General features: G+C 54.5%; 3 protein-coding genes across 6 annotated transcripts; all 3 read left to right on the forward strand.

Moving 5' to 3' along the window:
* The first annotated feature begins 867 nt into the window (after positions 1-867).
* Positions 868-24,603, forward strand: GRAMD1A (GRAM domain containing 1A). 3 transcript variants are annotated; one of them, XM_061139006.1, is made up of 19 exons: positions 868-1,154; positions 9,821-10,031; positions 10,118-10,138; positions 10,614-10,698; positions 10,841-10,944; positions 11,025-11,120; positions 11,874-11,954; positions 15,327-15,439; positions 15,615-15,765; positions 16,291-16,489; positions 17,632-17,775; positions 19,298-19,416; positions 19,508-19,650; positions 20,207-20,310; positions 20,396-20,569; positions 20,660-20,747; positions 22,088-22,195; positions 22,280-22,400; positions 24,154-24,603. In XM_061139006.1, the coding sequence occupies exons 1-19, from the start codon at positions 883-885 to the stop codon at positions 24,244-24,246; spliced, it is 2,427 nt and encodes an 808-aa protein (XP_060994989.1). In that variant the 5' UTR covers positions 868-882; the 3' UTR covers positions 24,247-24,603. The 3 variants fall into 3 exon arrangements, with proteins under 3 accessions (XP_060994989.1, XP_060994991.1, XP_060994990.1); XM_061139007.1 differs by lacking the exon at positions 868-1,154 and adding an exon at positions 5,206-5,358; XM_061139008.1 differs by lacking the exons at positions 22,088-22,195; positions 22,280-22,400.
* A 3,599-nt stretch (positions 24,604-28,202) lies between these two features.
* Positions 28,203-38,136, forward strand: SCN1B (sodium voltage-gated channel beta subunit 1). Its single transcript, XM_061139009.1, has 6 exons — positions 28,203-28,392; positions 30,253-30,419; positions 31,124-31,364; positions 36,573-36,714; positions 37,316-37,387; positions 37,483-38,136. Exons 1-5 carry the CDS (start codon positions 28,353-28,355, stop codon positions 37,380-37,382), a joined length of 657 nt encoding a protein of 218 aa, XP_060994992.1. The 5' UTR covers positions 28,203-28,352; the 3' UTR covers positions 37,383-37,387; positions 37,483-38,136.
* Positions 38,137-39,451: 1,315 nt separating this feature from the next.
* On the forward strand, positions 39,452-59,210 carry HPN (hepsin). Of its 2 annotated transcripts, none has more exons than XM_061139010.1 (13): positions 39,452-39,608; positions 40,175-40,244; positions 46,772-46,873; positions 46,962-47,003; positions 52,941-53,070; positions 53,139-53,261; positions 53,402-53,442; positions 53,825-53,990; positions 54,092-54,282; positions 57,923-58,018; positions 58,196-58,338; positions 58,521-58,685; positions 58,880-59,210. In XM_061139010.1, exons 2-13 carry the CDS (start codon positions 40,229-40,231, stop codon positions 58,916-58,918), a joined length of 1,254 nt encoding a protein of 417 aa, XP_060994993.1. In that variant the 5' UTR covers positions 39,452-39,608; positions 40,175-40,228; the 3' UTR covers positions 58,919-59,210. The 2 variants fall into 2 exon arrangements, with proteins under 2 accessions (XP_060994993.1, XP_060994994.1); XM_061139011.1 differs by having other exon boundaries at positions 58,952-59,210.
* The last annotated feature ends 9,420 nt before the right edge of the window (positions 59,211-68,630 follow it).

The following is a 68,630-nucleotide window of genomic DNA, read 5'->3' on the forward strand; positions in this document are numbered from 1 at the left end:
GCACAGCCTGTGAGGACGGAAGGAGGAGGAAGCCATAAGGTAGGGGCATTGGGGTGTCTGGGAAGGACTCTGGGGTCCCAGCCTGGCCTGTAAGGGTCAGGTTCTTCCCAAACCAGGGGAAACCCTCTCTGGGTCCCACGGGTCAACCTTCCCTGTCTCTCCCCCAGCAGCGGGGTGCCAAGAAGCCCTTACCGTGACCTGCAGTGAGGACAGACAGACACTAATCTCATCTCCCCAGACCCATGCGGCCTCCAGTATCACAATCCTAAAGGCAGGAACTGGCTTCGTTCCCTCCCTTTGTTTGTCTTGGGAGGGGCAATTGTTGAGCAAAGAGGGAAGGGAAATCCTGGCCTTAATCAGCCGTTACTCAGGCCCCTGGACCCCTAGGGCCCCCCTCAGACCTGGCTGCTTCCTGGCCCTGTGTATCGGGAAGGGAGCTGGGGTGGCGGGTGTATAGAGAATGAGCTTGACCGTAGCTCATTCACGCTAGAAAAAATAAACCCCAGTCCCGGGGCACAAAGAGAAACCCCAGAACAGGGGCACACTTACCGTGTGCCAGACCCTGGGCTAGCCCTCCACCTGTCAGAGCTCCCCGACACTGCCGGGCCACCCTCGCAGGTCGCCATCAGGCTCTCCAGCTTCCAGAAGAGGAACCAGGGTCACAAAGGAGGGTGTTGGCCGAGAAGGGAATCCCACCCAGATCTCTCTGACTCCCAAGCTATGCTCTGAAGCTCAGCTGACCCCTCCTCCCACTGGGCAGCGGGAGGTGGTGAGGGGCAGGGTTTGTCTGGGAACTCTCCCCTCCACCCCTTCACCTCTTCTTTCTCCCCCAGAGGCCATACCAGGGTCCAAGACCCCCGGCTGGGTGGCAGAGCCATCCCCATGGCTGAGTTCCTGCCCTTGCTGCCTTGTGCACCCCTGCTGACCCAGGATGTCTGTGCCCAGGACTCACAGGTGCCCCCAGCCAAGGGGCCGAGCCAGGAGGCACAGGGTGGCAGGGTCCAGGGCCTGGCCCCTAAGCGCTGGAAGCTCCTGGAGGTGCCCACCATTCAGATAACACCAGCCAGCGATGAGGAGTCACCCTCTTGCACTCCACCCCCCCAGTGCCTGCAGCTGCCGAGGACCCCAGACCCGGAGAGTTCGCCTCAGGACAGGTCAGACCTAGGTGGTGGGATGGAAAGCGGGTTCTCTCTCTCAGGACTCAAGCTCAAGGGTGGGTTTCCTGTGGCTGGCACTGTCCTGGTGGGGGGTTGAAGGTCAGTTAGAATGTGGCTTTAGCCCCACAGGGGCCTGACTGGAAGTTGTGAAATACATGCAGATAAAAACTGGAATATGTGTTGGGTTAATCAGCTGTGCTCAGCTGAGCACTGCTTACTAAAACCAGAGGCAAATACTCACCAACTGGTGTTTTTCAAACTTTGGGTCATGACCCATTTAAGGGCCATGAAACCAATGTAGTACACTGCAGTGAACACTTTTTTTTTTCCCAAATAGAATCAGGAGAGAACTGAACATAACACAGTGTAAAAAAAAAAACAAAAAATAAAAAGACTAAGAAAAAAATGCAATGTAGCAGGCAGTGAACAAGTGTGGTTTCCTACCGATTTTGTGACATTACATATATAGCAGACCCTCCATCCCCATGGGAGTATTCTAAGACCCCTGTGGATAAACTCTGCAGATGCTCATATCTCTTACATAAAATGGTGTAGTGTTTGCACATTACCTCCTCACACTCTCCTGTATACTTTGGAATACCTCTAGGTTACTCACAGGTTTCTGTGCTGTGCCGTGCTCAGTCGCTTCAGCCGTGTCCAGCTCTTTGCGACCATGTGGCCTGTAGCCCGCCAGGCTCCTCTGCCCACAGAATTTTCCAGGCAAGGATTCTGGAGTAGGCTGCCATTTCCTACTCCAGGGGAATCTCCCCCAAAAGGGGACTGAACCCGCATCTCTTGCATCTCCTGCTTTGTTGGCAGATTCTTTATTGTCTGAGCCACCAGGGAAGCTCCAAATACAATGCAAACAGTTGCCAGCCAGCAAACTCAAGTTTGCTTTCTGAAATTTTTTTTTAAATTGAAGCCCAGTTGATTTATAATGTTGTGTTAGTTTCAGGTGTACAACAAAGCGATTCAATTATACATACATATATATATATCTATTCTTTTTCAGATTATTTTCTACTACAGGTTATTTATCGTAAGGTGTTGAATATACTTTCTTGTGCTATACAGTATATCCTTGCTGTTTATTTTTTTTCTTTTTGGCTAAGCCACAGGGCTTTCGAGATCTCAGTTCCTCAACTAAGGACTGAACCCAGTACTGGCAGTGAAAGCGCTGAGTCCTAACTGGACTGCTAGGGAAATCCTAGACTCCTAATTTATCGCCTTCCTGTTCTGGAAAATTTTTATACAAAAATTATTATGCTATACACCTGAAATTAATATAATATTATCTATCCAGTTTTTAAAACCGGAAGTGTCGTTAATTTACAATGTTGTCTTAGTTTCAAGTGTATTCCTCCCAGAATTTAAAAAAAATTCTGTTTTGATCTTTGATTGGTTGAATCCATAGACGTGGAACCTGCAGATATAGAGGGCTGATTCTATTTCTAATTGTGTACTTGGAGACCAATATAAATGGTATTTCCTGTTGCAGCTCATGGGCAAAAAAAAAATGTTTAAACAAAACTTCTACAAAGGAACACTACCTCTGGCACAAGGAGACAGGAACAAGGAGGTTGAAGGCTATAGGAGGAAAGAACTATGCTGGCCTTTAACAGAAATGTCCATTGTGTTTTTTTCCAACAATGAACATTTGGATAAGAGTTAAAGTTTATGAAGTAGGGCTCTGTGTGTTAATGTGGAGAAATCTCAGAAATAAAGATGATGGAGAAAAACAGGTTGCAAAATGATAGTAGGAGCCTAATTATGTATATTTTTAAAAGATTTTGAACAACAGGATATATTGTTAGTGGATGCATCTTGATGCAGAAAAAGGATAGAAAAATGTACAAAAATGGTAAAATGTCCACACCTATTATATATGCTTCGTGGGGACCAAGATAACTCTTGTATTTTTCCTGTTTGAAATAAACATTCCCTAATTTAAAATTTTTAAGTATTTCAAAAGAAGAAACAGGCCAAGAGAAATACAAAAAAAAGAGAACAGTGAGACAGAGGGAGGTGGTGGGAGGAGGACCTCACTGGGATCTGACCCTGAGATCTGACCTTGAAAGGCAGTTGTCCAAGAAGTGATCTTTCCTACAGAGGGAAAGGGAATGCAAAGGCCTGGGGGCAGGAACAGGAACTGGGGAGTCAGAGCAACAGCAGGGAGGCTGAGTAAGCTAAAGGCAGTGCATAAAAGGGAGCCAGAGAAGTTAAGAGTGGAGTCTTTGGTAACTTTGCTTTTAGCTGGACTGAGGTGCAGTCAGAAGGCTCTGTGCTGGAGGGCTTCGACCTGACACGGGTTCACAGGGTACTTCAGGCTGTGTGTGGGGAGCAGGCTGTAGGGGTTGGGAGGGAGCAGGGAGACCAGGGAGGAGGCTGTATGATGGTCCAGGAGGGAGAGGATGGAGGCTGGGCCAGGGTTGGGGCAGTGAGGGAGAGGAGTTTAAACTGGATAGATTTTGTAGGAGGAGCCTACAGGGTTTGCTGAGAGACTAGAGGGAAAGAGAGGGGTCAAGACAGGCTGAAATTTGGGGCATTCCACCCACCAAAATGGGCATCCCAGGCAGAGCTATTGGTAAAGTCTCTACCTGCCAATGCAGGAGATGCAAGAGTCATGGGTTCAATCCCTGGGTCTGGAAGATCACCTGGAGAAGGGAATGGCTACCCATTCCAGTATTCTTGCCTGGAGAATCCCATGGACAGAGGAGCCTGTCTGGCTACAGTCCATAGGGTTACAAAGAATTGGACAGGACTGAGTGACTGAGTACACACCCACCAAAATGGAGAAGTCAGTGGATGTTTTAGGAGGGAAGGGGTGTAAGTGTGGAAGAGCAGTGGGAATGGAGTTTTTTTCAAGAGGTAGGAACAGCCTGTTCTGGAGAGGGGTGGGGAGCAAGTCTGAGCTAGGGGGCCTGTGGCCAGGAGCTGTGAGGTTCTGCGCACATATCTGTGTTCTCGGGGGAGGAGTCCAGGACACCGAGAGACCTGGGCAGCTGCTGCAGAGATAAAGGTGGGTTAGGGCATCAATGGAGGATTGCGTCCACCAACAGTGGCCTTGGCGAGTCACTTCGCATCTTTGAGGCCGGGGCTTCCCTTTCTACAAAAGGGGAGCACTCCCACCTCCCCGGCTCCCAACCCCGTCCTGTGGGAAAACCCTGACCACAGAGTTGGTGGGGTTCCCAGGACTGGGGTGACTTGCTCGACGTCATGGCTGACTGCGGCTGGCACCGAAAGGGGTCCCCGGAGACGCCGCTCAGAGATGTGGAGAGGGAGGCGGCCTAGGGCCCCACCTCTTTCCGCCAGCTGCGGTTTCCCGCGTCCCCACTGCCCCAACACCTCCGTTTCCCCGAATCTCCCTCCCATCCCCAGCCCCGCCCCCTCTCTCAGGTTCCGCCCCGGGTGGAGAGTAGGGGTAGGTAGCGCGCCCGGCCCGAGGCCTCACTGGAGCGGAGGACCCCTCTCTGGGTACCAGGCGAGCGCGTCCGGCCTGTGCCCAGGCTACCACGGCGGAGTTGTGTTTCTGATCGAGTCTGTCTCTCTGTTTTCCCGTCCCTTCCCGGTCCATTTTTCTGTCTCTCTCCTTAGATCCTCCGTCTCTCTCTTTCTCTTCGCCCCTCTTCTTGCTCTCTCCGGACCCTGACGACCCCGCCGCCCCCTCTCGACCTCTGTCTCGCTCCTCCTGCTCCTGCGCCCCGTCACTCCATCTCTAATTCTCCCTCCAGCATCGGATTCCTCCCTGGGGTCCCGCTGGGTCCCCGCCGTCCCTCCCTCGCCTCTGACCAGCGCCCCCGGGGTCTCCCTCTAGTTCTCACCTCCTGCTTTCCCGCCTCCCCTCCGGTCCCTTTCTCCCTCCGGGGATCTGAGTCTGCCTGGAGGCCCAGCCGTCCCTCCCGGCCACCCTTCCCCGCCAGGGCCGAGCCCTCCCCTCTCGCCCCCTCCCGCGGGCGGGGGGCGGGGCCGTGACGCGCGGGGCGGAGGCAGGAAAGCGGAGCTGACGCCTCGGCGGCGTCCCGCGGCCCCGGCCTTTTGTGCGGGCTGAGGGCGGCGGGGTTGGGCGGGGGTGGGGGGCACGGCAGCCAAAGAAGGAGAGGCGGCTGACCGGCGGGGACGCCTAACGCCGCCCAGCCCTGCACAGCCCGGCCCGGCCCTGCCCTGCGGCTGGGCGCGCCCGCCGCGCCGCATCCATGTTCGAGTGAGGACCGCGGCGGGGGCAGGGGTGCGGGCGCGGGGAGGTCCGGGGGGGGGGGGTGTCGCTGGGGCGGGGGCTCCACGGGCTCGGCCCGGCGTGGCGCGATCGCAGCCGAGGTCCAGGAGCTTGTGCACCGGGGTCGGCCGGAGGGGAGAGGAGGGAGGCCTCGGGGGCCAGGGGTGCACTCGGGGTTGGGGCGCTGACGGCGGGGTAGCCCCTCGGGTCTGCTTGGCACTGCCCGGACGCGATGCGCCAGCCTGGCCGAGCTTTGGCTGAGGGTCCGGGGCTCATCGCGCTAGGAGCGCGGCCTGCTGGGAGCGCCCCGGGCCTCCTTTGCCGCTGCTTGGGAGGTGAGGAGTGGGCGCGAGGCTGACCCGGGTCTTCGGGGCTGCGGTCAAGGCCGGGCGGAGACGAGACCCCGCCGACCGGGCTCCCAGGCCCGTGAGTCCGGGACTGGCCCGGGAGCAGCCTCTCCAGGTCTGGGCCCCCTCCCTCGGTTCTGGTCTGTCTCAAGTCTCGAGGTTGCTCGGATGGGGGCTTATACGTGGCCGGCCGACCGCGTGCCTCAGATCCTCTGGGGTCCTGAGCACGGAATTGACCTAATCCCTGTCCGGGCCCAGAGTATTCTAGATTATGCATTGTAGATGTCTTGGACGTGTGTGTGCGTGTCTGGGTTCCTGGTGTGCAGGCAGCTGTGATCCTCGTTGGCTCTGTGTGTGTGTGGTTTCATGTGGTGGTGTAAGCTCCGAGTGTTAGTCTGACTGGGATCGTCGTGTGTGTCTGGGGCTTTGTGTGCGCGGCTGTGACCTTCCGTGGTTGTGTGTGCACTGTACCTCATTCCATCAGACATCTGCGTGTCTAGTTGTGACTTTGGAGTGTGTGTACATGTGTCTAAGCCTCCTAGTGTGCAGCAACAGCTGTGGTCCTCCTTGGCCGTGTGCCTGTGTGTGTGAATTTATTATCTCGGATTCCATCTGTGGCTCCAAGTGTCACTGTAAGTTGCCTGTGTGTTCAGTTGTGACTTTGTAGTGTGTGTGCGCCTGTGTCAGGGGCTCTTTGTTTGCTGCTGTGACCTTTCACATCTGTGTGTGCTTGTAATTTACCTCTGTACCTATTAGCATAGTGGGCAAATGTAAGTCACCTGTGTGTCCATGTGTGACATTACTGTCTGGCCCCAGCCTTGGTGAGTATGACTGAAACCCTCTGGGGTTGTACCTTAAATCTACGTCTGATTCGTCTTTGTGTGAAAGTTTCTGTGTGTGTCCCTTATGACATTGTTGTACGCCCCTGGCTTCCATGTGAGCAGCTGGGACTCTCTGGGGCTTTGTGTGTGTGAAGGGTGTGTGAAGAATACGAGAGAGAGAGACCCCTTGTGGCTCTTAGTGAGCCTGGGACCCTCCCTCTCGAGACCTTGGGTGTACCCTTGACAGTCTGGAGCAAAGTTCTCCTGTGTATAGAACATGTCCCACGCATGATTTCAAATTCAATCCCTGGCCACTGTGTTGTCGAGGTGTGTCCACAGCCTTCCGGGGCTGTGTTGTTCCTGAGTCCTTCACGGCTGTGTGTGTGTAGGGCTGTCAGTCACTCGGCAACAGCATTTGCCACGTCCGTCTCGTGCCACGTAAGAGCAGGTCTTTGCTCTGTCTTCCGCTCCTGATGGGGAGTGCCATGAGAACTGAGCTGAGCCTGGACTTAATTTACCTGGGTGGTGCACGTGCTAGCTGGGGGCCTCTGGGACTGTTCTTTCACTGTATGGCCCTCTCTGTCACTGTGGAAATGTTACTTTCAAGTCTCCTCCAAAACCTCCCTGGAGCTGTATGTGTGAACGTACCTGGGACTTTTCTGTTTCTGTCACGCTCTGCAGCTGCATGTCTTTGTCATGCATGCAGGTGTGTGTGTGACTTCTGGGGCATTGTGTGTGACTGTAGTATACCTGTGACATTACTGCTGGGTGTGTGGGGGTGAGGGGTGGGGGAGACATCTTGCAACTGTCGGGAACTGCGGTTTGCCTGGGGCCCTGGCTATGTGTGACCCATGTGGAGGTTCTCTTTTGTGCACACCCATGCAGAGAATGCCTCTGCCCAGAGGGAGCTGTTGGCCCAGAGGGCTGTTTAGGCCCAGGAGGCCAGAGGTGAGGTGTCTGCAGTGACAGACCCCATTCTCTTCCAAGTGCCTCCAGCCGTGTCACCATGGCAGGGCCCCTCCCTCCACTGCTGCAGCCTGCCTGATGGGGCAGCCGCAGGGTGTCAGCACTTCCTCTTTGTCCTGCTGAGAGCAAGATCTGGGGGCGCAGGACGTGCCCTGGCTGCATGTGCTGGACCTGTCTGCAGGCACCCTCCCCAGACCTGCGGCTGCAGGAGCGTGGGGCGGGAGGGGGGTGGGTCTTGTACTCAGTCACTTCAGTCATGTCTGACTCCTTGCAACCCCATGGACCAGGCTCCTTTGCCCATGGGATTCTCCAGGCAAAAATACTGGAGTGGATAGCCATTTTCTTCTCCAGGGGATCATTTCAGGCTGGAGAGGCAGGAAGATGAGGCAAGGGGGGAATGTGATCAGCCCTCCTTCAGACCCTTTCCCCAGCCCACAAGGGCCTTCAGGGTGAAGCCCAGACTTCTGCCCAGGGCCCACAGGGCCTGTGGGTGGGCCTGGGGCATCCCATCCTCCTTCCCCAGCACCCCCTGGCCACCTCACTCCTCCTCAGCCTTGCCAAGCTCAGTCCTGTTCCGGAACTCACTGTTCCTGCCCCTAAAACAGCCTTCCCCGGCCTTTTGCCAGATCCTTGTCCTTGGGGCTCAGCTCATGTGTGCCCTGAACACCGCCCTGCCCCCACCAACTTAGTCCTCCTGTACCTCCGGGGTCCTCCAACTTGAACTTGCATTAGAGTCTCCTGGGCCCCACCCCCACTTCCTGATTCAGGAGGTCTGCAGTGGGTCCCGGACTCTGCATTTCTCACCACTCTGGGCACTTCCTGTGAGCAGCGCTGCTTGGTAGCACTGACCAGTGTCTGAGGTCATCATCCTCATTTACCTGTTCTCTTATTGATCATCCCTGTTCCCCAGTCAGAATGCCAGGTCCCTGCGGGCAGGTGGTGCATCTGTCTTGCCCCTTCTGTGTCCCCAGTGCCTGGTGCAGGGCAGGGGCTCGGTGTACACTCAGAGAGTGGCTGGAGTTGGGGTCAGTTGGGTTAGGCTGAGGTGTTTGTGCGGTACCTGTTGGAGTCAGCGTGGCACTTTGGCAGCAAATGGGCTGCGTTGACAGCAAGGCTATGTGCTCCATTTCAGTCTGACAGTTCTTAATAAAGGTGCCTTCCAGGGTGCCTTCCAGGTGGTGGGCTTTATGTATTTATGTCCTCCTCCAGACAACCCTGTGAGGTGGATGTTGCTATTAGTCCCATTATATTCAAGAAGACACCGAGGCCCAGAAAGGTTCAGACACTTGCCTAAGGTCACACAGCGAAGTGGCCCAACTGAGATCTGCAGTGGTCTCAGGCTGCCAAGGGTTGGGCAAGTCATACACTTGGAATCCAAGTTTGGGGGTGGGGTAGGTGGGGGTAGGTGGACTGAATCACTCATTCAGTCCACAAGGGCAGAAGCTTGCAGAGCACCTGCTATATGCCAGGCCTCCTTCTAGGCAGGGGGGTGCACCTGCGGATGAAACCCCCTCCCCCTGTGAAGGGCACCTGCTGGTTCGGGAGGATTTGAAACCAGAAAATACAGAAGTGCAGGAGAAGTGATGAGGAGGATGGTGGAGAGGGAAGGGGCTGGGGAGGAGGAATGTGCTTTACATGGAGAGGCAAGGGGAGGCGTCTTAGAGAAGAGAGCCCTGAGCAGGAGATGGGGTGAGGACCTTGCCTTCCCCTGGAGTGAAGTGCAACGGTGGGGAGAGCTCAGACAGGAGGGCCATGAGCTGACTGGGGAGGAGGCTGCTGAGATGTCCAGGAGGGAGAGAACCTGGAGGCTGGGCCTGGGTCCTGGTGCAGGAAGAAGGAGGCAACATAAAAATAATGGAAATAGGTCTTAGAGCTGGAGCAGGGGAAACCTGCTAACATTAAAAATCAAGAGTAAGTAGAAAAGAAGAAGCAGCTTAGGTTTTTAGCTCAGGCAACTGAGTGGAAAGTATGTGTTCAACAAATATTTATTATATGAATGAATGAATAAGTTAGTTTGAAAAATAACAGGTGTGACTGAGAGCTCACTTTATGCCAGGCTCTGTTAGAAGCCCTTTACATGTATGTACTTGTTTAACCCTCCAAACAAGAAGACAACGTGTGTTTCTTACCCCTGGGTTATAGATGAACTCACCGAGGACAGGGAGCTGTGGGGCCTGCTCTAGATCATTCTGCAAGGAGGTGGAGCAGGGTGGGTGGGTGAGAGTCAGTGGGCTGAAGGGGGGCCCCCCAAAACAGGCCCATCGCCATCCCCCCAGCCTACCTCCCCCCATAAGAACCCTCTTCCTCTCCCCCCAGCACAACCCCCCACTCTGGCAGGAGCACACCAAGCAGCTCTCCATCCCTCCGTAAGCGCCTACAGCTCTTGCCCCCAAGCCGACCCCCGCCTGAGCCGGAACCGGGCACCATGGTGGAGAAGGGGTCGGATAGCTCCTCAGAGAAGGGTGGGGTGCCCGGGACACCCAGCACCCAGAGCCTGGGCAGCCGGAACTTCATCCGCAACAGCAAGGTTGGTGCCAGCTCAGGTGGGGTGGGGGTGGGGTGGGAGGACGGGGATTCAGGGGCTCCTTCTGACTCCTTTCCTTTCTCTTGCAGAAGATGCAGAGCTGGTACAGTGTAAGTATCTGGGCAGGGGGCCTTGCCAGAGGGATGAGAGGGACGGGGACAGGTACTGGGGCCCCTGGCTGCCGCTGTCAGAGAGTGGGTGCTGGGGTCAGGAGACCTGGGGGGGGGTGGTCTCATCCCGTGCTGCTGCTTACATGCTCTGTGACCTTGAGCGAGTTGCTTAACCTCTCTGGGCTGCTGTCTCCTTGAGAAACAGTACCCACCTTACTAGACTGAAGGGAACACTCCCGGGAGTCAGTGATGCTGCTGGGTGCCCGACACAGCGCCTGGCTCTATAGCAATCAGTAAATGGCTCTCATTATGGTTACTCTTGTGTTATGGGCAGTGGGAGCCAGAAGTGAGCTAGATACTGAAGCCTCAGAGAGGCTGTCCCGGGCTGAGACTGAGGTGTGCTGGGAGCTTTGAGGGGCAGAATTTTAGGGGTGTGAAAATCTGCCCCAGTTCTTACCTCCCAAACGTCCCCCAGATGCTGAGCCCCACGTACAAACAGCGGAATGAGGACTTCCGGAAACTGTTCAGCAAACTCCCTGAAGCAGAACGCCTCATTGTGGGTGAGTCGTCCCCCCACCACCCCCAGCCAGACCCTGAGCCCCCAGCTCTGCCCTCCTGACCCTCCCCGCGTGCGCCGGCCCAGCCAGGCCAGGCCAGCCTGTGACTCGGGTGTCTGCCCATCTCTCCTCTCGGCCGCCTCAGATTACTCCTGTGCCTTGCAGCGCGAGATCCTCCTCCAGGGCCGCCTCTATCTCTCCGAGAACTGGATCTGCTTCTACAGCAATATCTTCCGCTGGGAGACAACCGTGAGCCGACTCACCTGGGAGAAAGAGGGCCCCGGGGCGGGCAGTGGCCTGGCCCCTTCTGACCCACCTTTCATCCTCAGATCTCCATCCAGTTGAAGGAAGTGACGTGTCTAAAGAAGGAAAAGACGGCCAAGCTGATCCCCAATGCCATCCAGATCTGCACGGAGAACGAGAAGGTGAGCGAGAGGAGCAGCGAACAGGGGCCCCTGGGTCCCTGATCTTCATTGACTCCTTTCTCCTCCCCACCACCCAGAGCTCTGTTCACTCTGCACCCAACTTCTCCCACGGAATACCTGTTCTCTTTACTCTCCAGCCCCAGCCTGGGCTCCCATCGTCTCTAGCCTGGACCCCTGCACCTGCTGCTGACTCAGGCCCTGCAGTCTCCCCTCACACAGATGCTCAGGGATAGTCCTAATAGAAAAATTCTATCAGCTCAGAGGCCTTTTCTGCCAGGAAACCTTCCCTGATACTCCATCTATCATGATTGTTGCCTCATGGTCCAAGATGGCTGCCTCACACCAGTGGCCCAGACAGGAGAAAGAAATAGGGAGGGAAGGCTTCACAGCAGACTTCTCTTTGTGTTTTCTTGGCCAAAGGGGGATCTGTTAGCCACTCCTAAGTGGGCATAGGAGACTGGGTATGTGCCCTGGGCTTCCCCCAAGCAGCCCAGCCACTCTGGGCTGACCCTGTCTCCCGCCCTGGACTGTTAGTCCCGGGGCAGAGCTAGGGGCCATCTCTTCATCACTGGGACTCCAGAGTTGTCCACTGATGGGCTGGGCACAGAACTGACATTCTGTGGGGTGAGCGAAGGGATGACAGTAGATACATCGGGCTGGGGAACCGGGAACATGGCGTGTGCACAGGTGGAGCTTCCTCCTCGCTCTGGCCTGGTGTCTCCCCAACTGCTCACACCCCTCTCTCTCCTGCAGCATTTCTTCACCTCCTTTGGGGCCCGAGATCGCTGCTTCCTCCTCATCTTCCGCCTCTGGCAGAACGCACTGCTTGAAAAGGTGGGCCTGGGCGAGTCCTGGACAAGGAGGCTAGAGGCCGGGCGGGGGTCGGGGGGCACCATGGAGCCAGGGATGCTAGGACTTGGGGGACCCCTCCAGCTCTTCTCCATGGGCAGCAGCTCCCAGCGCACCTGCAGCTTCTCCATAGGCCGCCCCCCACTGCCCAGCGGGCCTCCACGGGCTGCAGTGCCATAGCCGCCCACAAGAAATGCGTACCCACGGCCCCTTGGTAACCACCTGTGAATCGGAAATGCTCTGAAGGGACTTCCCGGGCAGTCCAGTGATTAAGACTCTGAGTTTCTAATGCAGGGAACGTGGGTTCAGTCCCTGGTCAGGAAACTAAGATCCAATATGCTGCATGGCCAAAAAAAAAAAAGAAAAAAAAGCTCTGAAAATGGGGAGATTTGGGATACATTTGGCAACAAAACCTGACTTGCGCTAACATGGAGATTTACAATCCCTGTCAGCTCCGTCTAACAGAACTTGGTGCTATGTTGTCTGGTATGACAGTCACTGACAGCATGTGCCTGTTGAACTCTTGACTAGTGTGACTGGGGAACTGTATTTGTAATTTAATTTCAGTTTGAATTAATTTAAACTTAAAACATGCTGTGTGCTTCTTATATAACACAGGTCTGTATTTACCTCAATTAATGGGCCACAAAATATTTATATGTATGACTGGGGTCAATCTTAAATATAACTGTGATTCAACATAAAATTATAGTATCCAGTATAGAATATACCAGTGATCCTCAAACCAGAGTTTCAGGAACCCTTTGCACTCTTAATTATAGACTCCAAGGAGCTTTTGTTTAAGTACAGTATATCTGTCAATATATACTGGATTAGAAATTGAAACTGGGAGCTTTTTAAGCATAAGATACACCATTACACTTGGATTAGCCACCAGAACAATGATAATATCACAAAGTCTCTGGGAAAACCCAACTGTACACTCATGAAAGAATAAAAGTGGAAAAAGGCAAGTAATATCTTATACTACTAACACTTATCATACTTAATGGAAATAATTTTTCCCTCATGGATTCCCTAAAAGAGTCTAGGGGACACCCAGAAGTCAGACCACACTTTGAGAACCTCTGGTATACTCTGCACTTACTGGATACTAATATAATACAGATATTTTGGGTATTACAGTATAGGCACTGTATAAATTTTCTTAAATCCCCAAATTTCTTAATTTTGAATCAAGTTTTATCCCAAAGATTTTGAGTAAGGGATTTCAGACCTTTACTTATCACATTCTAATAGTCTGTTATGGGCCAACTCTGAGTGGGCTGTCCTGGAATGTCCATTATGGTTGAATGAGTTTATGTAGCATGCATTTTGGCAGCAAGCAGCAGAAAACCCAACCAGACAATGGTTTAAGCAAACAGATGCTGAAGTACTTCAGATGGTAATAATAATAGCTAGCACTTAACAGAGCTACTGGGTGCCAGGAACTGTTGTGAGCTTTCCATGAATTAACTTACTTAATCATCACAGCCACCCTTTGAGGCAATATGGTTATCTTTATTTCACCAAGGAGGCACAGAGGGAAAGCCTTGTCCATGGTCACATATGCTTTTCTGTGGCTGAGTGGGGTTCTGACCCATTGTAGTCAGGTTCTGGAGTCCACTTAATCACACTGATGCCCATGTAACAAGAGGTCTGGAGGTAGGCAATCCCAGGGGGTGGGGGGCAGTGGGGTTGAGGGCTCCCTGTGTCATTCAGGACCCAAACTCTTTTTTTTTTTTTTCCAAACTCTTATCCATTATTTCACACCATCATCTTTCTGCTGTTAATGTTTTGTTCACATGCTTATTGCCTCATGGTTGCAATGTGGCTGCTACAGCTCCAAATGTCATGCCCTCACTTAAGTGTCCCAAACGTGAAGGAAGAAAGGGATGGATGGAAAGTGAGCATTCCTTTATCAGGAAGGGAAAGTTTCTTTCAGCAGACTTTTCCTTACATTTCTTTGGCTAAAACTTGGTCACATGATCACCTTTGGTTGCAGAGTTATATGGATTATATGGCAAATGAAAAAAATGAGTTGGTATAAGCCAGTTTTAATTTGCTGGGGCTGGGGAAGATTTTCACCCCAGACTTATCAAGGTCCTGCTGGCAAAAAGGGAGGGTGGATAGATGTTGGGGTCTGCTACTGCTGGCATGCAGCACCTCAGAAGGCCCAAACACACTCCTCTAGCAGGGCTCACTCATATCCTGTCCTCTGAGGCAGCTGCAGCTGTGGCCATCCTCAGGGGCAAGAGTTCTGGAGCAGGAGCCTGAGGGAGGGACAGGGCAGCATCAGAGTCTTCAGGGAGGCTGAGGGCAGCCAGACTGCTGGGGATGGAGTTCAGCCCCATCACTGAGTGCAAGTCACTGAACCCCATCTGTCAGATGGGGACCATTCCTTCCTTGTAGCACCTGAGCTGGCCCCAGAATAAGTGCTCCATCACGTCAGCTCTTGGGAAGTAGTGCATCCAAGTGGTTAGCTCCAGGGCTGCCCCATCACCTCAGTACCACCACTTCCTAAATGAATGATGTTGCCTACCTCTGTGGGGCTTCCCAGGTGGCACCAGTGGCAAAGAACCTGCTCGCCAGTGCAGGAGATGCAAGAGACATGGGCTCAGTCCCTGGGTCTGGAAGATCCCCTGGAGTTGGAAATGGCAGTTCACTCCAGTTATCTTGCCAGGAGAATCCCGTGGACAGAGGAGCCTGGGGGGCTACAATCCATGGGGTGGCAAAGAGTCAGACACGACTGAGCACACACACACACGCACCTTTGTGCCTCATTGTCATTATCTTGAAAGGATCATAATATTAGCACCTACTTGACAGAATTGTTTTGAAGACTTGTTGAGTTGGCACATGTGAAGGGTTAGAAGAATGCCTGGCATGTGGTAACAATTCAGTGAATGTCAGTTGCTGCTGCTGCTACTATTATTAATATTACTATCTCATCAGTCTCATCATGCCACTCTGGCCGTGGGTAGCTCCTGAGGACGCCTGGGAGAAGTATTGATAGTTGGGGGGCAGGACCACATGGTGGGTGGGAGCATTGGCTCCGGAGTCTGGCTGGGTTTGAACCTCAGAGTTGACCTCAAGCACGACTTCTCCACTCTGGGCCTCATATCCTCCTCTATAAAACTGGGAAGTTTAACCTGTAGCAGTGAAAGTATTGTGAGGACCTAAGGGAGAATTCCCCAGTACACTGGCTCCTACCCAGTGGGTTGAGAGAGGTCTGTGATGGGAAGTCATGCTCCCCCTTGTGGACACGGGGGGAACTGCTGAGGCTGAGGCTGGTGTGGGCCAGAGGAAGGGCTCTAACTGCGAGGTAGAGGCCAACCCAACGTCCTGTCTATCCAGACGCTGAGTCCCCGCGAGCTCTGGCATCTGGTGCATCAGTGCTACGGCTCAGAGCTGGGTCTCACCAGCGAGGACGAGGACTATGTCTGCCCCTTGCAACTAAATGGCCTAGGGTGAGTCGATGGTTGGTGGCTGGTTCCCGGGGGTTGGGAGGAGACACAAGGGACTGTGTCTGTAGCTCCTGGAATCCTGGGTGGACTGAGGTGGGTGTACAAAAGTTTGGGAGACCAGGAGGGTGCATGGGATCTCAAAGATCACAGTGGTCTCACTCCCTCTCTTTCTCCGCAGGAGCCCCAAGGATGTGGGCGATGTAATCGCCCTGAGCGACATCACCCCCTCGGGGGCAGCTGACCACAGCCAGGAGCCGAGCCCCGCAGGTTCACGCCGTGGCCGCATCACCCCCAACCTGTCCCGGGCCAGCAGTGATGCAGACCATGGGGTGAGCAGGCGGGTAGAGGAGAGAGGAGGGTGCTGGGTGGGGCTGGGGAGAGGAACGGACTAACACATTGAGGGCACCAGCAGGGAGCGGACAGAGAAGAGGTGGCTGGAGGGGGAGGTGAGCGATGGATGGAGGAATGGGATGGAGCTGGGAAGATGGGTGTGGAAAATAAGCACATGTAGGGGAAGAGAGAGACAGAGGTGGGGCAGGTAGATAGATGAAAAGGGGGAGAGACAGAAGAGCCAAGAGAGGAATGGATGGATGGATGGATGGATGAGGTGGGGTGCAGTCAGATGAGGCATGGACAGGACAGGCATAAGAAAGCTTATGGCCCAGGCATCCAAGATACGCCTGACTGAGAGGCTGAGAGAAGTCCTCCTCCGGGTGGCCCCAGTGCCCCTCACCACTCAGCTATGAGCCCTCGGTACACACGACCTCCCCAGCTTTGGTTTTCCTACAGTCTCGAAGCCTTCTGGTGGATGTGGGCACCCAAGGGACAAGCTTGGATTAAACTTTTCTCTGCAGGCAGAGGAGGACAAGGAGGAGCAGACAGACAGTCAGCCAGACGCCTCCTCCAGCCAGACAGTGACCCCGGTGGCTGAACCCCCGAGCGCAGAGCCCACCCCACCTGACGGGCCCACCTCCCTGGGTCCCTTGGATCTGCTGCCCAGTGAGGAACTGTTGACAGACACAAGTAACTCCTCCTCGTCCACGGGGGAGGAAGGTGAGGCAAGTGGCCCGACTCGTTTGCTTTGGCTACACAAGACAGACTTTACTCAGACGGGCTGACCAAGGGAGCTGCTGGCTCACAGGACTGAAATAATCCACAGCATGGGCAGATAAGGCATTCAGGTGTTCTTGTTAGAAATCTGTCCATATTTCACTCTGCTTTGAAGGCAGCTTAGCAAGGTGGATAGGAGCACAGAATCTCAAGCCAGATGGCTGGGGCTCAAATCCTGACCATGCCACTTCTGAGCTGTGTGACGTGGGCAAATTATTCAACCTCTGAGCCTCCTTTTCCTTATCTGAAAAATGGATTGGCAGTAATAATGCCTACTTCATAGGGCTGTCGTGAAGAAAATTAAATGGCTTAATACATGTAGAATGCTTGGGCCAGTCCATAAGTGTTGGCTTATTCCCATCAGTGGCAGCAGCATTTCCATTTTCTCCATGCCGACTGCATTCTCAGGTTGCTTCTACTCTTGTGGGGGCAGAGAGAGCTCCAGCCCTGCCCCAGACAAGCCTGATGGAAAGAAAGCCTGCTTTTCCCAGTGATTGCACCAAGCTCTAGGGTTGGCTCTGAATGGAGAGCTGGCCACTGTGGCTAGTGGCCTGGCCTGGGTCACACACATATACGCACACATACACACACCCTGAACCAATCACTGTGGCTGGCCTGGGACACACAGGCATGCGCACACACACACACACCCCCACCCCTGAGTCCCATAACTGTGGCTGATGACTTGGCCATCAGCCACACACACTTGTGCATGCCCACACGCACACACACACACCCCCTGAACCAATCACCATGGCCAAAGGCTCGAGGTTATGAGCTTGAGGGTGGGCTTATGACAGGTCTACCCCCATCGTCACTGGGACTGCAAGTATGTGGGCCTAGGTGTGTGCTCCACCTTGAACCCACAATGATGGCTCTGATTGTCTGGCTCGGGGCGCACGCCCACCCTAAAGCCATCCCGTGGTGGAGGGGGCTGAGTCAGTGCATGTCAGTGTCCACTCTGGTCCAGGAGGACGGGGTTGCCCGACCGCCCCACAAGGCCTGGGAGCGGGGAGGAGCGGTCCCCCCAGAGGGAACCCGAGGAACGCAGGCAGCCCCATGCACTGTCCTTCTCTGTCGCCCAGCTGACCTGGCGGCCCTGCTGCCTGACCTCTCTGGCCGTCTCCTCATCAACTCCGTCTTCCACGTGGGTGCCGAGCGACTCCAGCAGATGCTCTTCTCAGACTCGCCCTTCCTGCAGGACTTCCTGCAGCAGTGCAAGTTCACAGGTCAGCGGCTGAGCTGGCTGCGTTACAGGGAAGGGCACGGGGAGGAGCAGGCCAGGAGACCGGCAGGAACCGCCGTGCACATTGGCTGCGGTGGGTCAGGGCGTGAGAAGCAGCGATTGTGAGACCGGAGGGGCTCCACCTCCTACCAGCTGAGTGGCCTTGGGCCAGGGGCAGACCTCCTCTGTGCCCCAGTTTCTTCTGTGTGGGGCAGGTGTGATGTTATACCTGCCTTGTCGGGTTCTCGTGAGAACTAAATGAGTCAGTACTGGGCAAGTGCCTAGAATGGGAGCAGATAAGAAGCCATTTAATAAATATGAATTAAAGACTGCTCTGTTAGGCCAGTGCAGAGCCCAGGACAGATGAACTCTAGTCCAACGGGAACAGCAGTGAAGAGATACTGACACAGATAAACATGTGTATCAGAGGGGTGGCTGTGATCTAGAGGGTATCAGGAAAAGATGCTGGAAGGATATGAATTGAAACTAAGGCCTGAAGGAGGAGCTTTCCTAGGGAAGTGGGAGGGGGTGGGAGAGAGGAGGCCAGCAAGGTACCTGCAAAGGTCCTGAAGCTGGAGGCAGGCACTGGGAGAAGGCCCCTGGGGTTGGGCCCCCAAGGCCAGGTGTGGAGCGGGGAAGCCACAGCACCAGGGGAGGCGGAAGGGCTGACCAGGAGACCAGCAGGGAGCTCAGGAGGCTACGAAAGTGGTTCGATTTGGGGAGGGGCCTGTGTCTTTTTTCTTGATTGATGAAAACAAACCATGCAGCATCCTCTGCAGAGTGGGTAAGACTGCCTTACGTTGGGAGCACTCGAATCCCCCCAAACTATGCTTATTTTCTGGAGAGAGTGGCACATCAGATGGAGAAGCTCAGACTCTGTCCAGCAGTACTGGGGAGCCATAGAGTGTTGTAGGGAGGGACAGGGTCAGCCTTGGCTGTTAGAAGCTTCCCCTGGACCAGAGCTGGAGATGGAGTCCAGAACCTCAGGGGAAGGCTGGAGAGGTGCCCTGGAATGGCAAGGATGGGATGAACCAGGACAGTGCTGAGGCAGTCAGTGAATAGATAGTGACCGGGATGAGGCCCAAAGCTCTGCAGGGAGCCTAAAGGACAGTGGGGCCCAACGAAGATGGGCATCTTTCAGGGGTTGGGGAGGCCAGTGGGTATGCAGGGTCCTGAGGACATCTGGGGGAGGTGTTCAAGAGATTGCAGGACCCTAGGTCTCAGGCTCAGGGGAGAAGCCAGTACTGGTAGCATTGAGACTAGGGCTGCAGAGTGGATGCAGTGGCCCAGGAGGGCTGAGAAGTATGGGCAGGAGAGAGGTCCTGGCTCCAAGGATCAGCAGCATCTAAAGTTTTAGGCATCTAGAAGAAAGACGGGGGACAGACACCAGGGTGGGGGCAGGGAGGAGGTGTGGGTTTAGGAGCCAGTCTCCAGAGAACTGGAACCTTCCCCAGAGGACTGGGTCTCCTACTGCCTGAGGGCAGAGGACTGGAGACGGGTCTTCACTCTGCCCCTCCACCCCCCAGACGTGACCTTGAGCCCCTGGAGCGGGGACAGCAAGTGCCACCAGCGCCGAGTGCTGACCTACACCATTCCCATCAGCAACCCGCTGGGGCCCAAGAGCGCCTCTGTGGTGGAGACACAGGTAAGCCGGGCAGGGGGGCTGGCGGGTGGGGGGCCAAGGGTTGGGGTAGGGCGGATGGCGCTGACTCCTGGCTCCCCCCTTGGCCCCGCAGACGCTGTTCCGGCGCGGCCCCCAGGCGGGAGGGTGTGTGGTGGACTCCGAGGTGCTGACGCAGGGCATCCCTTACCAAGACTACTTCTACACTGCCCACCGCTACTGCATCCTGGGCCTCGCCCGGAACAAGGCCCGCCTCCGGTGAGCTGCGCCCTGGCTCCGCCACCTGACACCCAGGTGGTCCCAGGGCCCCCCCACTCCATTCTCCCATCTCGAGTCAGCCGCAGAATGCTGGTTGCCACCCCGGCAGATGAGCAGAAGTCAGGAACACCCCAAGGTGGTTGACCTGAACCGCCAGAAGGGCGGAGTCGCCACTGACCAGGAGGGGAAGGCGGGGAGGGTTTGGGGGGAAGACTGGGAGCTCAGCTTGGGACATGGTGTGTCTCTCAGACCCCCGCGTGGGGGTGGACACAGCCGCAGGGTTCAAGGGTGAGGTGCGGGCTAGGATGGCAGTCTGGGTGGGCAGTGCTGGGGCAGCAGTGACGGTGGGGGACCTGCGGGTGTGGACAGAGGAGGGGCTGCGGGCTGAGTGGGGTGTTGTGTGGGGATCACAGGGAACCCTTGCGGGGGGGTGTCTATTTTGTGTGTGGGTGACACGGGGCCCTCTCTGAATTAGATGAGGGCACGTACCCTCTGGAGAATGGGACAGCAAGGCTGTAGTCAGCCCCTGACCCCCTCCCCCGGCCCTGCTCCCCAGAGTGTCCTCCGAGATCCGCTACCGGAAGCAGCCCTGGAGCCTCGTGAAGTCCCTCATTGAGAAGAACTCGTGGAGCGGCATCGAGGATTACTTCCACCACCTAGGTAGGGGGCAGGGGCCCGGGCAGGCCACAGCCAGGGTCAGGGCCAGGCCAGGGCGGCCATGCAGAGCCCTCTCCTGTGTCCGCAGAGCGAGAGCTCGCCAAGGCTGAGAAGCTGTCCCTGGAGGAAGGCGGGAAGGACGCACGGGGCTTGCTGTCCGGCCTGCGCCGGCGGAAGCGGCCTCTGAGCTGGAGGGCTCACGGTGATGGGACCCCACACCCGGACCCTGACCCCTGTGCCCGGACTGGCATGCACACCTCGGGTGGGTTCCCGTCAGGCCTGGCAGGGGGCCGGGGAGGAGCTGGGGGCCTGTAGAGATGGGTCCATCTGACTCGGAGTTGCTCCCCCACAGGCTCCCTCAGCTCCCGCTTCTCAGAACCGTCTGTGGACCAGGGCCCCGGGGCGGGCACCCCCAGCGCCCTGGTTCTCATCAGCATTGTGTGAGTAAGGGGGCCGGGCTTGGGGGGGTCAGACAGGCCTGGATCTGCACCCTGGCTGTGCAACCCTGGGCCAGTGCTTGGCCTCTCTGGGCTTCTGCTTACGTGGGAGCGTGGGCTTACCCCACAGCAAGTGTTAAAGGAGGCGATGTTTGGGATGCGCCCAGGAGGGCTCCTCAGCTTGTATCACTCAGTTTCTCGTGGAGAGGTCGAACCACAGGGAAAGGGAAACCCTGGGGCTCTGGGGGCAGTGCTCAAAGGGAGCATTGCCTCGCCCAGGGAGCTGGAGGAGTGGGCTCCCAGGGGAGGTGGAATTAGGTGGGCCAGGAGAGGTTTACCCATGGAGGTTTCAGGTTTTCTGTGCTCAGCCATGAGCTGTGTGACACGAGAGACACAGTAGTGATCAGCAGTCCTGGGGTGAGACAGGTCTGGCACCAGACCAGAGGGATGGGGTTGTGATGGAGGGAATGGGCAAGGGCGACAGGGAAGCCATGGGAGGCCGCAGAAGGCTTCCTCTAGGCCGGACAGTGGGTCATTGGGGAAGGCATCCCGGGAAAGCAGAGGACTCTGAGCTGAGACCACCCCACCCCCACCCCCCAGAGTGGGTTTAGGCTGGAGGACCCACCTGTACAGAGGCCTGGGCTGGGGGACCCACCTGCATGGAGGCATGGACTGGGGGTATGCTGGCCTGGGGGGACCCACCTGCACACAGGCCTTGCCTGGGGGTATCCTGGCCTGCGTGGTGGGGTATCCCACATGTACAGAGGCCTGGGCTGGGGGCAGGGCACTCTGAGAAGATAGAAATGAGATCCATGCTCCTGCCAGACCATGGGCAGTGAGAGATCAGCCTCGTGCTCAGCCTGTGGGCCTCGGTTGGCCAGTAACAATGGTCCATGAGGGGCGTGTGATGTGCTCAGCCTGGGGCTGCTGGGGTTGGGGGTCAAGGGGTGGCCAGGACAGGCTGGGCAGCTTTCATCTCTTTGTCTCCCCCTCGCTCTGCCTTCTCAGGATCTGTGTGAGGTAGGGTCCTGCGTCCCACCCTCCCTTCCCCTGTGTCTTGCCCCCCAGCTGCAACCCCTTCTCCTTACTCCGTGCCCCCGGTTCCCCCCAGTGAGGTGACTGGAACGGCAGTTAAGGGCTCAGGCATCAGGCCAGCCTGGGTTTGAACCCTGGCTTTGGCTTGTGTGACCCCAGGCATGTCACTCACCCTGTCTGAGTCTTGGTTTCCTCCTCTGGAAAGAGGGCTAGTCATGGTGCCCCTTCAAGGCATGGTCAAGTGGGTGCCCACCCACTTGTGGGAGCATTGGGATCCTGACCCCTGACCTCTGACCTCGTCTCCCCAGCCTCATCGTCCTCATTGCCCTCAACGTCCTCCTCTTTTACCGCCTCTGGTCCCTGGAGAGGACAGCTCACACTTTTGAGTCCTGGCACAGTCTGGCCCTGGCCAAGGGGTGAGTGGGTAGCCCCAGGGGGTTGGGAGCTTGGGCAGGTGTTGGGGAGGCCAAGACCCCACCTGGGCCCTGTCTCCCCCACAGTAAGTTCCCCCAGACAGCCACGGAGTGGGCGGAGATCCTGGCCCTGCAGAAGCAGTTCCACAGCGTCGAAGTACACAAGTGGAGGCAGATCCTGCGGGCTTCCGTGGAGCTCCTGGACGAGGTGCGGCCTGGGCTGTGGGGTCCTGCAGTCACGTCCCGAGATGCGGCATAATGCATCCGGGCCTCGCTTTCCTCCTGTGTTAAATGAGGAAGCCATTCATAGTCCTCACCCTCCAGGGTTGCTAGAGAAGTCAGCGAGATGGAAGATAGCATTTATTGCTTCTCATCCTGGGGAAGAAGTCCAGGATGTCTTGACTTCAGGCATGGCTGGATCCAGCCACCCAACAGTAATAAGAATCGGTCTCTTACCTTCTGTTGACTCTGCCCACCCCCAGGGCTGGCTTTGTTTCAGGAGCATCCCAGGTTGACTGAGATGGTACCTGTAGCTCCGAGGTAGCAGCCAAAGGAAGGAGCTCATTCTTACTGGCTACTGGGTCACGTGCCCATTCCCCCAACCAGTCACAGAAGCCAGGGGTAGATGAGGCTTGGTCCTTGAACCCCTTCCTGCCTGTGAGGTGACTAAGGGATCATGTGAGGGATCTCATCTCCAGGAGGGGTTGCCCCAGACACCCACTGTATAGCACTGGAAGACTCCAAGCTTCCACTGCAGGGGCTGTGGGTTTGATCCCTGGTCAGGGAACTAAGGCCCCATATGCTGTGGCCAGGAGCGTGGCCAGAAAATAGTATTAACTAGAAAGGAGTTAGCCTGTGAGTAGTGCCCAGCTCACGTAAACACCTCGCCTGTGTTTGCTGTTATTAGTGGGATCCTGCAAAGCAGGTGCTCAGTAAATGCAGTGGTGGGTCAGTACAGGTGCCAGGCGCTGGGGAGCATCTGGCCTTGACTGGGTGCCCAAGGGCATCATAGCCCACGTTGCTGGGTGATGCTAAAAGTCCTTTCTGGTCACTCTGAACCATAATGCCGAGGTCTACCTTTAGGGGCCTCATTGCACCCTGAAATCATGCTAGGAGGAAGGGGAAGGGCTGTGTAGGACAGGGACGAGGGATCATTGAGGCTGGGGTGCCATTGCTCAGAGACAGCAGGTCAGGGCTTTCCCATCCTGAGTTCAGTTCTGATTATGTTTCTCTGCCAAGGGCATGGAATCGACTACACAAATTAACTCTCACAGCAGACACTGATTGAGCCAGACGGTTCTAAAAGCTAAAATGACCAACTGATTTGTTTCTCGTGGCCAGCCTTCGAGGGGGATGCTCTTGTTACCACTCCACCCCTCCCACCCCCTGCCATGTAACAGACAGGAACATTGAGGCAGAGACATTCCCAAGGTCGCATGGCAGGGAGTAAGACTAGCTAACTGCACCCAACACCCTGTATGCCAAGTCCTAGGCGTACACCCGGGAGATCCCTGAAGTAATTCTCTGATGCAGGAATATTACCGACTAGTGTCTCAGCTGAGGGACCCGGGGCAGTTAAGGGGCTTGCCCAAGGTTACCCCATAAAATGACTTGAACCCAGGCCGTCTGGGCCCCTTCTACTTGCTGCCTTTGTTGTTTGTTGTTCCGTCGCTCAGTCTTGTCCGACTCTTTGCGACCCCATGGACTGCAGCACGCCAGGCTTCCCTGTCCTTCATTATCTCCCGCAGTTTGCTCAAACTCATGTCCATTGAGTCGGTGATACCATCCAACCATCTCGTCCTCTGCCTGTGAGAAGTCAGACTGGGTGCAGAAAGGCTCCTCTCTCAGGACAGGCTGACCTTGGCCTCTCTGGACCTTGCCCAGGTCCTCAGCTGCAGGATGGTGGGGGTGCGTCACCCCTACCAGCACTCACCCCCAACCCTGCCCACCTCTCCCTGCAGATGAAGTTCTCACTGGAGAAGCTACATCAAGGCATCACCGTCTCAGACCCTCCCTTCGACTCCCAGCCACAGCCTGACGACAGCTTCTCCTGAGGACACACGGCCATCCTCCTAAATGGACAGACAGACACAGAGGCTCGGTGGCCACTGCTGGCACAGTGTGAGCACCGGGAGCCTCCCGCCCACCCCTCCCGGTGGCCTGGCCAGGGGCCACACAGACACGGGGACCACAGAACCGAGATGCACTTTAGACCAGCGTGTGCGAGTCCAGCTGCCGTCACCTGCCCTGCCAGGGAGCTGGCCCGGCCTTTGGCAGGCCCCCCACTAACTTATTGTGCCCGTCTGGGGTTGTGGGGGTGCCTCCTGGGGTGCACGATTCCCTCAGCTCTGGGTTTAATGTATTATATTTATTTGGGGCTGACAGAGCCCCAATAAAAGGTTGGAAATGACTGTGATTGTCCTTGTAGGGGCCCTGGGAACGGTGAGAGCCTCCTGTTACACTTTAGGTCCCGCTGTGGTAGGAGGGGCATACGATCCATTTTCTGGGGCCACAGACACCGACGTGACCTGGAATTCCCAGGCAGCTTTGCACCATCAGGATCCAGTGTGGGGGCTCCAAGGACAGACTGGTGGCCTGGCTCTATCCTACCTCTGATACTTAGCAGGCATGTCACCTGAAGCAGTTCAACCTCTCTGAGCTTCAGTTTCCTCTGCAATGAGCATAAGAATAGCACCAGTCAGGGACTTGCCTGGTGGTCCAGTGGCTAAGACTCCGTGCTTCCACTGCAGAGGGTGCAGGTTTGAGCCCAGGTCAGGGAACGAAGATTCTGCATGCCTCACAGAGTGGCCAAGAAAAACAAAGAATAGCACCAGTCTTTCAGGATTGTTAGAAGTGAGTTTTCTTGAACTTTAGCTGCATCAGAATCTCCTGGAGGACTCTTAAAAAGCAGAATGCTGGACCCCACCCTCAGTTTGAGATTCAGCCCACCTGCCATGAGTCGGCTGAGGTCTTGCACTGCCAACAAGTTCCCAGGTGAGGCTCATGATGATTGTCCAGGGACCTCACTTTGAGAACCACTCTATAAGGATTCAAGGAATTAATAAAGGTGGCTACTTGAAACAGGGCCTGCACAGAATAAATATTCAATAAAGGTTACTATTATGGAAGAAGAAAAATCAGGGGAGAAAAAAAGTAAGTCATATAGTGAGGACCAAGTATGTACCAGGCTCTGTGCCAAGGTCTGAAGTATTAGTCGCTCAGTTGTGCCTGACTCTGCAACCCCAGGGTGTAGCCCACCAGGCTCCTCTGTCCATTGGATTTCCCAGGCAAGAATACTGGAGTAGGTTGCCATTTCCTTTTCCAGGGGATCTTCCTGACCCAGGAATCAAACCCCTGTCTCATGCATTGCCGTCTGAGTCACCAGCAAACCCAAACGTTCATTTAATTCTCAGTTACACCATGAGATGGAGACAAATAGTTACATGCCTGGCACCACTCAGCAGAGAGGCAAGGCCTAGCGCCTGGTGTCTCCACCTTCAGATAAAAGGCCCCCTTCAGGGGGCCACACCAGAAGTTGAGGCCGCTGGACCTTATCTTACCAATTCAGAAATGAGCCTAGAGGCAAAACTCTGGTCCAGGTAGAATCCAGATCTGTCTCACTCAAATCCTGTTCTGGTTACAGAGTGAATGAGGAAGGGTAAAAAGAGACCTCTGATAGGTCACAGGCTGTAAGAATCTTAATTGATGGTTTGGGGCAGAGGACTGAAGGAGGGGCTGGATGGGGCAGGATGGACCACAAGTGGTAAACGACGGAGCCAGCCTCTCCTGTCCTCTAGCTAGCGATTGAGGCAAATTAACCATCCTGTGCCTCAGTTTCCCACACCTGTAAAATGGGCATAATGGTAACACCCATCTTGTAGGAAGAATTAAATGAGTTAATAGTAAGGTGCTTAGAATGGCACCAAGCCCATAGTAGGTGCTCAGCGAACATCACTTTGCAGGTGCCCCTGTGTGGTGCCTAAGACCTGTCCTCACTGTGCCTCTGCCACCCCTGACAGGAGGGACCAGAACAGCAAGAGAGTTATTTTTTGCAGGGGAATTTCACAGCCCAGGAAGTGCTGGCACAAAGGCCCAGACCACAAAGGTGTCTGGTGTCCCTCGCGTGGTGTCCCTGGCTTCCTCTCCCTCTGCCCCGGGCCAGCCCCACCCTTGATTCCTCTTGCCTGGCAAAGTTGGGCTGGGGAGATTCTGGAACTTCACCCTATCTAGTGGGGGTCAGGACCTGAAGAGCAACCGTCAGCCAAAAGCCCCCATGGTGGTCCCGAAAGAGCCCCTACCCTCATCCTTTTCATTTAGCAGACAAGTCACCTGCCATTCGGGCAGGATTCCAGACCCATCTGAGGCCGGCTGCGTGACCCTAGGCAAGGGAATGGCCCTCTCCCAGCCTCAGTTTCCCAGTTTGTAAAATGCAGATTAATAACAGAACTTGCTACATACATGCTTGTGGAGGTAAGAGTGGACCCAGCATAGAGCGGGGCTCTAGCACTGGTAGTTATTTATTCACTTGACAAATATTTATTGAGCACCTGCAAGGTGACAAAGGGCTTCCCTGGTGGCTCAGATGGTAAAGAATCTTCCTGCAGTGCAAGAGACTCGGGTTCGATCCCTGGGTTGGGAAGATCCCCTGGAGAAGGGAATGGCAAACCACTCCAGTATTCTTGCCTGGGAAATCCCAGGGACAGAGGGGCCTGGCGGGCTACAGTCCATGGAGTCACAAAGAGTCGGACACGACTGAGCGGCTAACACAACACTCCAAGGTGCCAGGCACAGCTGAAGATGCTGGAGACGCAGTGGTGCCGGGGACAGTGTTCTCACCTTGGGGGAGCTTGTTTTCCAGGGTTGGAAGGACAAGAGGTGAATGGAGGAACCATATAAAGAAGAGTATAATGTCAGGTAGTGACAACTGCCGTGAGAAAAAAAAAAAAAAATGGTAAAAGAGGTCAAGTAAGGGACGGTGGAGGCAGTTTGTTGAGTGGACAGAGGGCCTGATGAAGGTGATGTCAGAGCCAAGGGCTGCAGGAGGAGAGGAAGCCAGCCCTGGGGTCACCTAGGGGAAGAGGGGTCCAAGCAGAGGTGAGGAAGGACCAAGGCTCTGAGGTGGGAATGAGTTTGGTGTGTTGGAAATGGCACGGGCCTGGACGGCAGCGAGCGGGGTGGGGGCGGGGAGGGCAGGGGGAGGAGTGGAAGATGACGTCAGAGACAGAGAGGGTAGCGGGGTCACGAAGGGTCCTCTTCTGGAAACGTGGAACCTCTAGTACCCAGAGCAGAGCAGCCTCTATGGTTTGGATCCAGGGTGTCCCTCCCGCTTGGAAGGGGTCCGGAGTATTATGGGTAGCCCTAGCCTGACACCCTCCAAGCCCACTTGGGTTCCAACACAGTGACCCCCAGGCCCGAGTGCCCGGGGTCCGAGCGGGAGGTCACCAGGAGGTTTCTGGCAGGTTCCCCTGGAGATTACAGGGGGGTGACCTCCATAATTTAAAGTCCGGAGCCCTGCGCTCAAACCGCCCTCCAAGCCCTCTTGTGACTCTGAGGGGGTGGGGGTGGGGGGGTCACCTTTCCCAGACTCCGCACCTGGGGGTCCCCGGAGTCTGGAGGGGTCCGACGCCCAGACCACGCGCCCCACGCCCGAAGCCGCTGTCCCTGCGCCACCACCGGGAGAGGCCGGTGCGGCGGGCGCCTCCCGGGCCGCTGCGGCAAAGGCTGGGCAGCCGCGCCCTCCCCCCGCGGTGATTCATCCCGCCCCCTCCCTCTCCCTCCTCCCTGCCGTGGCCGCCGCCGCCGCCGTCGCTGCAGTGCGCAGGAGACCGCGGCCCGCGCCCTAGCGCGCCCGAGCCGGAGCCGGGCCGGGGTCCGCGCACCTGGCGGATGTGGCCGGCTGCGCGCGCCAACGCAGCAGCCGGAGCAGCGGCCGCCGCCCGCGCGGCGGGGATGCCCGGACGCCGGGCCCCGGGGCTGGGCCCCCGGCGGTAACCGGAGCGGGGGGGCCGCGCCCCCCCTCCCCCCTCGCCGGTCCCAGAGCCGCAGCTGCTGCGCCCGCGCGCTCCCGGGGACATTCTAACCGCCGCCGGGTCCCGCCGCCTCTCGCCCCGCTATTAATACCGGCGGCCCGGGAGGGGGGCGCAGCGTGCGCAGCGCAGCCATGGGGACGCTGCTGGCCTTCGTGGTCGGCGCCGCACTGGGTGAGTGCGCGGGGGGCGCGCGCGGCGGGGGCACCGCCGGCACACTGGCCGGGCGGCGGGATTCGCGCTCGGGACTCCGGGCAGCGGGCGAGGGCCGTCCCCAGCCCAACCCCCGGCCCGGCTAAGTCCGCTTCAGAAGTTGTGCGCGCGGGGAGCGGGGCTTGGGAGGGCGCAGAGGTGCGGGTGGGCGCGAGCGGGCGAGGGCCAGGCTGGCACGGCTCGGCGGCTGCGGGCGCCCAGCCGGGGGCGAGGAAACGCGGAGTCAGCTGCTCCCGGAGAGCCCCGCAGGCTGCAATGTGACACCTACAGCCGCGGGAGGTGGGAGGGGGGAGGCGGCGCCCGGAGGTTGGGACCAAAAGAGAGAGAGAGAGAGAGAGAGAATAGACAGGAGAGATAGAAACGGAAGGGAAGGAGGAGCGAGACACACAGAAGTTCTCCTGAGTGCTCCGCTGGGAGACTGGGGAGCTGGAAAGTGAGGGGGGGAGACAGAGAGGGGTGCAAAGTATGCCAGAGAGTTAGGGATCTGAGCGGTGGAGAGAGAAAAACTCGAGCGAGGCAGGAAGAGATAGAGACACAGGTAGACACAGGGAGAGATGGAATTTTAAAAGGACAGGGACAAGTGCAGGGAGAGATGGAGAAGCCAGGAGAGGATGTCTGAGCCTGAGACAAGGACACGAAGTGGGGCCTTCGGAGAGACCCCTGAGAGATAAAGAGGGGGCGACAAAGACTGAGGCGCTCAGGGAGATGGAAAGAGCAGAGGAGGAGGGCAGAAAACCCCGATTAATAGGGGGAAGAATGGGGGGCAAAGCAGAAGCCTCCGAGCTGGAAAGACAGCACTAGCTAGTGAGCAGGAAGGAGGAGGCAGGTAAGAATGAGGATGAGGGACTCAAAGGGACTGGAATCTGCTGGAGATGCGAAGGCCCTGTGGCGGGAAAGAGCTCAGAGAGTTTTGAGAAGCTGATGGGGGTGGGATTGGCTTCAGGAAGTGAGGAGCCTGGGAGCAGGGGTGACTGAGGCAGGAGAAGATAGGAGGGGGTGGACGGCGGGAACTTGTGGGACTGGGAAGCAGGGCTGGAGTGTTTTTCTGCGCTGGATCCCGTGCCCACCTCCTTCTCTGAGGCTTTGGCTTCTCCCAACCCATTTGGGGCTGGTTGGTTTTAGAGAGCAATCAATTCTGGTAGAACTGACACTGCCACCTTGAATTTCTAACGCCACTGGAGTTAGAAACACCACTGGTCCCACCACCTAGACATTGCAGTACCTTGGACAAGTGGCCTCCTGAGAAAGGGGTACTTGGGTAGCACAGACTCTAAGTTACTGACCACAGTAACAGCCTTGTTGATTGGGGGCATTCAGTGTACCATGGGCTTCCCTAGTGGCTCAGACAGTGAAGAATCCACCTGCAATGCAGGAGACCCGGGTTCGATCCCTGGGTCAGGAAGAGCCCCTGGAGGAGGGCATGGCTACCCACTCCAGTATTTTGCCTGGAGAATTCCTTGGACAGAGGAGCCTGGTGGGCTACAGTCCATGGGGTTGCAAAGAGTCGGAGACGACTGAGCACACACACACTGTATCAGGTCCCCTGCAGCCTTATCTACCTTGAAACCTGCCCAGCCACCTCCAGAAGAAAGACGATGGTTTCCCTCACCATTCACAGGGGCAATCAGAGAGGATGAGGGACTCACCAAGGGCACGTAGCTGGTGGCAGGGCCAAGCTCCGAGCCTGGTTCTGGCCATTCCTGATTTTAATCAAGGGGCACTAGATGGCTTCCAAGGGGCCTGAGAGCTGACAGCCAGCGAGCCTGGCATTGCCAAGGGTGATGGGTGCCCCGGCTCGACCTGAGCCCACTGTCTCTGCAGTGTCCTCAGCCTGGGGGGGCTGTGTGGAGGTGGACTCAGAGACCGAGGCCGTGTACGGGATGACCTTCAAAATCCTGTGCATCTCCTGCAAGCGCCGCAGTGAGACCACCGCCGAGACCTTCACCGAGTGGACTTTCCGCCAGAAGGGCACAGAGGAGTTTGTCAAGGTGGGTGGGCTCCTGGCACAGGAGGGTGGGCATCTATGTGGGAGCTAATGACAGGGAGCAGGGTTCCGGTTGGGATTGTGAGTTTGTCTGCACCCAGGTGCCATTTCTGATGACCTGGATCCACATGCCAGCTCCACCAGGACCAGCTGGTGACCTTGGGCAAGCCGTTGAACTTCTCTGAACCTTCATTGCCTCCTCTGTAAAGAAGGGAGAGCGGGTAGTCTCCAGCTCTGAGGTTGGTGTGAGGATTGAGTTCCTGCACCTGGCACACGGTTGTCACAAAATATACGTCATCGGAATTATTTCGTACCAGCAAAAAATGCCTCAGATGGTTATCGTGGAAGGAAACAGAACTTTCTGACCTCCTTTTCGCCCTCTGTGTGTTTTGAATTGCATAGGAGGGGGTTCCATAAACTTTTTGAGGGCCTGCCAGAGAAGTCGAGTCTACAGCAGCCGGAATCGGGCTGTCTCTCGCCCTGCCTGGGGAGTGTGTCTGAGGGCCGGGCAGGATGGTAGAGAATGAAGACCAGGAAGGCTGAATGGGGGCTCCGGAGAATGGCCAAGGGACGCGTGCAGCGGCGTGTGTGTGTCAGGGCTCGGTACAGTCTGGGTCCTTTTGTGTCTGTGTGTCAGGGTGAGGGACAGAATAGAGGTCTCGGTGGGGCGGGGGTGACTGGCGGTGACCCCGCGCCCACTGCCCCCAGATCCTGCGCTATGAGAACGAGGTGCTGCAACTCGAAGAGGATGAACGCTTTGAGGGTCGCGTGGTGTGGAACGGCAGCCGGGGCACCAAGGACCTGCAGGACCTGTCCATCTTCATCACCAACGTCACCTACAACCACTCAGGCGACTACGAGTGCCACGTGTACCGCCTGCTCTTCTTCGACAACTACGAGCACAACACCAGCGTCGTCAAAAAGATCCACCTTGAGGTGGTGGACAAAGGTGAGGCAGGCCCCCGGGCAGCCAGATGGAGGGACCAGATGGCGGGAGCGGGGGGGGGGGGGGATGGACGGGCTGGCTCAGCGCCTGGGCAGCGGGGGGTGGAGGCAACACCTCCCGTCTGGACTCCAGCTCCGGCCCCCGCTTCCCTTCAGCCGCAGAGAGGTCACGGCGGGCCTGTCCCACGGAAGTGCTGAGTGCAGAGCTGAGCTCTGCCTCCTGTGCTGTGAACGCCGGCAGGTGCCTCTCTCTCTCTGAGCCTGAGTATCGTCCTGTAGGAAACAGGGTGATAATAGTGCCTCTCTCTCGGTGTGTCGTTGGAGCCATTCTGATATCGTGGGGAGGTGGTGAGGATGGAGTGAGATGCTGGGTGTCTGAGGCTGGTGTGTCTGTCATAGCAGGGCCTCGGCACACAGGGGCCATGGTCGTGGTGCTTCTGATTGTCAACAGCCTTAGTCCTGCCCCCCTGTATCACCTGGGGCAGGAAATCAGCGGTGTCACCTGTGGCGGGGCTCCTCAAATTCTACCACATGCGGTCGTGTTGTTGTTTGGATCTTGACTCAACAGATCCGTGTTGGGCCCAGGATTCTGTCTCAGATGAGGCCAAGGCTGCAGGTCTGGGGCCATGCTGAGTAGCAAAGATCTAAGGTGTGTTTTGAACCATTTTTCACCATTTCGGCTTCAACTGCTTTGGACTCCTTCCCTGAACCATCTTCTGATTGGGTGTAAATTGGAATTCTCCAGGGCCTCAGGGACCATTGACCTAGAGAGTCAGGGAGATATCCCAGACCTTGGGCTTCCAAAGAGCATGGCAGCTGAGTCCCAAGGGGCTGTCAGTACACGTGCACCATCACAGGCGACGTGCATTGGTGCCCCCCTTCCCCAAGACGGGGGCTGGCCTTGTTGTCCTGTATGAAGTCCCTCACTGAATCCTCCCACCCACCATCTGGTGGCTCAGATGGTAAAGAATCTGCCTGCCAACGCAGGAGGTGCAGGTTCGATCCCTGGGTCAGGAAGATCCCCTGGAGAAGGAAATGGCAACCCACTCCAATATTCTTGCCTGGGAAATCCCATGGACAGAGGAGCCTGACAGGCCACAGTCCACAGGGTCTCAAAGAGTCGGGCATAACTTAGCAATGAAAAACAACCCACCTTCTGGCGTAGAGACTCTTCTTATCCCCATTTTGCAGATGGGGAAACCGAGGCTCAGGGAGGTAAGATTATAAGGCCAAGGTCACAGAGCTGCGACCTGGATTTGAACCCAGCCAAACCTGTGTGATTGTTGTTTTTATTCTTGGCATGATTCACTATACTCTGCTGTCAGCCAGAGCCTGTGGGTTCCTGTTGGTAATTAGCATTTTTACGTGTATTAGCAAAGTGATCTAGCAGAATTCAATTCAGGAGACATGTCTGAGCACCTCTGTGGTGTAGGTTACGATGCTGGGTGGGTGGCCACCCACAGACGTCGATGATGGAGCCCTGCCCTGGTGAGTTGGATGACGGTGGAGGAGTTGTGAAAAAGACACCCCCAAATACTGTGGCTTCACAAAGTCTGGGTCAGTCCTGTCTCCCAAATCTGTGCTCAGGTGAAGGATCAGGGGGTAGGAAGTTTCCTGGATGGCCTTTGGGCACCCAGGTACTTTCCATCTTGTGGCTCGGCCCTTGCTCATGATGCTGTCTTCCCCAGCATGGTGGAGTCTGGGCTCAGGCACGCCCGGGTCCCAGAAGAGCCTCTCTCTTTTTTTTTTTTTTTTTAAACATTATCTACCGCGTTATACTGCTTCCCAGTATATGTGGGAGGCTTATATTTATGTAATTGCAGGACTTATATTTAGTTGGGCTTGCCAGGTGGCGCTAGTAGTAAAGAACCCGCTTGCCAATGCAGGAGACATAAGAGGCTCGGGTTCCATCCCTGGGTCGGGAAGATCCCCTGGAGAGGGGAATAACAACACTCTCCAGTATTCTTGTCTGGGATATCCCATGGACAGAGAGCCTGGTGGACTATAGCCCATAGGGTCACAAAGAGCTGGACACGACTGAAGTGACTTAGCACGCATGAACTTATATTTATGTAATATAGGACTGTTTCTATTATCTTCCCAGAGCCTGTATTTTTTGCACCATCCATCATACCCCAGTGTTTTTTAATCCACCATGTTATAATACTGCTTTTTTAACCTTACCCACTGTGATAGCATATGTTATGTTATACTATATGCTATAGTGTTTTCACATTACCAAACACCAAACATAACAACAGTATTTTTTTAATTGTAATCCATCATCCCAGAGTATTTTTAATATTATCCACCATATTATCATTTTTTAATCCTTAGCCACCATGCTATATGTTCTAAAATATTATCAGTCATGTCATAGTATTTAAATTTTTTTTATTTTTTAATAATTAATATTATTAAATACTAATAAATGGATGTAATCAGCATCCGTGCTCATTTTGTAGTATTTTTAACATTATGTGTCACTCTATGGCATTTCATTCCCCATTGTATTGTTAGCATCAGTAGTCATTGTTTCCTCTTTATCATAAGCCACTGTCTTACTGCCATTTCAACATTACCTATCAGTCGGTATTGCCTCCTGGTCATGACCCCTCAGTAATGAACTGAGTCGTTTCCAAAGCGGGGAGCAGTGGATGCTGGAGATGAGGCCTTCACTGAGTTGGGAGGGGTGCAGAAGATGGTAGGAAGCATCTGGGTGTCTCCCACCAGGAGTGGGGCTGGCATCCGGGGACAGAAAGGCTTATTCTGTCTGAATACACCCAGTAAGAGGGGAGCAGGTGTGGAGGTGCAGCGGTGACTGAGGCTGGCGAGACATCCGGCCCGCAGGCTGGGGCTTCAGATCTGCCCCTGGAGGCAGGCAGGTGAAGCTTTGAAGAAATCAAAGGCCCCCCTGGAGGAACTGCCTCTGCTCCTGGCTCTGTCTCAGTTTCTCCTCTGTGAAGTGGGGGCGACGACAGCCCCGCCTCCTGAGACGTCTGTGGGTTGATGGAGAGTGCCCTGGACATACCACGGCCATTTCCAAGTCTCTCTTTGGCTGCGGGAGTTTTTAGGAGTAGATAAGAGCTCGGACCCTGCAGTCAGTCCCACTTGGAGTTGACTCCTGGCTCTGAGTGCAGTCCTGGCTGTGCATCCTTGCCTGGCACTTTCTCCTCTCTGAAGTGAAATGAAAGTTGCTCAGTCATGTCTGACTGCGACACCGTGGACTGTAGCCCGCTATGCTCCTCTGTTTGTGAAATTCTCCAGACAAGAATACTGGAGTGGGTAGCCATTCACAGGCCATTCACAGGGGATCTTCCAACCCAGGGATTGAGCCTAAGTCTCCGCATTGCAGGCAGATTCTTTACCGTCTGAGCCACCAGGGAAGTCCTCAGTAAACTTGTCCTGCAGATGGCCTAGAGAGCCGTGCCTGTCAACGTCCTAATCTGATTGGGAGAGCAGGATACCAGTTTACTTCAATCCGTTTGGTTGGTGAGTTCCAGGAGCAGGGGTGAGAATTCTGATGACTGAGTTTTATCCATGCTTGCTTGTATGTGTATTCAAGTCATGTCTGACTCTTTGTGACCCATGGACTGTAGCCCAACCACCAGGCTCTTCTGTCCGTGGAATTTCCCAGACAAGAATACTAGAGTGGGTTGCCATTTCCTGCTCCAGTGAATCTTCCCAACCCAGGGATTGAACCCACATCTCTTGAGTCTCCTGCACTGGGAGGCAGATTCTTTACCACTGAGCTTTATCCAACGTGTATTCAACTCTGTGCTTCTGGAGGTCAGCTGACATGGGAAGCCTGGACTCTCTGTATCCTTGGGGTTGTTTCAGAGTCAGGGAGATGCTCAGATAAAAAACTCAGGACAGAGCCCGGGCGAGAGCATGCTTTCACCGCAGGAGACGCATTCAGGGTATCTCTGGAGTGAAAGAACAAGCAAACAAACGGGTGAGGTGTAGAGTCCTGTCCCCAGCTCCTCCTGCCGGGAAGCAGGGGAGAGGCATCAGGCCCTGCACCCCCCTCCCTGTGGCCCAGAAAGCCTTGGTACCATCTGCCTCGGGTGGAGCAGCAGAAAGCGCCCACTCCCAGGGGAGGAGGAAATGGCAACCCGCTCCAGTGTTCTTGCCTGGAAAATCCCATGGACGGAGGAGCCTGGCGAGCTACAGTTCATAGGGTTGCAAAGAGTCGGACATGACTAAGCAACTGAGCACACACCTAGGGGAGGAAGACCATGTGGGAACAGCGGGAAAAATGAGGTCCCGGCCATCCAGGAGGAGGGGCTGGGGATGTGGGGTGGACACCTGCGAAATCCGGCCAAGGATGCCACCATGGGCTTGCGTTCTGGCCCCCCGGCTGAGCATACCCCTTTTACAGTTTAAATTTAGGCTCCATGAAAGGAAGCTGACATTGGCAAGAGCCAGGGCTGTGGAAAGGAGAGAGGGCTTCCGGAAAACGTCAGTGAATAGCCAGCGCTTAGGCAGTGTTGACATCCACGCATGTTACAGATGTTAACTCATTTCCTCTTCCCAGCAACCCTGTGAGAAGGCATGAGTATTATCATCCTTATTTTATGGCAGGGGAATAGAGGCCCAGAGAGGTGGAGTCATTTGCCTGTGGTCACACAGCAGAGGCAGAGATAAGATTTGGACCCTGACAGTCTGGCCCCAGAGCGCTGCTATTAACTACTGTGCTGTATCACCCCAATAATAACAGTGATGATATCAATAATAGTAAACATGTATCAAGTGCTCTCTATATAGCAAGCAGTATTCTAAGAGTTTTAAAGGTTTATTTAATTCTCACAACACTCCCATGAAGGAGATACTGTGATTATCAACTTTTTACAGGTGGGGGAATTGAGACCCAGAGAGGCTGAGTCACTTGCCCAAGGTCACACAGCTGGCCAGTGGCAGAGCCAGGATTTGAACCTGAGCCTTCTCATTTCAGAGCTTCAGCTCTGGGGCACCTACAATCACCTGTATGACACGGAGGCGCCCTCGAGTTACACAGGGAGACAGATTCAGGGCAATCCGAAAGCTGTTCCAAGGCCGATTATTAAGAACCACAGGAACAATGATGCCTCTAGGGGGAGAGCATGGCCTCACTTGCAGACAAGGCCCAGGGAGGTCAAGCCACTTGCCCAGGCTTGCACAGCAAACTCAGGATACACTCAGGCTGCCACCTGACCCTGCCTGGCCCCTGCAGCCAACAGAGACATGGCGTCCATCGTGTCCGAGATCATGATGTACGTGCTCATCGTGGTGTTGACCATCTGGCTCGTGGCAGAGATGGTTTACTGCTACAAGAAGATCGCTGCTGCCACGGAGGCTGCCGCACAAGAGAATGCGTGAGTGGGGTCCTGAGGAGAGGGAAGCGGCCCAGGACGCCTAGTGCTTCCCGGAGGGGAGCCTGGGCTGAGTGGGGAGGCGGGTGGGGAAGTGACCCAGACACCATCTGCAGGTCCTCCCCAGAGGGGACCATTTGGTGCCAGAGATGGGATGAGGCTGCGATTGGGTCCCCTCCCCTCCCTGCTCAGACTCCTAGCCCCCACTTCTGTTAGGATCACGAGCTCAGGCCTGGCATCCTCTGCCCCGGCATCCTCTGCCCCAGAGATACATGACTCCAGGCCCTAGCCCTTTTTATCTGCCAGGATCCAGGAGTCTGAGCCCCCTACTCACTGCTCCCTCAGACTCAGACTCCAGGCCCTCAACCCCTTTCACCCCAGGACCCCGGAGTCTAGGCCCCCAGAACCCCTCCTCCCTCACATTCAGGACTCCAGACCTCCAGCCTGGGCTCCTCTTGGATCCCTAGGATCCAGCCTGCAGCCTTCTCTTCTCTCTGACCCCTGTGCCCCTGGGGACAGAGACCTCAACCCTCATCAGTCTCCACGGGGGGAGTGGGCCAGACTGACGATGGGGTTGCTGGACACCCGGCTTTTGCCCCCACAGCTCGGAATACTTGGCCATCACCTCAGAAAGCAAAGAGAACTGTACGGGTGTCCAGGTGGCCGAATAGCCCCGGTAAGGTGGGCGGGCAGGCGGGCAGGGGCTGGAGGGCCCGGGAGGTGCCAGCTGTCAGCTGTTAGGCTCCTCATGCCCTGTCTCTCCCCTTTCAGGCCCTGGGCTCCACCTCAAGGAAGAGCCAGCCCTAACGGGGGAACATCCAGGCGAGGCCTGCCCCCGATGGGGGTTGGCCATTCCTGGGCCTCCACAAGCCTCAGAGTCCTGCCAACGGAGCCTCCAGGGTGGGAGGGGGCAGGGGGCTCGGCTCACACCCCTAATCCAGCCTTCTTCCTCCTGCCCCATCACCCACCCACGCCATGCATGATGGCTAAAGCAATACTACCGCTGCCCCTACCCCTGCTTCTGCTGCCTGTTTGGGGACGGGGGGACGGTGAGGTGGGGGCAGCGGCTCCGCACCCCTCCTTCTTGCTGATTTGCACACACTGGCCGCTTCGGACATGCACTAACGGGGGCCCAGCGCCTCCCTGCCCCCTCCCCGCCCAGTGGGGCTTGTGATGGCTGGAACGGTTCGGGGCAGGGGGTTCCTGGACACCCCCCCCACCTCCCTCTGACTCCTGATGCCATTTCCCTTCCTGCTTCCTCCGGCTGGACCTGGGGTCTCCTCTCCCTGCAACGCACTCTCACCCCAGCCCAACCCACCCTCTCTCACCAGCCTTGGATTGTGGCCACTTAGAAAGGGGCCCATTCAGCCTCGTCTCTCTTTACACAAGTAGTTTTGTTCATGAAATAAAGATTCTTGGACTTGATTCAGTCTCTCTCGTGAGCCCAGTCACCTTCTACACCCGCTCCAAATCCGAGAGAGCCCCCTGGTGTTTCCGGGGACCCACCCTCCTGGGCAGGTGACAGGGCCTCTGTGCACGCATTCTGGGTGGGGGGGGGGGGGCGGGGAAGGATGGAGAAGGACAGATGGGGGCCACATCTCAGGCTCAACACCTGCCTGAGGTCTCAGCGGGTGCAGCCACTTGATACTTGATTACTGTTGGGGTTCAGGGAGTGATTAGCTCAGCGGGGAGCAGGAGTTTCGAGAGAGCCAGCCTGGAGTGGAGGAAGTGGACTGGTAGTGGAGGTGGGGGGTGATCAGGGAAGGAATGGAGGGGGAGGCACTGGGGGCCCTGCACCGGCCGGTCCCCCAGGTGAGGCTGTGGCTCTGGGTGCAGGGGTGCGTGGGGCCAGCGGCTGGGTCTGATGGCACAGGGGCGGCCTGTCTGGGGTGAGCAGCTGTGGCCTGACTGAGTCTGGGTGGCGGCTGTCCACAGGTAGTGACCCTGTGTGTCTGGGTGTTCATCCGGCCCTGGGGTCTGACGTCGATGACTCCTGGGCTGCTGGCGGGACAGTGCGTATCTGCTGTGGACACTTCCGGCCGCCTGGCCTGGGCCCCAGCACTCCATGCTGCCTTTTCCGGGCCAAGTCCCCATCCCCCTTGTCTGGGACTTCCCAGCTCCAGAGGTCATCGCTGCAGGCGGCAGAGAGGCTGCCAAAGCAAACCAACCCCCGTGACTTGTAGGAAAGCAGCTGGGGGGGAGGGGGCGGGGAGAGGGTGAATAGAGGTGGGGGCCGGCGTCGGGAGCGGGGACACGAAGGGGCAGAGGCTGGGGCAGGAGTTGGGGTGCAGGAGGGGTCTGGGGCCAGGGCTGGGCTGAGGCCCGGCCTGGAACTGGGAAGGCCTTGTTCAGGAGCTGGACAACGGGTGGAGGAAATGGCAGGCGCAGCGGTGGGCAGGGGGCTGGGCAGGGGGCAGAGGAGACCAGGGGCAGGGCGGCCTTGGGGCAGCTGGGGCCCTCCATCTGTGCCTCTCCACTTAACACCTCCTTCCTGGGGGCCCTGTCAGCAACCCCCAGCCTGGCCTGTCTCCCCAGACTCCGGGCCCTCAGGCCAGATCTGTCCCAACTCCACATACCCTTGCACCGGCACACCTGGGGCCCGTCCAGGCTGGAGGCAGGTTGCTGGGCCCCCGGTCCAGCCCCTTGCAAACCCTGTCCCACCAGCCAGGTGGCCTCCAGCCCTGCCAATCCCTTGGCCCAGCCCCTCCCCGCCCCTTCCCCCGCCCCCTCCTCCTCAGGTGAGGCAGCCAGGCCTAGCAGGCCCCTCGCGCTGCCGCTGCCGCTGCCTCCGGGGCCCGCTGCGCCGCTGCGGGGCCACCATGCTCCTGCCCAGGCCTGGAGACTGACCCTAAACCGGCACCGTCTCTCAGCTCCGCCCCCACCTGCCGGACCCCAGGGTAAGGAGCAGGGTCCTCAGGTTCCTGTCCCCCGGACATGGGTCCCCTCACCCCTACCCACCCTAATGCCCACTTCCCAACAGAGGTGCTCTGAGAGGGGCCAGTCGGACTTCTCTCCAAGGACCTCAGAGTTCCAGCCCCCCTTCTTCAGACTCCCAAGATCGGGTCCCGGGCTCCTCCTCCCTCCAACCCAGGAGTCCAGGCCCCTGTGCCGCCCCTCCCTCATAAGAAACAGTCCTGGCCCCCAAACCTCTCTTTTCCCAGGACCCAGGAGTTGAGGCCTCCAGCTCTCCGCCCTCAGACCCAGGAATTCAGGCCCCTCAGTCCGCTCTCCACCCCGGCCCAGGCCCAGGGTCCCCCGGCGCTATAAATCCCATCATCCCCCTAGCTGCTGGTCACACACTGACCCCATCCTTGAACCCAGCCCAGTCTGTGTCCGTGATCACGGCGTGCTCTGGCCAGGGCCCAGTCCCTCAGCCTCCCTGGATGGGCGCCTGGGACTGGGGGCACAGGGGCTGGGCTGGGCTCCCCCAGGCCCTGCCTCCCCCTTGTTCATCTCCCCACAGGTCCCGCCCCGGCCCCAGAGGTCAGCCGGGGAATCATTAACTAGAGGCCGTGACATGGCGGAGAAGGAGGGTGAGTCCCCCTGTCCCTGAGACCGGAGCTCTGCCTGGCGCCCCTCCCCTCCCTCTGTGCTGTCTTCCCAGCCCTCCGCTCCCTTGGAGCCCCCTCTCTCTGGCACCCCCTCGTGGGCCCACCCCCACCCCCTTCTGAAGCCTCCTCCACCTAATTAACTATTAACCAAATTCTCTGTGGGGCTGCAACACCACCTGCCTCCCGGCCACCCCATATGACCTTCCTGGCTCCCTGCCTCAGTTTCCCCTCACCCCCCAGTGATTTCTCAGCTACCTCTGGACCTGTCCTTTACTTGGGGTCAAGGTGGGGAAACTAGCTATCATCGTTCAGGACATAGACTCTAATCGAAAGCAGAGGCCTGCCTTTAATATAGATATATATATAATTTTATTTATTTATTCATGTATTTATTTCTGACTGTGCTGGGTCTTCATTGCTGCATGCACGCTTTTCTCTAGTTGCGGTGCGAGGGCTTCTCATTGCGGCGGCTTCTCTTGTTGCAGAGCACGGGCTCTAGGGCACTCAGGCTTCAGTAGTTGGGGCACATGGGCTCATTAGTTGTGCTTCCCAGGCTCTAGGGCACAGGCTCCATAGTTCTGGTACACAGGCTTGGTTGCTCTGCGGTATGTGGGATCCTCTTGGATCCCACATGGAACCCGAGTCTCCTGCGTTGACAGGCGGACTCTTTACCACTGAGCCAACAGGGAAGCCCCACCGGGCTGCCTTCGAATCTTCCTCTGCCACTGATTTTACTGTGCGATTGATGGGAGTGTCGTCGTTCCTCTGGGTTTCATTTCCCCCTGGGTCAAGCGTGGGCTCTAATGCTACCTACCTACCTACATGAGGTTGTTGGGAGCACAGAATACGCACAAGGCACCAGCGTGGGACTTCGTTCATAAAACATGCGGGGTGCCCCAGATGCGGGGTGCCCCAGAGCTGTCATGGCAGAGGTTGGCCAACTTGGAGACCTGGGGCCCAAGACCCCCACCGATTCCAGACGTTCCTCCCACCTCCTCACGCTGTGGGCAGAGCAGAGGGAGGACTTTGGACCCGGTCTGGATGGATGAAGAGAAGAGAAACAACAGAGAAACCACCCCAGGGATGGTAGGGAGAAACCACGCCTCCGGTTTGACGGACACTCGAAGGCTTATGGAAGCCCCTGGCAGGGGCTCCAGGCCTCCTGGCTCCCTCTTAACCTACTTCACACTTGAGAGCCAGCTGGAGGAGACCAGTTAGGGGTGGCTCTTTCTTCCTGCCCTCCCCGGCTGGGGCTGACTCTCTCTCTTCTTCCTGGAACCAGGCTAGTTGGTTTCGGTCCCAGGCAGTATCACTTTCTAGTTGTTAGGCCCTGGGCAAGTGGCTCACCCTCTCTGGGCCTCATTTCTTCCTCCGCTAAAAATAAAAATAAAAAAGCAGTACTAATGTCCATCTTATAGGATGGTGTGAGGATTTAAATGCCATGATACGCAGGAAGCACTGAGTGTGTTGGCTGAAATGATGGATATGGATCACTGGCCTCCTTGTGTCTCAGCACAGCTAGAAAATCAGACCGCAAACCATCCAACTGTGAAGTGTTATTTGTGTCCGACTCTTTGCAATCCCTGGGACTGTAGCCCACCATACTCCTCTGTCCATGGAATTTTCCAGGAAAGAATACTGGAGTGGATAGTCATTACCTTCTTCAGGGGATCTTCCCAATGCAGGTTCAATAACCTGGGTTTCCCGCATTGTGGATAGATTCTTTACCACCTGAGCCACCAGGCTCCCAGTGACCTGGGAGAAGGCACTGCTCCCTTGTTGAGCAGGTGTGTGGCAGAGCCTTGCGCCTTTGGAAACCTTCCTTCCTGGAGCCCACTGAAGGGACTCACCAGGCCTGGAGCCTATGGGTGAATGAACCAGAGAAGAAAAGTGGAGTGTGTCCAGAAGGACGGCCAGGGACTGGTCTGAGGACAGACAACCAAGACACAGTGGGCTTCAGTACATCTCCAGGCAGCTCAGTCCTAGTCTTGGAGGGGAGTCCTACCATCCTGGCAAGCCTGGGCTTACTTGCTGGGTTACCTGGCTTGGTGGCTGAACCTCTCTGGGCTTCCTTTCCTCATCTGTATGTACATCGGGGATGGTGATAAATGATATGTTCCTTCATTGATAGTTTGCAAGGATTTCAGGCAACTGCAAGATGGGGTTGGGCTCCCTAGGTGGCGCTAGTGGTAACACCTGCCAATGCAGGAGACAGAAGAGACGCAGATTTGATCCCTGGGTGGGGAAGATCCCCTGGAGGAGGGCATGGCAACCCTCTCCAGTATTCTTGCCTGGAGAATCCCATGGGCAGAGGAGCCTGGCAGACTGCAGTCCATAGGGTCACAAAGTCAGACACAACTGAAGCAGCTTGTCACTGACACACACACTGGCAGGATGGGGTTAGGACAGGCCTAGGGTTGGTGTGTCTTCTGAGAGCTGCGGTTATGCTAACATTTGTGTTACCATTCTGCTGGTGAAGTGCGCCCAAGGTGAGGTTCTTGGCGCTCCCTGGGGACCCCGAATCAGAGGAGGTAATATCTGAGTTGACACTCAGAATGAGGCAGGAGAGAGAAGAGCAGAGAAGGCAGAGAGAAGAGCAAGGCTAACAGCTGGGGGTGACAATCTGCCAGGTGTATGGTGGCATGTAGATAATTCGGGATTTCTGGAGGTAAAGTTGGAAATGGAGCTGGGAGGGTGATGATACACGCAGGCTGGACCAAGTTTAGGACTCTGGTGAGAAGCTGGCCCATGCGCGGGCAGTGCTGGCTCTGTCCACAAGATGGCGCAGGTGGTTATTCTTCATTTCTTTCTTTTCTTTTCTTTACCTTGTCATTATAAGTCATGTTATAAGTTATGTCGTGTTATAAGTCCTGTCATTTTGGTTGCTTTTTGGAAGCTCTATCAATTGTCTGGTAAGGACGCTTATGGCTGTCTGGGAATTGGGGAAAACATGTTCAACCCCCAAATCTCTGATCACTGTGCTTACATCCTAGAGGGCCTGGCACCTTGGGCTGAGGGCCTTAGACTCTGTCCTGAGAGGCACTGGGGAGTCATGGAGGGTTCTAGGGACAGGTTGGATTTGCTCTTTGGGAAGATCCCCCAGGTTTCCATGTGGAGGCTGGACCAGAAGGAGAGATTGAACCCAGGGGTTGGAGGGGGTGGGGGCAGGGGAGGAGAGAGTGGGCAGGAGAGACTCGGGAGGCCTGAGCCGTGGGGAGAGGGAGGTGTTCTGCACATAGGGACAGACCTGCGGATGAGGACCTCTGAGACGGGACCTGGGGACTTAGGGAGACGTGGAGGCCAGTATGGAACCTGGGAGGTGTGATGGAGTGTGGTGATTCCAGGGGGAGGCATCTAAGAGGCTGCAGGACTCCCGATCTAGGACTAAGGAGAGTCCAGAGCTGGGGACAGAAAAGCAACCCAGTCTGTGGGGGTGGAGTGGGGAGGCATGAGGGGAAGGAGGCCGGGGCCGCCCTGTGAACCCCAGATTTCAGAGAGCGTGTGGAGGGTCAGGAGATTGAGAAGTAGCAAGCAAATCAGACAAGGGTGGTGTCCCAGAAATCAGATGGGGAGAGGGTTTTGTTCGGGAAGTTGGAGTTGAGTATGCGAGGACAGACGCGGCGCTGTTTGAGTGGAGTTTCCGAGGACATCACTTGGGAGGGTTTCCAGCCGAATGGTGGAGGCAGAGGAACTGCCCTGTGAAGAGACAAGGGCAGCCTGGCGCCCCTGAAGGAACAGAGAGCAGAGCCTCAGGAGGACGCTCGGGGGTCCGGGCTTGCTGGGCTCTCTCGCCCTGACGAATCACGCCAGGATGCTGCCTCTCACGCAGTGAGGACACTTCCTGCCTTGGCAAAGATATGCAGTCAGGATGCCTCTCATGCTGGTGAACTTGGGTGAGGACGCTTCCTGTCCCACCAGAGGCACCTGTTTGGGGGTTGTCCAAAGACTCCTGAATCACAGGGCATGGAGCAAGTTTCTCCTCTCACCTTAAGCGACACCGGGTGTCCGTGCTTCCTGCCCCGGCAGTCATGCCAGTGCCTCTAGCCTGGGCTCTGAGTGGCCCAAAGCTCCGCAAGCACGTCTGAAAACAAAGGACCCAGGACCAGCCTGATGGCTTGGGGAGCCAGGACCTCCCACTGAAACCAGGAATATGGTTGGGGACCAAGGTGGGGACGGGGTCCTCCCTGGTGGCTTAGAGGGCAAGAATCTGCCTACAGTGCAGAAGACCTGGGTTCAATCCCTGGGTTGGGAAGATCCCCTGGAGAAAGGAATGTCAAACCACTCCAGTATTCTTGCCTGGAAAATCCCATGGACAGAGGAGCCTGGAGGGCTACAGTCCACAGGGTCGCACAGAGTCGGACACAACTGAAGTGGCTAAGCAGCGGCAGCAGCAAGGTGGGGACGGAGCCTGAGAGGCCCCTTCAGGGAGACAAGGAGGGGTCAGCCAGCCGGGGCTGGGCTGGTCTGGTCCGCTGGGGCCTCTTTGGAGGGAGGAACACCGGACAAGAATGGCTGGGTTCTCAAATTCTTAAGACACTCAGACAATAGCCATTGCAGGAAGGTCCTGGACCACTCCCTGCTCCTTTCTGGGTGCTGGCCTGGCCCCGTGCCCATCAACCATACTGCTGTGACCCAGATGGCAGAACTGGAAGGTCCTGCAGATGCCAGGGGCAGTCGGGTGCACGCCAGGCCCAGCGAAGGCTTTCAGTGGCCTTTTCTCTTTGGTCCCCCCATCCCTAGCCAAAGGATTGGCTTTTCAGCCGCAGGGTCCCTGTTGCACTGGGAATAAAATTCCTCTTCTCCTCAGGCTGCCAGGCCTCCCCAGCTGGTCCCAGCCTTGGCTCCACTGCCTTCCGCAAGCTCATGCCGTTCTGGCCACATCAGTGGCCTCTCACCCACCATGCTTGTTCTGGCCTTGAGGCCCTGGCCTGTACTCTTCTCTGCCCACTGTGCCCTTCTGTGAGAGCTCTTTGCTTGGCTGGCCTCAGCCCTCAGGTCTCAGCTCAAAAGCCCCTTCTTGGGGAGGCCCTTTTTGAATACCCCACAGAAGACCTGCTGCCCCGACTCATATCATTTTCTTCATAGACTTGGCCACGTACTGAACATGATCAAGTTCATTTACTTGTTTGCTTGTTTTGGTTTCCCCCTCACTTTACACACATGAAAATGTGAGCTCTGTAAGAGCCAGCATCTCAGCTGTCTTGTTTAGGGATGTGTCCCCAGAGCCTAGAATCCCAGATACACAGTGGATGCTCCATAGGACCACAAGTGAATAAACCCCCATTTTACTGATGAGAAGACTGAGGCCCAGAGAGGTGAAGGGAGTTGTCCAAGATCACATAGCTATAATGATTTAAGAACATTTATTGACCAATAAAAATGAAAAAAAAATAAAAAGCATTTATTGAGAACTTGTTCTACACCAGCCACCATACATAGCACTGAGAGGGTGGCAAGGCTTTGTGGTTATAGGCCTGGATCCCAGTGCCAATTCAGTACTAACCTCTTCCTGGCTGAGTCACCTTGGGCAGGTGGCTCCACTTCTGTGAGCCTCAGTTTCCCCTGTCTGAAAAATAGGAATCATAACTGAGACAAGGACTGAATAATTTAATGCATTCAGAGCAGTGCTTGGCGCATAAGGCATCTGATAAGAGTACGGCTCTTAATTATTTGAAAGAACCTTCAAGTATTACTTTTAGAGGTGAGTGCCAGGTGGATGCCCATTAAATAGATGAGGAAGTTGAGGCTCAAAAAGGTGATAGTACCTGCCCAAGGTCCCATATATAGCCGTGGGTAAGGCCAATATATGTATTTTTTAATTTGGCTGGGCCATGTGGTTTGTGAGATCTTAGTTCCCTGACGAAGGATCAACCCTGCGCCCTCAGCCATGAAAGCATGAAGTCCTAACCACTGGACCACCAGGGAATTCCCAAGGCCAATATTTTTAAGCGAGGCTGACAAATTTCCAAATGTAGGTTCTCAACCTCTGGGGTCAATTTGACATTGGAGCTGGGTCCTTCGGGAGAGGTCTGGTTTTGGGGGGTTCCCAGGGACAGAGGGTCTGGAACAGCAGAGAGAAATGAGGCAGTGAGGAAATGCCAAACAGCAGGGAAGAGAGTTGCCAAGAGGGCAAATGTCAGGGGTCACAGCCCCCAAGAGGCTCCAAGAACCTCTGGGAAAGTTAGCAGAAGTGAGAGGTCTGAGAAGGAGATACAGAGCGCAATGTCTTTGGAAAGGAGAAGACCCTTCAGTGCCAGGAGTGTGGGCAGGGAGGGTGGCAACTGTCCCAGCCACACCGCTTCCCAGCTAGAAGCCCTGGGGGGCTGGGCACCTAGTCATCCTCCCTGCAGGGGCGGGGTAGGCCTGCCAACTGCTCGCCCCAAGAAACTGGACCCAGGGCAGGGCAGGCTCAGGCGTGCTGAGTTAGCCCTGGGGGGCAGGGCAGAGCTGGTCCCTTGCCACAGTGAGGACAGACCTGGCAAGTGGCCCCAGCACCGTGTCTATTGCAGGTGGCCGGACTGTGCCATGCTGCTCCGGACCCAAGGTGGCAGCTCTCACTGTGGGGACCGTCCTGCTCCTGACAGGCATCGGGGCAGCGTCCTGGGCCATTGGTGAGAGTGGACAGACCCCTGCACCTCTACCCTCCCCTGCCCCTGGCAGCCCCCAGCCTGCCTGCCCTCACTTCTTCCTTCTCCGCAGTGACTGTTCTACTCAGGAGTGATCAGGAGCCGCTGTATCCAGGTGAGTAGAGCGGGCTGAGACCCTCTGGGGAGCCCAGGAGGAAATTTCGCACCTGGTGGGAACTCAGTGAAAGGATTTTTTAAATGAATGCCCGAAGGCCTGCAGGAATGCTGGTGGTGCTTATGTACCCGTGTGGCTGGTCTAACCCAGTGTTCTTCAGACTCTAAACATGTTATCCATTAAGTGCATCATGAAATCATGCACATGAAAATCATGAAAACCACATTTAAAAAAGTATGAAACAGATTCGATTGAAAAAATCAGAGTGCCTCTCTTTCCGTAAGAAAAAGTTCTGTTAATCTTTTCTTTGGGTTTTATGAGGGTGGGACTGTTATTCCCTCCATTTTACAGATGGGGAAACTGAGGCTTGGAGCAATGCCGTAGTTCACCCCAGGAAATGGAAGTTCAGGGCTACATCATAATGTAAACATGTTTCTTATTGTGAAACATGGTCAATACATGTTTGAGAGGTAGAGGTACTGTATGAATTCAGCCAGCCTTTTTCTATCGCTTCTTGGTGGTAGCTGCTGTTGTTATTCCCATTTTACAGAAGTAGAAAGTGAGGACTGGAGAGGACAGACCGTGGGCACATCATGGCACCAGGAATAGCACTTAGGCTTGACTGGAAGAGAAGTGGAGGCAGGAATAAATACCAGGGTGCCCAAAAAGTTCATTCAAGTTTTTCCATAGGTGGAGAAACTAATAGATGTAGAAACTAATTATGGAATGAATGAATGAATCTTTCTAAATGCTAACTCCAAGCTACCATTCTGTGGCCCAGGGCAGCAGGAAGAAAGGGGACGTTGGGTGACAGGACTCATTTTTCACTCCCACGAGGCTCATCTAGTTCCATAAAGGACTGAGCTCACATTAAGAGCAGAAATGGACATCTAGACGGGAAAGCCACCATCAAGGTCAATCACCACAGTTGACACTTGCAGAGCATTTACCTGTGCCAGGCACAGGCCTCAGGGCTTTGCAGGTATTAATTCATTAAACCCCTCCCATGGCCCATTTTAATATGGGGAAATGAGGTGTGGAGAGATCAAGTGACTTGCCCCAGGTCACAGGGATGGGAACGAGGACAGCCTGGACCCAGTGCTTGTGTAAAACTACTATACTCTCTTGTTTCTCAAGAAACAGCCCAGTGAGTTGCCGTGTTGATGGCTAACGTATGCCAGGCCCTGGCTACAGCCGTTGCACAAGAGCCCTGTGAAGTTGGGGCCGTTTATCATCACTCCCATTTTGCAGATGGGGGAAACTGAGGCCCAGTGAGTTGTACTGACGTGCACGTTGAATAAATGGCAAGGCAGAGGGGTCATGAACCTACCAGATGCGCCTTCGTGGCTCACTACTGCCCCTGGGCTACAAATCCCAACCCTTGGCGGACTCCAGGGCTCCTAAGGCACCGCCCTTCTCCACCCTCACCTCATGCTTCCTCCCAGCACTCTTCAGCCCCGGCCCACGGGCCTCTGTCTCACTCTCAGAGGACCCTCCTGGCACCACAGTCTTTGCTCGCCTCCTCTTTACGCTCATACCCAGAGGCAGGTTTCTGGGTCCTCAGTCTGGGTCAGACTGAGCTGAGGCTCCCACCTGGCCTGCCCTCTCTGATTCTCAGCATCCTTATCTAGAAATGGGTGGTGAGAATTAGCGGAGGTGATGATCCGTGCAATGCCTGACTCTCAGCCAACTTGGTTAACACGGACTTCTGTGTCTCAGACTTTAGGCTTTAACTTTCCCAAGCTGGACATTTCTGCTCCCAGGCTCTATACCCTCCACCCCCCACAACCACTCTGTGTATCACCACTACCACCTCTATGACCCTCTTCACACAGCTCATGATTTACTCCTGGTGATTTCAGAAGGGCAGGGGCATTTTGTTTACTGCCGTAGACAGTGTCTGGTGCATAGAAGGTGCTCAGGAAACCTTTGTTTAATGAATAAGCATGAAGACAAACCTCAGAGGTGAACTAACTTGTCCTGCGCTTCAGCTGAAAAGTAATGAGGCCACACTTCAGACCTGACTTTGGCCGCTGCCAGCACAGTGCCCTCCTGTTACACTAGGGTTTCTCAAAAACGTTGGGAAATTACAAAACAAACAAACAGAAACAACCCAGAAATGATATCCCCACCTCACTTTTCTGGGATTTTTCACATCTCTAAATATATCAGACAATTTGGTAAGCAAACCAGGTGACCCAGAACGTACTTTCTGCATGGCTTAAAATAATACAAACAAAAAAAAAAGAGTTTAAAAGTGAGAAACAGTGGCACAGAATATAGCTTTAAAAATACTTGGAGGGGGCATTTGATATTCCTTCCTCTCTCCCTCCTCCTCCTCCTTCTGCTCCTCCCTCCAAATACATCCATAAAATGATAATTTTTTTTCCCCTAAAACCTCACACTTTCTGGAAATCACAATCTCTGGAGCACTGAGAAGTCATTTAAAAATAAGAATTCACTCCCACCCCCAGCTGGTGTTTTGAACCCCAAGTCTTGGTCTGGGAACTCAAGGGGTGGTAGATATCACCCAGTGAAGGTACCAGACATTCCCGGCCCCATCCCAGAACAGGAAGCCATGATTAAGGCCAGTTAACCAGGAAGCTCCTAGTATAGGCCGTACATGAGTATATTTGGGGAAAAGGAGCTGATAAGGTCCGTATGAGAGCCACAGAAGGAGCAGGGAGTATGCAGGTAGGCAGGTCTGGATTCAAATCCTGACTTTGCCGGTTCTTAGCTATATTCTCAGGGGCAAGTATGTCCTCTCTAAGGCTCAGTTTTCCCATCTGTAAGATGGGTATACAGATGGTCTCTCTCTCTCTCTCTCCCAGGATGATTGTCGGATAGAACCCCCCAGATATGACGCATAGCATGGAGTCAGCCCATCCCCAGAAAATGTAGTCAGTGTTACTATTTTTTAAATTTATTTTTAATTGGAGGATCATTGCTTTACAATGTTATATTGGTTTCTGCTGTATAAGAACATGAATCAGCTATATATCCCCTCCCTCTTGAACCTCTCTCCCACTCCCCACCCCATCCCACACGTCTAGGTTGTCACAGAGCACCAGGTTGAGCCACTTCCCACTGGCTACTGATTTTATATAGAGTAATGTGTATGTTTCAGTGCTGCTTTCTCCGTTTGTCCCACCCACTCCTTCACCAGTGTTATTACTGTGCCTTTTTTGTTTAACCCTTAGGAGGAAAGTTGCCTGAAAGGCTGTCTTGTTGTTGTTCAGTTGCCCAGTCGTGTCTGACTTTGTGACCCCATGGACTGCAGCACACCAGGCTTCCCTGTCTTTCACCAACTCCTGGAGTTTGCTCAAACTCATGCCCATTGAGTCAGTGATGCCATCCAACCATCTCATCCTCTGTTGTCTCCTTCTCCTCTGGCCCTCAATCCCTCCCAGCATCAGTGTCTTTTCCAGTGAGTCAGCTCTTCGCATCAGGCAGCCAAAGTATTGGAGCTTTAGCATCAATCCTTCCAATGAATATCCAGGATTGATTTTTCAGGGTTGATTTCCTTTAGGATTGATTGGTTTGATCTCCTTAATGTCCAAGGGACACTCAAGAGTCTTCTCTGGCACTACAGTTTGAAAGCATCAGTTCTTTGGTACTCAGCCTTCTTTATGTTCCAACTTTCACATCCGTACATGACTATGGAAAAACCGTAGCTTTGACTATATGGACCTTTGCCGGCAAAGTGATGTCTCTGCTTTTTAATATGCTGTCTAGGTTTGTTACAGCTTTTCTTCCAAAGAGCGGGTGTATTTTAGTTTCATGACCGCAATCACAGGCAACATTAAAAGCTTGGGGTTTGGAGTCACTCAGGCGTGAATGCAAATCTTCTCTTTGCCTTTCTCTGTCCTCAGCAGGACAGGGTTCTCCCCGGAAGTTCTGCCTCCCTTTGTCCAGATCTGTGGGGCTGTGGGAAGACTGCTCAGCTTGGGTGTGGCCTCACCACGTTCTTCCTCCAAGGATGCAAAGTTGAGTTTGGACCAGATTCACTGTCCCAGAATGTGCTCTTAGAACACCAGCCATGCAGGAGGCTCTGGAGAAAAGGGGTTCACAGCTGATCTTTCCCCAAACCTACTCCTCCCCACCTCGCCCATCTCAATCAGTGGCAGCTCATCCTTCTACTGGCTCAGACTGAACACCTTGACATTGCCCTTGGCCCCTCTTTTCCTTCCACCCACATCCAGTCATAGCCGACCCTGTGGGCTCCACCCACAAATTCTGTGCAGAATCTGAACTCTGCTCCTCCACTGTCCCCACCCTGGCCCCGCCTCCATGGTCTCCCTCCTGGACCATCACACAGCCTCCTCCTTGGTCTCCCTGGTCCCATCCTGCCCCCTACAGTCTGCTCCGTACACACAGCCAGAGGGTGCCTGTGAGCCCCTGAGTCAGATCAAGGCCCTCCTGGCTCAGCCCTCACTCCTGGTCAAAGTCAAAGTCAGTCTAGTCTTGTCTCCCGCCCCCTCCTCCCCTCGCTCACTCTGCCCAGACCCCTTGCTGTTCCTTCAACAACCCCGCCCCCCTCCTTGGGATCTTTGCACTTGCAATTCTCTTGGCCTAGTTCTCTGTTCCCTCACCTGTCTTCTCACCTCCTTCAGATCTCTGCTTGCATACCACCTTCTCAGTGCAGCCTTCCCTGCCCACCTATAGGAAAGTGCAGCCTCCGGTCTCTCCCCATGTCAGCACTCCCCTGCCTCTCTGTCAAGCTTGACTCGTCTCCCAGGCCCCTTCTTTTGTGACACAGCATCTATTTTACTTCTCCCTCCTATTTGTTATCCATCTCACCCATTGGCCTTTGAGCTCCCCACAGCTGGGGGTTTTGTCTGATTTGTTCATCGCCCAAAATAGAGCCTGGCACAGCCTGAGTGTTTGCTAAAGCACACCTAAGGGAGGGCTGTGACCTGGCTTAGGTGTGGCAAGGGTCCTCTGGCCGTGTGTGAGGAGCAGGCTGGGAGGGGCTGAGGGGAGCATCACTCAGGGCATTAAGCAGGAGGAGGAATCCCCCATAAGCACTCTGCAGCCTTGCTGTGTATCTGCCTCTTTTCACAGTTTGTGATGCTGTGTTTGATTGGGTGATTTTTTTTTTTTTAATTGCTGTCTGTCTCCCCTACAGATGGACTTTGTACTTGGGAGGGTACAGCCCAGAGATGTCTTGATCATTTTTATGTCCCCCAGCATCACCCCATGTAGGACCGGGCATGGAGTATGTGTCTAGTTAACACTTGTTGAATGAACAAATGAATGAATACATTTGAATGAATGAATGAATGCATCCTCTGCTTGAATAATTATCCTGCAACTTAGTATATATTCAAGGCTCTGACAAGTCCTGCAGAAAAAAGATAACTCTTCTTTTTTAAGATTATAAGAAATCTATTCAGATATTTTGGCAATGTGATGTATTGGTCAAGGATCTTCAGGATGCAAAAGAGAAAAGGAAAAACCAAGAAACTGGCTAAACAAAAAGGGAAATTATTAACTCACTTAAGTAATGATTCTGGAGGTTCTTTAAGCCTGATTCCATTAAGGAGCTATAAAAATGTTATCAGAATCTCTTGGCTTTCCTCTACATTGGTTTAACACCACTGCCCCCCTATTCCCACTCCTGCAGGCAAAGGTGGACTTTGAAAAATCTAGCTTTCAGCTCTTGGGCAACCAGTTTAGGAATCCTGGTGGCAAGGGGAATGCCCCCTCCCCCACGTTGCCCGGTTTTCCCATGGTGATGCAGCCAGAGTCTTAGGACCCCCAATCTTTGGTCCAACTTGAGTCCTGAGCCCTTCCAGAGGCAGCCACAAATGTGCGGAGCCCAGGGTGCTCCGATTGGGCCTGCCAGGACTCGGGACTAGACTGGCATGGGCAGAGAAGAGGCCAGGAGGGCTCGGGTGGGAAGGCAACCCCGGCGGTCCTCTTGTTGCCCTGCAGTGCAGGTTGGCCCGGCAGATGCTCGGCTCACGGTGTTCGACCAGACGGAGGGCACGTGGCGCCTGCTTTGCTCCTCGCGCTCCAACGCCAGGGTGGCGGGGCTCAGCTGCGAGGAGATGGGCTTCCTCAGGTACCCGGGCGCCCCTGGTGGGGGGCTGGGAGGGCGGGGGGCGCAGGTCTGACCGCTGCCCTGCCCAGGGCGTTGGACTACTCGGAGCTGGACGTGCGGACGGCGGGCGCCAATGGCACGTCGGGCTTCTTCTGCGTGGACGAGGGGAGGCTGCCGCATGCCCGGAGGTTGCTCGAGGTCCTCTCCGTGTGGTGAGGAGGGCGGCGGGCAGGTGGGGCGCACGCCGCGGGCCCCACCACCCCTGGGCACCCATGCTCCCCCGGGTGCCTTCCCTCCGTCTTAATTGGCCTCTTTTTTTGTCTCTGTGTCTTCATCCCCGTCCCTCCCACAGCGACTGTCCCAGAGGCCGTTTCCTGGCTACCAGCTGCCAAGGTGAGGCCCCAAAACTCAGAGCCCTCTTCTGAGACTCCCTGCCCCTACTGTGGCAGGGCCATGGCCCATCAGGTTGCCCCAGACAGGCCTTATCCTCTTAGATCCTCCAAGGATGGACCTGTGTCCTCTCAGACTCCCCCAGGGTGGGGGGTCCACATCCCCTCAGACTCCCAAAGTAGGGCCATGTCCTCCTAGGTCCCCACAGATGGGGCTGTGTCTCCTCGGACAGACCCCTTCCCCCTAGAGCAGAACCATGTTCCTCAGACCCCTTAGGTTAAGATCGTGACCACTCAGTCTCCCCAGAGTGGGGCATGACCTCTCAGATCCCCGGGGCAGGGGGTCCAGGCCTCCCGCTGGCCCCTGACTGCCCCTCTCCCCACAGACTGTGGCCACCGAAAACTGCCCGTCGATCGCATTGTGGGCGGCCAGGACACCAGCCTGGGCAGGTGGCCGTGGCAAGTCAGTCTTCGCTACGATGGCGCGCATCTCTGTGGGGGGTCGGTGCTCTCCAGGGACTGGGTGCTGACAGCCGCCCACTGCTTCCCTGAGTGAGTGTCCCGCAGGGCACTGAGGGGAGAGGCTGGGGAGCCATGCGCTGGAGGAGGCTGTGCCTAGACAGGTGGCCACCCTCCCCTCCTATCCCCGGTAGGCGGAACCGGGTCCTGTCACGATGGCGAGTGTTTGCTGGTGCTGTGGCCCAGACTTCACCTCACGGTGTGCAACTGGGGGTGCAGGCCGTCATCTACCATGGGGGCTATCTCCCCTTTCGAGACCCCAACAGCGAGGAGAATAGCAATGACATCGCCCTGGTCCACCTCTCCGGCACCTTGCCCCTCACAGGTACGTCTGGGCCTGATCCCAGGCCTGGGGACTCCAGGGGCCAGGAGGACAGAGGAGGGGCTAGGGTACAGAATTCATGGTGATGAGGGAAATGATCTCCAGGGGCACTCACTGTGCATTCATTAGGTGGGGGCAATTAGTGCAGCCACTTTGGAAAACTATGTGCGAGTGTTACCATTTGGCCCCACAATTCCACTCTTAGGTACGTACCCCAAAGAAATGAAGATACATTGCTACACAAAAACTAGTGCATGGGTGTTCATAAGCAGCATTATTTACAGCAGCCAAAAGATGGAAACCACCCAGATGTCTACCATCTGCCATGTGGATAAATAAAACATGCTAGACCCGTACAATGGAATCATATTAGGTTAGAAAGGAATGAAGTACTGACTGATCCAGGATACACAATGGATGACCCTGGAACAGCACTGTGCTCAGAAGGAAGTCAGACCTACACAGCCACATTCTATATGATTCTATTTCTATGAAATGTCCAGAACAGGTAAACCTGCAGAGATAGAAAGTACATCAGTGGTTCCCCAGGCGTGGGGATGGCAGAGAAACGTTGGGAGGTCAGAGGTAAAGGCGGTGATGAAAATGTTCTGAAATCAATTGTGGTGGTGGTTGTACCTTGCTTATTGCCAGGCAGGCTGGTCCCTGAATCTAAAACCTGTCTAAAACCCATTGACTTGTGTACTTTAAGTGGGTGAATTGTGTGGTACAGGAATTATATCTCCAAAAAAGCTATTACCAAAATAAAAGAAAGAAATGGGAAAAAAAAGTGTATGAATGAATGAGAAAGTCAGGAGTTATTTATTCCCTTTGTAGTTCTCCAGAGCATTTCCTTGTCAATGAGAAAGACTCACCTGGGTGTCAGTACATCTTTCATACCTCGTCTACACATGCCTTTTGAATTAAGAGTGGGCTGTGGGCTTCAGCTTTCAGAAGGCCACCGAGTGGTGGTAATAGTAATAATAATAACGTTGATGATAAGGAAGTTATCATAGCAATGATGATGAACCTTCAGCAGGCATCAGTATGATGATGATAATAATAATGAGAAAGAGGGACTTCCCTGGCAGTCCAGTGGTTAGAACTGCACCTTCCAATGCAGCAGGTGTGGGTTTGATCCCTGGTTGGGAGCTAAGACCCACATGCCCTCTCTGCCAAAGAAAAAAAACTCAAACATAAAACAGAAGCAGTTTTGTAGCAAATTCAATGAAGAATTTAAAAATGGCCCATATAAAAAAAATTAAAAAGTCTTGGGCTTCCCTGGTGGTTCGTTGGTTAAGAATCTAAGACATAGGTGCATTCCCTGATTCAGAGCAACTAAGCCCAGGTACCACAACTACTGAAGCCTGATCGCTGTAGGCTTCTGTTCCACATCAAGAGAAGTCACTGCAATGAGAAGCCCATGCACCAGAACCAGAGAGTAGCCCCACTACGGCTCGCAACAAGTAGTGAAAAGCCCTCACAGCAACAAAGACTCAGCACAGCCTTAAATAAATAAATAAGATTTTAAAACATCTTAAAAAATAATAATGGAAGAATACAATAATAGTGATGATAGGATGAACTCCAACACTTGCACGTGCCTCCTGTGTGCAGCCACCGGCCTCAACATGTCGCAAGCATGCAGTCATTTCATTGTCACAGCAGCCTGGGGAGGGTGGGTTCTCTTATGATCCTGTGTTGTTTTTTTTCATAAGAGTAAAATTCCCAACATAGAGAAGGTACATAATACCCCACATTCCCACAACTGGCAAATGGCAAAGGTTTGAGCCCAAGTTGCATGGCTCTGGAATCTGTGCCTATAAGCCCCTGGCTGAGCTGCCAGGAAAGTCAGTACTATTTTGTAGTTTGCATTATTGTCTTTTTTTTTATGATTAAAAAATAATTGTTTATTTATTTGGCTGTGCTGGGTCTTAGTGGTGGCATGGGGAATCTTTAGTTGCAGCTTGTGAGATCTAGTTCCTTGACCAGAGATTGAACCCTGGGCCCCTCTGTTGGGAGCTCAGAGTCTTAGCCACTGGTCACCAGGGAAGTCTGCCTTATTCTTATTTTTAATGGTTATTTTCTTTTGAATGGTCCATGAGACTAGTTCTCCATTTAAGGGAACAATACATGTGAGTGGCCTGCATTTGGACATGGGGCTGAGGGGAGTGGTGTGGGCTTTGGGGTCATATACTCAGCAGCTCTGCGGTCTTGTGTATGTGGCTTCACCTCTCCAAACCTCAGTTTCCCTCACCTGTTAAATGACTCCTGAAGGTTATTGAAATGCTGAAAAGAGTTAATCTGAGCCAAATTGCTTAGAGCAATGCCGGCATTCAGTTAATACTAACAATCATTGCTGTTGTTGTTTATTACTATTGCTAGTTACGTGAGCATTTCCCGTTAGCCAGGCATGCTATTCAACACTTCACCAATTTCTCACGATACACCTCTGGGAGCGGGGGGATGATTATTCTTTCCATTTTGCACCTGAGAGCTCTGAGCTCAGGCAGGTGAAGTCACCAGCAAGGCTTGCTAGCAGGGCTGCCAGGACCACTTGCATGGGTTGTGCACTGCACAAGGACATCATATCTCAGGGATGCCATTCTTACTGTGGACAGGATAGACTGGTGTGTTTATTATGATGAATTTTTGACAGGTGGAAGTCCAATATCTCATGATAGTGCCTTGTAAAATTTCTTACAGAAGGGACTTCCCTGGTGGTCCGATAGTTAAATGGGAGGCGCTTTCAATGCAGGGGGCACAGATTTCGATCCCTGTTCTAGGAACGAAGATCCCGCATGCCACAGTGGCCAAAAAATTGAAAAAATAAATTAAAATTTCTCAAAGTCACTCTCTGGGTAGGGGGCAGCCCCATGGGCCATGGTTAAGAACACAGGCTTAGAAATTGGGCCAACCTGGGTTCAAATTTTGGCTCTGTCATTGACTCAATCTAAGGGTTTGGACAAGTGACATGGTTTTATATTCCCCTCTTTAAGTGGGGGTAATAGCCCCTATCTCTCTGACCTGATGGGATATTAAGGGAATTCACCCAGAAAGGCGCAAGTACATGCTGAGTTCTCAATAGAAGGCAGCTTCTTTTATTTTTAAAAATGTATTGAAGGATACTATGCTAAGTCTCTTCAGTCGTGTTCAACTCTTTGCGACCCCATGGACTGTAGCTGCCAGGCTCCTCTGTCCATGGAGTTTTCCAGACAAGAATACTGGAATGGGTTGCCATACCCTCCTCCGGGGATCTCCCCAGCCTAGAGATCAAACCCATGTCCCCTGCATTGCAGGTGGATTCTTTAGCACTGAGCCACTGGGGAAGCCCTGTATTGAAGTATAGTGATTTACAATGATGTGTTAATTTCCTCCATACAGTAAAGTGACTCAGTTACACACACACACACACACACACACACACATATATCTTTTTCACATTCTTGTCCATTATGGTTTATCACAGGATATTGAATATAATTCCCAGCACTATATAGTGGGACCTTGTTGTTTATAGGAGGCAACTTCTGTTGTAGTGATTGTGAAAGAACAGAGGGAAGGGTTGGCTGGGGCAGCTGGAGCGAGGTTTGTCCTGGGCGGGGCAGACTGGCAGGGGCCCAGACTGCTGTGGTCTCTTGCACAGAGTACATCCAGCCCGTGTGTCTCCCGGCTGCCGGGCAGGCCCTGGTGGATGGCAAGATATGCACCGTGACTGGCTGGGGCAACACACAGTACTATGGTAAGTCTTGTCCTCTGCTGGGAAGCTGCCTTAGGGAGACTCTGAGCCGGGCTGGGGAAGGGCAGTTGGGCTACGCCAATGCCTCTTGGCTCTGAGGGTGTAGGTGGGCACTGGGAGGGGAGGGGAGGGGGTGTGCATGCTCCCCAGCTTCGGCCAGCCTTGCCCGCACACCCCCAGGCCAACAGGCTGGGGTGCTCCAGGAGGCCCGAGTCCCCATAATCAGCAGTGATGTCTGCAACGGCCCCGACTACTACGGGAACCAGATCAAGCCCAAGATGTTCTGTGCCGGCTACCCTGAGGGTGGCATTGATGCCTGCCAGGTGAGGGATCCTGTGGGGCAGCCGGGGCCCCGGCCTCCCCAGGGATGGAGACACAGGGCTTTGGGCGGTCGGGCTCCCTATCTCAAGGCCAGGGGGCTCTATGACCACAGCCCCCGGCCCTCCGAAAAGGGCCTCCTGGCCAGCCGTCTCGGCCTCCAGCCAGGCCTTCTGTCCCCCACTAGGGTGACAGTGGTGGCCCCTTCGTGTGTGAGGATAGCATCTCTCGGACGCCACGTTGGCGGCTGTGTGGCATCGTGAGCTGGGGCACCGGCTGTGCCCTGGCCCAGAAGCCAGGCGTCTACACCAAAGTCAGTGACTTCCGGGAGTGGATCTTCCAGGCCATAAAGGTGAAATTTGAGCCCAGATGGGATCCAGAGGGCGGGAGGGTTGAGACTCTGAGCGGGAAAGGGAGGCAGGGTTTTCTGGAAACCTGTAGGGCTTAGAAGGGTCACCCTAGGGAACGGATGGCTTTCACGGGGCTCCTGGGGAGGGGTGGGCACTTGTGGGACGTTGGGGGAAGCCCCTAGTTGTCTTTCCCCAGACTCACTCCGAAGCCAGCGGCATGGTAACCCAGCTCTGACCTGTGGCTTCTCCTCGCTGTGCACGCCTCCAGGGCCCGAGCTGATCTAAGGGGCCCCAGCCCCACGTGATGGGGTTCACCCTGGGCCAGGGATGGAACATTTTTCTTCTTGGGCCCAGCCCACAGGTCCAAGGATACTCTTCCCTCCAAGGTCCTCCACAGTGGCGGGCCCACTCAGCCCTGGGACCACCCTCCTGCCCCCTGTGTAAATATTGTTCTGCCATCTGGGACCTCCCATCTTGTGCTCCTGATGACAGGATGCTCTTTAAATAATAAAGATGGTTTTGATTAATGTGGTCTCTTGGTGTGCAGCTGTAAGCAGCAAAAGAGGACATTTTGGGCTCATGGAGGAGAGCGATTAGGGCCTGGCATGGATCAAGGCAGGGAGCAGAATCCTCCAGTTCCCACTGGCTTAACAGAAAAGACCTTAATTGGTTCACTTAACTGAAAATGCTCTGGAGCCTCTGGCTTCTCGTCTCCATCCAGCTGCTCAAACATTTTTCAGGACTGTGCCTCACTTCCTCCCTCACATCTGCTTTTCTCTGTGTCTGCTTCATTTTCAAGCAGTCTCCTCTACAACTAGAGATAGAGATGTTCCCCCTCAACCCACCGAAACTCCAAGTTTATATGCCATGGACCACTTAGCGGCCTCAGTAGAGAAAGAATGCTTCTTTCCCATCAGCTGTAGCAAAAAAGTCCCAGGCCTGGCTCTCCCTGGACAGATTTGGCCCATATGCTCATCCCTCATCAGATCACTGTGCACCTATGCATTGGGGTGGGGAGGAGGTTTGACCCTCAAGAACTACATGACCTGAGTGTGAGGGCTTCTCCAGAGGAGAATGGGTGCTGTTTCTGGGGGGGGAGAAATGGTTGTAGATACCCAGTGAGAAAAAAAGACATCTACTGTGGATCTCCATGGGAAATGACCCTGTGGATAGAAGGCAGGTGTGAACACAGCCTGAGACATCCCCCTCATCTCTTCATCTGGGCTGGACGTTGTTTTCAGCTTCCCCTTGGACCCACTTTGTTCCCTAGAGCAGGGGTCCCCAAGCCCCGGGCCACAGACCATTACCAGTTAGTGGCCTGTTAGGAACCAGGCCTTAGGGCAGGAGGTGAGCATTGGGCAGGAGAAGCTTCATCTGTTTATAGCTGCTCCCCATTGCTCGCGTCACTGCCTGAGTTCAGAAAAACAAGCCCTGGGCTCCCACTGATTCTGCATTATGATTATATCACAATGTAATAATAATAGTAGTAAGTGAAGTGAAGTCGCTCAGTTGTGTCTGACTCTTTGAGACCCTGTGGACTGTAGCCTACCAGGCTCCTCTATCCATGGGATTTTCCAAGCAAGAGTACTGGAGTGGGTTGCCATTTCCTTAAAGTATACAATAAATATAATGTGCTGGAGTCATCCCAAAACCAGCTTCCCCATCTTGGGTATGAAAAAATTATTTTCCATGAAACTGGTCTCTGGTACCAAAAAGGTTGGGTACCACTGCACAAAAGTATTGACAGATCTTGGTGGTGGTGGGGGGGGGGACCCAGATGGTCACCAGGGGGCACCACTGCTCCTAAATTATGGGGCTTCCTGGTTAGGCTTGACCATGTGCTGCTGGACATGAGATGCTTTGCAGGAAAACACCCACCAGATGCCTGTTTCCCAAGATTTTCCCATGATAAAAATTAAATGTGTTGCCCATCAACCACAAGTCCCCAAGCAATTTCCTAAAACACAAATAGACACAGAAAAGTCCCTTCAAATAACATTTTTGTTCAGTCGCTCAGTCATATCCGACTCTGCGACCCCATGGACTGCAGCATTCCAGGCTTCCCTGTTCTTTACCATCTCCCACAATTTGCTCAAACTCCTGTCCGTTGAGTCGGTGATGCCGCCCAACCATCTCATCCTCTCACCCCCTTTTCCTTCTGCCCTCAGTCTTTCCCAGCATCAGGGTCTTTTCCAATGAGTACAGACTATTTACTTGGAAAATGCTCCAAGCATTTCTCCCTGGATCAGACCCTTAGGATCTGGTGATCCCCACCATGGCTTTGTCCATCAGAAATGCCCTGACCCCACATCTCCACACAGTTTTCCAAACATCTGTGTGTGGCTGTGCTCGCTGTTCTACCCACCATATTGGAGATATAATTCGAGACTTGACTCGCACATTGCTTGTTTAAAATGTTTTGAATTACAGGGACGGGACTATAAATTTTCCTTTATCATTGTCAATTGAAAAATGTACTGTACATGTGTTTTGTGAAGTTTGGGAGCTCTGAGAGAACATGGTCTACCTTGGGGATTTTGAGCAGGTATGGCTGTGTCCTGGAGGGTCAAAGGGGACACAGCTTACTCTGGCTGGGAGGGGGCCAGTCTGAGAAGACACAATCTTCTCTGGGTGGGACTGAAGTCCCAGGGTAGGACTCCCACCCTGGGCGGCCTGAGGGGATGCAGTCTGATTCTAGGGGATCTGGTTGGAAATCTGGACATTAAAAACCTATAGATCGTCCTCTAGGAAGTTGTTAACCAGGAGGTCATTCTGGGTTTTGCCTGCATCATTTCTCTTGGAGGGGAGAAGAGGTTGGGGAGATTGAGTTACTCAACAGCCAATCAGCAGTCTTTGTTGACCAGTGGTAGGTAAGCCTCAGTTTCTCCTTCTGCTCTCACTGAACCTTGCCACCCACTCAAGGAGTCACGCAGATATTAGAAAAATATTAATAACAATCACAGGGTTGCTTTGAAGCTCTGCCAGGATCTTGGTCTTCAGAAAGATCAAATATCAAAACTCTTTCTTCCATGTCATTGCTGTGTATCTCTGAGCCAGAAATATTTGGCCCATCTTATCTTTATGTAACCACCTCAGGGATACGAGCAAGGCTTTGCACTCATCGTGAGTGTTTATATCTGAGTATTCACTTTCAAATATAGAAAGCCTTCTGGATGTAACTTGGAATGGAAAGCTCCATATGTGGTTTATAAGTTGGCATTCTCCCAGTCAAATCGAAGGAGAAATATACAGTTATTTTTTTTTCTACCATGGTTTTTCTGCAAGTAAATTGCCACCATAATTAACAATGATTATGATGGCCATGAATTCTGTATTCAGAAATAATTATTGTTGAATGTTCAAATAGGGCTGTAAGGAGAGAATGGATTTTAGTTTCTGCAGAAAAAGTAATACTATTTAAATCCTACAGTTACTTAGTGAGCAGCTGTCCCAGTTCTAGGCTGCATAACAAAGCATCCCAAACTTTGTGGTGTAAAATAACAACCATTTCATTATGCAGATTCTGTGGTTCAGAAAGTCAGAGGGGTAACAGCAGGGGCAACTCTGCTTCATGATGTCCAGGTCTTCAGCTAGAAGTCCTAAAGCAGGGGTCCCCACCCCCTAGGCCATGCACCAGTACCAGTCCATGGCCTGTTAGGAACTGGACTGCACAGCAGGAGGTGAGCAGTGGGTAAGAGAGTGAAGTGTCATCTGTATTTACAACCACTCCCCATAGCTTGTGTTACCACTTGAGATGGGAAATGACAGTGGCCTTAAAAGTATGTTGAAGACTTCAAATATCCATACATTCTGGATTAAAGTCAAAGCAGAGTGTCTCAGGATTGCCACAAAATACTGAAAAGCCTGCTTCTGTTTCCAACATCCTATATTTGTGAAGCAGGGTTTTCTGCAGTGACAGCAACCAAACAAGATCATGGCGGAGACTGGACTTAGGCAACACACTTTGGGTGTCACTGTCTCCCACCACCCTCAGATGGGACCATCTAGTTTCAGGAAAACAAGCTCAGGGCTCCCATTGATTCTGCATTATGGTGAGCTGTGTATTTCATTATATATCACAATGTAATAATAGTAGAAATAAAGTGCACAATCAGTGTAATGTGCTTGAATTATCCCCAAACTGCTTCCCCCTGATCCTAGTCCCTGGGCCAAAAAGATTGGGGACCACTGTCCTAAACGGTGGACTGACTTGGTGAAAAGGGGCTGCTTTACTCACAAGTCTGATGCCTGGGCTGGAACAGCTCAGTGGCGGGGCTCAGCTGGAACCATCAAAGCATTGGTCTGTCCAAGCAGCTTGGCCTTCCTCCCAGCATGGCTGCCGCAGGACATGCGGACTGCTCACATAGCTCAGGGCTCCATAGTAAACATACTAGCAAATGCTGCCTTTCACAGCCCAGCCTCACTTCTTTTCTACTCTGTTGGTTGAAGTAATCACAAACTTGCTCAGATTCAAGGAGGGGAGACAGAGACAGACCCCCACCTCATGATGGGAGGCTAGTCAGAAAATTTAGGGCTATGTTTTAGAACTGCCATAGGCGTTTACTGACTGTAATTGAACACTGGCTGCTGACAAAGTGGAGAAATTATCTGAAGTGTCAACAGAAGAGTTGCCCTTGACCTTTGTGGGTAATAAAATTATGACAGTAATACATTTTAAATACATTTTCAGATTTTTTTTTTATATCTCAGAAGTTCATTCTAAGATGATGATATTAAGCTTTGGGCACATAAGCATTTGGCCAGAATGCCTATGTGTTGTATCTTTAAATAATAATCATTTTTATAATAAGCATATTCATGAAGATTTTGTGCCCACTTCCTATGTGTTGGGCACTGCTGAGAGTTTTATGTATGTTAATTAATCATTTTCCCAAATTCAGATGTCTGAGTGTGATTTTCTTAACTTTTACTACTCATTCATTCAACTAATATTTATTGAGCAACTATTATGTGTCAAGCACTGTTCTAAGCACCAGGGGCAGAAATGGAGACAAAAAAATAACAGACAAAATTCCCTGCCCTGTGGAGCTGCCTTTAGGAGAGACAGACCAGGAACAAATACTCTGGTACCATTTGTATTTGTATTTTATTTAATAAAATAAAATATAATAATTATCTTTCTTTTTGTCTTTCCCCCTTTTTCAACTTAACCTTGACATTAATAGTAATATTTATGAAACCATGGGCTTCATGTGGCATATATTTTATTTCAATATAAATCAAACCTATTCTGGGACTTCCCTGGCAATCCAGTCCCTTCTCCTCCAGATACAAGCCAGAGTGGCCACCCAACCCATGGGGCTACCTTGGGGGTTTCTCTGGCCATTGCTGGTGGCTGAGTGGGATAGAGGACTCTGGAAAAGGGTCAGATGTGATGGGGGCGCCCCAGCCCTTAGCTGACACCATTTCCTTTTCCCTCAGTCCTGCAGAACCAAGTGACCTGGAGCAAGGAGTGAGGAGGTAAAGCTAGACATGCTCCCCAACTTGGTCAGGGGACAGGACTGGGGGACAGGCAGAGAGGGGCCTAGAGGGGCCTAGGGATCTGAGGGGACATGGCCCCTCCCTGGGGGGTGTCTGAGGGGATGTGGCCCCACCCTGGGGAGGCTGGTGGAGCCTCAGTGGTCTGGGTGTACCCAGCCTTGCTCCCTTGGGGCTGGAACGTGGGGTTGAGGCCCCCCTCAGAGGGCGATGGCTTCTCGAGGAGCTACAGCTGCGGAAGCCCTTTACGCTCTTTGAGGTCATGCACAGGATGGCCTGTGTGAGTGCCCTGACCCCTGACCGTATGTCTCTGGGCTCCCTCTTCCCCCGACTGCACTCCTGCCTCATCCAGTCTGTATCTGCTCCCTCCTCCTTCTGGGTCTTGGGCCCGGCACCCTCTCCAATCCCTGACCTGAGCCCCTTCTGCCCATCTCTTCCTTCCCTGCCTCCCCCAGGTCGGCACCAACAGGCTGGAGTCCTTTGGGAAGCCTGTGGCCCGGTTCACGCCTGAGGTTATTTCCCCTGGAGATGGGCCAGGCCTTTGCGGCCCCGTTCTGAGCAGATGGGTCCACACTGAGTGGGATCCCCTTTGAGCAGGTGGAGAGCTGCCAGCCTGAGCTGCTGCAGTGGAAGGCCCAAGATCTGGCCCGTGCCTCCTCCCGGTGAGCCCTGCTTGTGGCCACCTGGGACCGAGTTCCCATTCCTGGGGCCCTTGGTCCCCAGGTGAGGAAAGGGGTGAAGGGAGAAGGACCGAGGCTGGGGTTCTCTGGCCCAGACCCAGGGAAGAAGGATCTGGTTCTTTGGCAAGTGGGAGACACCAAGGGGGAAAGTCAGAGACAGAGGGAAAGAGCAAAAGATAAAAACAGGAGGGTGATGGCAGAGATGGAGAGACAAAGAGGAAAGTGCAGTGAGAGAGAGAGAAATGGGTGATGGAGAGAGAGGGGGGACAGACATGGACTGGAAGAGAGAGAGAGAGACAGAGAGAGACTGAAAGAGAGATGGCGAAGGGAGTGAGACCATAGATGGAGAGACAGAGCGAAAGAGAGGAAGGGGTAGGTAGTCTGAGGGTTGGGGAATGGGGACTGGGAGAGTGGAGGCAGGAAAAGAGAAATAAAAATAGAGACTAAAGGGACTTCCTTGGTATTCTAGTGGGTAAGACTCTGCACTCCCAATGCAGGGAGTCCGGGTTCCATCCCTGGTCAGGGAACTAGATCCCATATGCCCCAACTAAAGATCCCAAGTGCTGCAACTAAAACCCAGCACAGTCAAATAAATAAATAACAAATATTTTTAAAAAATAAAATAGAGACTGAGGCAAAGCGAGAGGAAGGCTGATACCCCTTTGTCCCCACCCATCCCCTTTCTTTGTTACCCAGTCTCTGGTTCCCACTCCCTGGTTCCCTGACTCTAGCCGCTGGTTGCCCTCACTGGCCACGCAGCCTACCAACCCACTGACCCTGCCACTTCTTCCTCCTCCCTTTCCTTCTAGGATTTCAGGCTCCCTCCTGGCCTGCACCCTCACCACTTGTGCCCTCCCTCCCTCGCACCTAGGCAGCCCCTTGTCAGAAGGTGCCCCATCCTCCTGCTCTCGCCCCTAGGTTGCATGGCCAACCTCATACCTGGGATCGTGAACTTGAAGGGCCATCTCACCAGCCCCCCTCACTGTCCCCCTCTCCCCTCATACCAAGTCACCTCACTCTTGGCTGTGATGGTCTCACTTCCTATTTCACTGGGAAATGGGGGGCAGAAACCCTCCATGAGCCCCCACCCTCCCTGCCCCTCTGCCCAGGCCCCTGTACCTTAGGCCACACGGATGGAAGATGGTCTGTGCTCCCGGCTAAGCCCTGCTCCGTGATTGCTCCTCAATCTCACCTGGAGATTCTTCTGCGCTCTCTCTTCTGCATCAGTGCTTCTCAAAGGGGGCCCAAACCAGCAGCAGCAGCACCTGGGAACTTGTTTGAATATTCTTGGATGGATATCCTTGGGTGGCGCCCCAGACTACCACTCTAGGTGGGGCCAGTGGTCTGTTTTAACCAGCCCCTCGGGGACTCTGATGCACGCTCAAGCTTGGGCAACACTGATTTAATGCTGCAATATCAATTTGCCTCTTCTTATGGGATCCTTCTCACTACATTCCAACAGGCTCTGATCTGTCCATCTTAAGAAGCCGCTTTCCCAGTAGTCATGAATGGGTGTGTGAGTTGGACCATAAAGAAGGCTGAATGCCAAAGAATTGATGCTTTCAAACTGTGGTGCTAGAGAAGACTCTTGAGAGCCCCTTGGACAGCAAGGAGATAAAATCAGTCAATCATAAAGGAAATCAACCCTGGATATTCATTAGAAGGACTGATGCTGAGGCTGAAGCTCCAATACTTTGGACATCTGATGCAAAAAACCAACTCATTGGAAAAGACCTTGATGCTGGGAAAGATTGAAGGTAGGAGGAGAAGGGGCCGATAGAGGATAGACAGTTGGATGGCATCACGGACTCAATGGACATGAGTTTGAGCAAACTCCAGGAGATAGTGAAGGACAGGGAAGCCTGGTGTGCTGCAGTCCATGGGGTCGCAAAGAGTCAGAAACAGCTTAGCGAGTGAACAACAAGAAACATCCCTCGGTCCCTCTGCACCCCTCCCCCACACCCCGCTCCTGCCCCCTTTCTTAGACACCCTTTACAGCAAATATCCCTGTTGAAACCTGGGCCATTCCAGCCCAGTTGGCTGGAAGTGGGGCCCTGCAGCCTACTTGAGGGCCATGTATGCAGGCCCCAAGACCTGTGGGCAGCTTTCAGAACTGATGAGGCCCTTTCCAGCTCATGCCTGGACCCTCCCAGTGTGTGGACAGCTGTGTGGAGGAACGGGTTGTAGCAGTGTGCTGCCATCTGTCAGGCACCGGCTGCCTTCACCCGGGTCTGTCAAGCTACTGACATCCCTTGTGGGCACCTGGCATGGTCCTGACTTCTGTGGTGAGCTGGAGGGAGATAGTAAAGAGAAGTGTGAAAGCTGGGTTCAGGAATGCTGTGTACAGTTGCACAGGCTGTGGACTGCACAAAAATATCCAGCCCTGTTCTGGGGTCTGAGAGGATACAACCCAACTTTGTGTGTGCCCCCTGGGGGAGGGATTGTCTTGAACCCCAAATTTGATACTGATCTCTCTCCCTCTCTCTCTGCTTGCTCCAGAACAATCCTGCCCTGAAAACAGCCACTGGGAGACATGTGCCAGTAACTGCCAGACCAACTGCCCACACGAGAAGGTGCCTCTGACCTGCCACAGCCTGTGTCATGAAGGATGTGTATGCCACACTGGTTATGTGTTCAGTGGTGGGGCTTGCGTGCACCCAGCCCTCTGTGGCTGCCCCGGCAGAGACATGTCCTGCCCCTAAGGGCTCAAGAGCTGATCCCCCACTGCGTGAGCTGGGCAAGGATAAGGAGGCTGGGCGACTACCTTGCTGCAGCCCCCAGGCTTTTGGAGATGGGACCATGTGTCTGCTGTGTGCGGGGGTCTGGCTGTGGAGTGCTGAGTGGCAGTAACCAAGTGTCAGGTGACCCCCATCACCACACCGTCGTTGGGCCATCTTCACAAACCAGGGGGCCCACCACTGTGTGCTTAGCTATGCCTGTCAAGTTGGCCAAGGGGCACCGGCATTCACAGTGTGGGTGGATAATGATGACCTAAGCCCCACAGCCAGCCTGACGGGCATGGCAGATCGAGGTGGGTGCCCAGGGGTAAAGGTGATGATGGAGGCTCAGACTCCTGGGAGGATCCAGGTAAGCTCAGCCAGGGCTAGGACCAGAGTCCAAGGTGGACAGAAAGCCCCTGGGGGCCCTGAGGGGACATGGCCCATGCCAAGGGTCCTGAGGGAATGAAAGCCCACCTGGGCTTGTCTGATGTGGACACGGCCCCGTTCATGTTTCCAGGTTAATGGGACCCAGGCCCACCTGTCCCTGCCCCTGGCCAGTGGCCCCAAGCACGTGTGCATCAGTGGTTCTGGGCAGCAGTGCAGACCGAGGCTGGCCTATGACTGGTGCCCACCACCTATCTGCCATGTGCCTGAGATCTACATTGCTGCCCTCTGAAGCCTGGTGGAGGGGGGACTTCAATGGGGACCCCCAGGATGACTTCCATAGCCCTGATGGCTCCCTGCTGCCCGACACAGAGACTTTGCACTCAGCTGGAAGGACCTGGGCTCCCCAAGTCAGCCGTTCCATCACAGGCCCTGTCCCTCTGTACCCTCACAACAGGGTTTCCTGGTGCCAGTCCCTGGCCTTCTGTGGGCTGACAGCCCACAGCTGGCCCTTCCAGGCCTGTGACAAGCCAGCCGAGGCCCAAATCCACCGTGTCCACAACCTCCGTGCCCCTGGGGGCTTGAGGGAGACCCTGTGTGCCGGGCTGGGGAGCTATGCCCAGCGATGGCAGCCGCATGGCCTCCCCCTGCAGCTGTGAAGACA

This window comes from Dama dama, chromosome 4 (assembly GCF_033118175.1).
Source record: "Dama dama isolate Ldn47 chromosome 4, ASM3311817v1, whole genome shotgun sequence".
Lineage (NCBI taxonomy): Eukaryota > Metazoa > Chordata > Mammalia > Artiodactyla > Cervidae > Dama > Dama dama.

Bases quoted from the DNA above. Each gene is read 5' to 3' on its own strand.
- HPN (XM_061139010.1), top strand. The intron at 53,991-54,091 runs GTGAGTGTCCCG...TATCCCCGGTAG, and splicing joins GCCGCCCACTGCTTCCCTGA to GCGGAACCGGGTCCTGTCAC. The intron at 54,283-57,922 runs GTACGTCTGGGC...TCTCTTGCACAG, and splicing joins CGGCACCTTGCCCCTCACAG to AGTACATCCAGCCCGTGTGT.
- GRAMD1A (XM_061139006.1), top strand. From the start codon at position 883: ATGGCTGAGTTCCTGCCCTTGCTGCCTTGTGCACCCCTGCTGACCCAG. The intron at 10,699-10,840 runs GTGAGTCGTCCC...CGGCCGCCTCAG, and splicing joins AGCAGAACGCCTCATTGTGG to ATTACTCCTGTGCCTTGCAG. The intron at 19,651-20,206 runs GTGAGCTGCGCC...CCTGCTCCCCAG, and splicing joins CGGAACAAGGCCCGCCTCCG to AGTGTCCTCCGAGATCCGCT.
- SCN1B (XM_061139009.1), top strand. From the start codon at position 28,353: ATGGGGACGCTGCTGGCCTTCGTGGTCGGCGCCGCACTGG. The intron at 28,393-30,252 runs GTGAGTGCGCGG...CTGTCTCTGCAG, and splicing joins CGTGGTCGGCGCCGCACTGG to TGTCCTCAGCCTGGGGGGGC. The intron at 36,715-37,315 runs GTGAGTGGGGTC...TTGCCCCCACAG, and splicing joins GCTGCCGCACAAGAGAATGC to CTCGGAATACTTGGCCATCA.